The sequence below is a fragment of the Lepisma saccharinum genome, chromosome 11, assembly GCF_977018435.1.
Source record: "Lepisma saccharinum chromosome 11, izLepSacc3.1, whole genome shotgun sequence".
Lineage (NCBI taxonomy): Eukaryota > Metazoa > Arthropoda > Insecta > Zygentoma > Lepismatidae > Lepisma > Lepisma saccharinum.
Genome location: NC_139239.1, coordinates 77,078,324 through 77,150,412, shown reverse-complemented (window position 1 = coordinate 77,150,412; position 72,089 = coordinate 77,078,324). Strand labels below are relative to the sequence as shown.

The 72,089-nt window shown below is 36.7% G+C and overlaps 2 protein-coding genes across 2 annotated transcripts in view; one reads left to right on the top strand and one right to left on the bottom strand.

Annotated features, from left to right (window-relative positions):
• Nucleotides 1–17,501: 17,501 nt before the first annotated feature.
• Rassf (Ras association family member) lies at nucleotides 17,502–61,207 on the top strand. The gene is made up of 8 exons (XM_083131447.1): nucleotides 17,502–17,665; nucleotides 36,050–36,144; nucleotides 39,011–39,150; nucleotides 40,897–40,972; nucleotides 41,262–41,411; nucleotides 44,686–45,406; nucleotides 46,312–46,531; nucleotides 50,241–61,207. Exons 1-8 carry the CDS (start codon nucleotides 17,626–17,628, stop codon nucleotides 50,299–50,301), a joined length of 1,503 nt encoding a protein of 500 aa, XP_082987573.1. The 5' UTR covers nucleotides 17,502–17,625; the 3' UTR covers nucleotides 50,302–61,207.
• A 3,563-nt stretch (nucleotides 61,208–64,770) lies between these two features.
• LOC145994937 (uncharacterized) overlaps nucleotides 64,771–72,089 on the bottom strand; it is a 16,340-nt gene continuing 9,021 nt past the window's right edge. The window contains exons 2-4 of the mRNA XM_083131446.1: nucleotides 71,869–72,065; nucleotides 70,430–70,608; nucleotides 64,771–67,296 (exon numbers count right to left, since the gene is read on the bottom strand). Of these exons, the coding sequence (XP_082987572.1) occupies nucleotides 65,756–67,296; nucleotides 70,430–70,608; nucleotides 71,869–72,065 (1,917 nt within the window). The 3' untranslated portion in view covers nucleotides 64,771–65,755. The remainder of the gene's footprint in view (nucleotides 67,297–70,429; nucleotides 70,609–71,868; nucleotides 72,066–72,089) is intronic.

Below are 72,089 nucleotides of genomic sequence, written 5' to 3'. Positions count from 1 at the left end.
TTCAGACACTGTTACACTGTGCAGAACAACAACACACACATTAAGATACTACTCTGAGACTGACCTAAGACACCTCCCTACCACTCCAAAATCTTCCCACCTCGCACAAGAGGAGAAAGAATAAAGAACGAAAATAGTGGTACTAACACACTTGAGGTGTGAGAATTTACAATAAGGAGTCAAGCCTATATCTTTGAATTTCTTTCCTTAGTTTTACCGTATGTTTTTTCACATGAAGAAATCAAAAGGAAAATGCAACAAAATGTAAATTTCACTGGCTAAAGGGTTGAAATTACATATTTGAAATGTATTTGAGAAAGATTTATTTAGGCATTCAAACACTGAACTGTCAACACTGTGTGCTCCCTAGAAGGAGGGTGAGAGGTGAGTTTGATATTTGCCAGATTGCACGATCCCTATCTGTTATGCACGTTAAACTCTCTTGTTTAATGCATACGAACCTTGACGTAAGGGCGCAGTGGAAGATTTCCACCTTAAAAGTCTACTTATTTGCTATGGGGCAGCTATGATATTCGAATGTACAGATATAAACTGTTCCAGATTATGCGAGTTTATTTACATAATGTGCAAGCACAATTAGACTACATAAACAAAGTTTGTACGACGATAAACTCGCTGAAACAAAAGCATTGTCTTCTCACTTACGCTAGTTTGATGGATATTCGTTTAACTAATTAATAATGAACTAAATCTGTCGTTTGACTGTCAGGGCACTTCTTCACGTAGTATAGAAGAGAAAGATAATGAACAAAATATAATTGAGTGAGTGAGTGAGTGCAAGATCGGAACTTAAAACATTACGGAAAGTACTTATCCTTCTCCTCCATATCGTGGTTCCTCGGACACCTTCAGAAAGTGTCTTGAGGAAAACAACTTCCTCTCCCTGGGTCAGAGTACAAAATGCGCTGCCTGAAGGGATGCGAGGTCGCACCGAGGCTTCCTTATTACGTCATTGCGTAACAGATTCTCTTGACTTCTGGTGATGATTCCATCAATCTGGCACAAATGAAACAGAAACATAAAATGACGGCTCCGCGTGCACTACGGTCCATACCCTACAGTCCACCGAAGGCATGTCAAGGGGCTGGCGTTTCCAGGAAATGACCATGCCGCACATTCCATCTTCCTACTGACTTGGTTTTACGTAGTTGAACTAATCTTCGAAAGCTACACGTGTTATTTCATTTTCTTCATATTGAAATATTGCCATTTTATTCTTGATATTGAAATTCATATCATATTTTGCTTAGGGGGGTGTTCGTCAAAATTTGGGAGGGTTTTGGGGGGGGTGTTAGGGGTTTGTTGGGCTATACACTGCATTGTATAGCCCAAAAGGGAGGACCCCCAAGCATCGACCCCTACATACACACACCAGCCAATATGCCAATGTTCTGATTAGTATGTATGCATCATTACGCGACTACGTAATAAATTCAGTCTCAATTTGTTTATTATATTATTGTGGTCTCTAATGTGATATATATATATATATATATATATATATATATATATAAAGGTAAAGTGTTCCCCTGTGCATAGCACCACGCCATGAAGGCGTATAGGGGGTGTGGGGGTAACGCCCCACACTTTCTTGATCCGGTCGTGAGTGGGGGTGATGTGATCAGCATCACGCCCCTGATCGCCTTTACGCTGCAGGGTTTCCCCCAGGTACCCATGTTATTCGACGCTGGGTAGGCGCCGGGGCCGCTTCCACCGTTAGAAAAGTTCCCGGATTTGAACCGGCCGGGGATCGAATATATATATATTGTATATAGATATTATGTGGAATATATATTTTTTCAGTAAAATATTAGTTCATCTACTTTTGTTACCTCACTATTGTCCTTACTTATTGCAATTATACAATGCAATATTGTATTTTTATAAATATTTCGGCTCCTTATGCTCAAAGGTCAGAATAATATTATCCCCAATAATAATAATAATAATAATAATAAACATTAGTAATTAATTTGAAAATGATCCTATCTCTAAAACTTGATTTTCAATTTACTGGCATATGAAAATAAATAAGAAATGATGTAACTGAATATTCATTAAATAAGGTTCAATATTAATTATGTAACACATTAGTTTATGTCTGAAAATGCTCGATTTCGTGCACGGAGGTTAACGTAATAAACATGAAGGGGGTGTACTGAAAACGTGAAATTTTTATTTCATAAGTTTTTTAATGCGAATTTGATCCATGTGAAATTAATGCTCAAGAAGTGTGTTAATTGTCGTGAGATTTCCTCCTTTTTAGGCGTCTCACTCAAAGTACGAGTAGAGTGGTAAGTAAAATTCCCACATGGACTATTCCCATCACACTTTCATCGTGTCTCAGAACAGTTTTTAAAATCTGAAATAATACTTAGTACCAAATTAATCGTTTTCTTGTCTGTTATGAAAGCTGACACGATTAATCGCTAATTGAAATAATAGGAAATGGAGTAATATGAAGATACTACAACCTCCAACACAAAATACCTCAGGCGTATAGTTGGCTCTGGGTTTTTCAGATGGCTCCTACTGCACAGTACAGTGTCTAGTTCCAGTTCCGATTATCATAAATGTGCTTCAAGTGGACCTAAATTCAAACTTTGACCTTGTATAGCTGGTTCCGTTAAAATATTTCCTAAAGTCCATTTTATGCTCAGATAGGCTAATCGTGGCTGGATCTACAGTTTTACCAGTACACGATCGGATAGGCATATCGGGCTCTGGTTTTTGTCGCCATAAACTCGCTAACCTGTAGTTGCCAAAATATAGTTCGGGGTGTAAAGTTGAACCTTTTAGGAATACACTCCAGTGCCAACTCTTCCACTTAGTGCAACCTTGGAAAATGCAATTTTAACTTGCATACTACTTGGTGCCTTGATCCACAATCATCTGTGGTGTTATGTCCATTAGGTTCTTAATCCTTCGATGTGTTTCATTCCCATTTAAGGCATCCCTCTTAAATACACTGACTTACAGTACTCAAAGGAATAGTTGCATATTTTTTAAAACACTGGCATATCGTACGTGTTCCTGACGACAATTGTGTGCTCCTGTCCTGCGGAATCCATTGCAAGCCATGGCCAGCTTATTCATCCGACCTCAGCTGCATCGAAAATGCAGGGGGACTGCCGAAGACAGCTATCGCCAATCGTCTGACACAACACAGACCCTTCACTGAAGCATCCATACAGAAACGGGAGTGAATTCCTCAGGATACACTTTACAACCTGGTGCAAAGCATGCCACCTCGTGTAGAGAGGTGCATATGTGCTCGGGGAGATTCCATGACTCCTGAAGAGGATCGACTGCATAAGCGATGGTCGTTGGGATTGCTGACACTCATTATGCACCTTCATTGCTTTGGTTCGATTTGTAACAGTGCAATTTTTTACCTCTTGTTTCGTGCAAAACGCTTCACTTTGGTTTCAAATGAAGGTTCTTGCTTCTGCCTCCCCCTCTAAGGTTGCCAGCATGTACCCATTGCCTAGAGGCTAGGTGAGTACCAGAGCCGCTCTATTACTCTATTAGTTGAGCCCAGGAAAACCACAGAAAGTTTAAGAGAACAAATAGTAGCAGTTAATCGTTTACTAGAGTAAACACAGGCTTCACGATATTGGTGATAACAGTGAATTTTTAAAATTTGCTATTTTCTCGTCGACGTGTTGGCCACACCAAAATTCCTGCAATGTTTTCTGGAGTGTTTTAGGGCCTGAACTATATTTGCATTTCACTTCATTCAAATTCCAGTCTTTGTTGATTTTTTGTTTACCTTCTCTTTCTTCCCCTTCCGGTCTCACGTTCCACTGCCCCAATTGGACCCAACGAACTGAAGCCCAAAGAGTTAATCAACCAACGACAGTCGCAGTCGTGACCGAATAAATCGCCATTCGAGCCGCCTGGCGATGGCTACAGAAACACATTCGTCGAGTGAGCACCCATCCTGCCCTCCTTTCACAATTATTCAGCACCAATGCTCTTTTTTCCTTTTTTCTTTTTGTCTCCCGAAGGAATCTGGAATAGAGACTAAGGGAAAAAATTAACAGAGCTGCTACATCGACCGTCCTTTTCTATCACAAATCAACATTTCCCGGAAGGACAGAGATTTCTACACACAACAAAGTTCGTGTCCGGAGTGGGGCCTTTGCATAAAGCACGAAACATTTGGTTCATTTCGATTTATGTTTAACATTTAGGCCACAGGTGTTAATTTCAATGAGAGCCTGGTGTGTTGAAGGTACGCAAAATGTAATTTTTAAGAAGATTGGTCCAGTCGGTAGGGCGTCTGACTGTCACGCGGAAAACCCGTGTTCGATTCAAATTGTCGCTGATCTCAGGTTTGATTGATTGATTCAGCTGCTTTAGAGAAATTATAAAGAAATAAAAAAAATCATAACTCGCAGATCATTCTCGCACTGTATGCGTAACTTTTGCATTGAAACGTAAAGAAAACATGAACATCAACAATTTATCTAAGTGAATATAATATATTTGTACAATTTGTCCATTATTATACAAGTTTTCATCACATACAAATACTAATTTTAGACATATCGCTACAATACAAACAGTAAGACTACCATCTCAAAACGCACACAATACCAATAATGCTAGTAAATGTGGTGTCCAGGTCTCGATTTCTAGAACATATTTGCCAATCAACACAGAAGGCTGAATACATTGTAAAGTGTCTGCCTCAGCGTACCCTACGTTGAGACCATCATTCCACAGAGAAACATCTTGATTTTGGAATCTCAAGAAGTTAAAAATTCGGCAGTTACAATTCAAAGGATTGTTGTTTAACTCTAGAGTCATATTTTGTTAGTTCCTCACTGTCCAAACTGACGGAGCTGATTTCATTTTCAGTATGATCAACTGTCGAATTGAAGGAGGAGATAAGAAAATATTTTCTCCAAATTCCTTTAATTTTGTTCTTTGCAAGATTAAGATACGATAGACTGTGAAACGTTTCTCTCCAGTGTTGGAATATATCTGTAACCGAGTTGTTAGATAAATCTAAATATTGCAAATTACGACAATCGGCTAAGGAAGCTATGGGTATTGACTCAGTATGGTCATCTTCAAAGCACACCACGTTATGTACCGATTTAAAAGGCACAAAGTTATTTGCAAGGTTCAGAGTAATAAGAGTACTGAGTGAACTAAAGTAGTATTTCTCAATTCTCCGAATTCGATTATTATTAAGGTAGAGATGCTGCAACGACGTCAACGGATCTTCCGAGACAACTCGATATATCGTCACCTGATCTGTTAATATACTTCCAACTCTCTAGAGCTTGTTGAAAGACAGATCTAAACTTTCCAAGTGTCGCACCTGTTTCAGTTTACTCCAATATATTGTTTCGTTTTCATTGCAACTTAGATTAAACCTCCGAGCTGCTTCAAGAGAAAGAAGTAAGTTCGAAATATCCACCAAATGATTATGACTTAGATCTAGAGTCACCAAGTTTGTCACTCCATGAAATGTATTGGCGTGCAAGTAACTTATTTGGTTGTGGCTTAAGTCTAAATATCGGAGTTCGCTTAAGTTCTGGAATGTGTAAGGATAAATTTCCTTCAAGTGGTTGTTGTTTAGGAACAAAAACCTATGACTTCTGTGTTTAAATAAATTTTCAGGTAAGCTCTGTAATTTGTTGTTGTTCAAGTAGAGTTGAGCGAGGGACGTCGAATCTTCCAAGAAGTTGATTGGAAATTGTTCAATTTCATTTTGGCCTAAATTTAGGCGTAATAGGTTAGTGGCTCCTTGAAGGAAATTTACTGACACTTGTTTAATTCCACACTTTCTTTTTCTTAATTGCATAAGGCTTGACATATTAGTGAACCAAATGTTACTTACGTTGGTCATGTTATTGAAAGATATGTCAAATTGTTCCACACTGTCTGGAACTAAGTTTCCAGGTAAAAATATCAACAAGTTGTTGTCAATTGAAAGATTTTTCAGTTGTGTCAAGTCATCAAAAATGCCTTCCTCCAGGAACTTTAGATTGGAAAATCCTATTTCCAATGCTGTCAGATTTTTCACCTTTTTGAAAATCTTCTTATTAATGTTAGTGAAGTTGTTATTCTTAAGATTTAACTTCGAGAGATTCGTAAGTGAATTAAAAATATTATGTGGTAGTGTATTCAGCAAATTATTATCTAGTCGGAGAATAGAAAGCTTCCTTAGGCCGAGGAACGTATCACCATGGAGACTAACTAATCTATTTTGATGTAAATAGAGTTCTTTAAGGTTTATCAACAAATGAAATATTTGTTGTGGCAAATGTGAAAGTACATTGTGTTCTAAGTTTAAAAATCTCAGTTCCGATGTTTTGGAAAAATATTCCAATGGAAGTGTTGACAAATTAGAATTTTGGAAAGAGAACCTGGATAATGTAGCTGGCAATAAACCACTTCGCAATTCGTGGACGAATCTGATGTTGACAGTGAACTCTTGAAGATTGGGTAAGTCGATGGATGTTTCCTCTGTAAAGTTGAACACAAAATTTCGTTTGCTTTTCAAATGTACCTCACGTAATTTCGTATCCTTACTTGTCGTTTCTATTAGTTCTTCCAAATAGTGCCTCACATGTTGACATTTTGACCACATTGACAAGTTTGTTTCAAGACGACTTAATTCTCAGTTAGGATAATCGGGAATGAACGTACATACACTCGCAGATTAAAACCACAAGAATTCGAGAGAACACACGAGAATTTGGTGAAATCATGTTGTTGTGTAGTATCCGAATTCCAATTGCAGGCTGCCAGCGTAAGTAAATTAATTGTTTTCTTTATTTTACAGAAGAATGATTATATGTTTGGCAAATGTACAATGGAGTACGTATCGGAACTTTATCCACCGGGTTCCCAGCCCTCGGGAACCTCCACTACTCCAGACGTTTGGATACATGAAGATCCACGAACAGATGGAAAATATGCACAAGAACCTATGTAATGTTGTTGGGGAGCCTGTTTTTAAATTGCGAAAGGATCAAGCAGTCTAGTACTTCTCAGACCTGCCTGCTACTGTGCAATGCCATTTACTCGAATCTCTTGCTCCTTATCTCAACACAAATGAGGACGATGCAAGTTATCCTAAGCTGTGTTTCTTCACAGAAGCTCTATTTAGTTGCGAGGTCAGAATTCTCAAATTTAAATTTCAGAAATCTTTTTCGGGTGCATGTGCTGAAGATGTGTTCAGGATAATTTGTGAAAGAAACCCACGGTTGTTATCCCTAAGTGTATATTCAACTGAACGTCCATTTCAATTGAGTACAACTGGCAAAAGCTCTTTATCTTCACTGTTCAGGTCATCCCACCACATGACTTTGTTTGGCTCTGCAGGCTTTTGCTGATAATAATGTTCTGGGAATTATTGACCAATAATGCACGTTTCTGCAAAGCCTTGTTGTTCGAGGTGCCCGAGTAAGCGGCAAGGGCTTCACATTTCTAAAGCAGAAAATAATTAAGCACGATATGCCAATTTCTAATGCCAGTATAAATTGGAAGAGTTCTATGTGGAATATTGAGCATGTCTTCTACGACTTTAATAGCATAGTGAGCCTGGGAGAAGATCCTCAGTTGTACACTAGAGAAGCGGATTCTCTTTGCAGGAGCCTAAAAACCTTACATGTGATCATGATTTACTAACAACGTCAAAAGTGTCATTTGAAAGGATTCTCATGCTGTGGGAAATGTTAGCTGAAATCCACGAGTTCCCAGAGCTGGAATTAGAATCTGTTTTTGATGAACTATGGAGACATAAGTTGAGCAAAGTTCAGTTGACATTTCCATCACTCAAAATGAAAAGTCTTACGCTAGGAGCAATTTCCATAGGAACATTGGAATGCATAAAAGAAGTTTTTCCAATTCTGACCACCATAGAGTACAATGAATTGACTCCAATACTACACGCCGTACCTCCACATCTTTTAATATTTTTCCCTCACATGCACGTAGTACAGACAGAGAATCTAAAATTCCACGAACGAAACCCTTTCCCTGCAGCCACTTCTTAAATTTATGTATGTTTTCAATACACCCCACCTTTATCAAATAATAAAAGATCAAGACTATTTCTAACTCTAAACTTCCCTCCAACGCCATCACTTGATCTTATGTATTTTTCTCTCATACATTCAAATACAGTCTACTTTCTTTCTCAAGGAACTGTGTGACTGTAGTATGGATATTACTATTTTACGTCGCATTTCTTACCCTTTTGGCTAATCGCAACTACGATAGTGAGATGAAATTGAATAAGTGGGACTCACAAATACATCCATGTTCAGGCCGGAATTCGAACCAGAGCTTGGATGGCGAGATATAAATTCGACCTCTAAACGCACTCGGCCTCCAACTCAGCGGGAGCTTTGTGGCACCAAGACTCACATAAATATTAAACAGTATCGATTACTGAAGTAAAGGCATGTTTAAAATGTAACAGAAACATACATATCTATTGTATATCAGATAAAAAATATATATTTTATGTTTTGCTCTAAAAGATCAATCAGTTTACATCTATTCCACGTAAAATGAAAGGTCAAAAGTTATTATACAAGAAAGCATTACCTTTATTATTAATAATAATAATAATAACCCCTGGTTCTACAGCCCGTAAGGGCCTTGGAATATCTCCCGACTGCCAGTCTCCCTCCCAGAATCCTACCTAGACGTGTGGAGATCTTCAACAAGTAATGGAATGACATTACCTTTATTACGTATTGCAAAATGTATCCCAGTAAGACTGGTGATATCCTAATCGTAGTAAGAAGTCCCGTCTCATGCGACTGCGACACTTCCGCTACTTCTTCCACTAACCGACGAACTGTTGTACTGGAGCGTTCATTTCGAGTTCGAATCCCGGCCTGGGCGTGGATGTTCTCTGTGAGTGTCCCTTCATCAAATCATCACTCATCCCCATCTTCGGGATTAGCCAAGAGTGGCAGAAAAGTTAAGTAAAATAAACCAAATCAATCAATCATTGCGGTGCAATCCACATTTCAAAGTGAAGAGAGATCTTTCAAATAACGGCAAAACTAGTTCAAGGGGTCTAACAACCCTTCGACTGTCTCACTTTCAGTTAAGAAATGTTATGAATTTATTTATTTATAATTCATATATTCATTTATTGTTATTTGTTGCTTATCATCGTCAATATGTTATGAATTAAGATAACAGTGAATTGTCTTGCAATCCCACTTCAATCTGTCCTCATCTTGACATTTGGGGGGGGTTTTGCCCCCTAAAACAGATTTTTAGCCGAAACAGAAAACAAGTATTTCTTCCTTTGTCATTTTTACATCCATTTCTTTGCAGGCTTTGAAGAATATTAATTTAATGGGGTGTCAATACTTTCTTAAGATTCCGAGATATTCAGTCTTTCCTTTTCCAGCTTTTCCTTTGGCACGTTCGGGGTCGACAACGTGTGGATGCCTTATCGCTAAATACAGTCTCCAAAATGTAACGTTCGAACTCTCTCTCCACTACAGAAATCCCTTCACAATCTAAGATTTAACACTTTATCAAGAGCTTTCTACGTATCTCCACCTTTAAATTTCATACTCAATCCTACCACCAAAATTTCCATGTCAATTTTAGACTTACTGTTAATATTGAAGAGTAGATATTGCCTCCTCCAAAAAATTAATTCTCAGTCTCCACATCAGAATTTCCGCAACAGTCTAAGACAATAGTAATACACAAGAATTGGATATCCCCTTCAATTTAATGCTCAATCCCCCTCTAACTAAAGTACCAAAGTTTAATTCAGAATCCCCCTCAGATCCCACGTGTCAATTAAGGCCTAATATACGTATAGGAGTTCGATAACCCCCCCCCCTTTTCGATAGTGCCCAAAATACTTTCATTTCTTCATCTAATGGATTAAATATGGTGCATTTAAGGTGTAAAATTTTTACATATATTTTGGAAAAGATATAAATGTTGAATTTTATATTATTTGAAGGGAAAAAATCCCCCCATAAAACCTCCCTGTGGGCACCCCTGCCAGGATTTATCAACCAAAAAATCACGATAGCAACAGGTTAAACTTGGCAAATTTATCAACAGAAAAAAATACACGAGGACAGGATTTATCTTTGTTGCTTTAATTTTGGACACTAGTGTGTATACATTGTACTAGATAAGTTCGAACATCTAATTTTTTCTTCCAAATGTAGTGATTTACATTTATGTACGCACAATTCTTTGCATTTTGATCTTAGCATTATAGATAGATAAAATTTAGGAGGATATACAGATTTTCAGCCAGCGATTAATTTTAAACAAGTTAAGGCATGTATATTTATTCATTCTTTGTCGTTCACACATTTAACCTGGAAAGGCAGCAAACAGACAGAAAAATCTGTTTTTAAAGAAAAAAAGAAAATCGAGCACAGTGTAATTACTATAGGTTACACTTTTCTTAACCTAGCTGCAATGCATGGCTCTAACTTATTCACTGACCAAGTCATTCATGTAGTGGCCGCGGTGGCTCACGGGCGGCCCCTGTGGCGGAGTGGTTAGCACATCGCGCTACGACGCCAGGGGTCGCGGGTTCGATTCCCGGCTCGGCCATGGATGTTTGTGATTGTCTGTCCTGAAAAGTCTTGAAATTGAAATATGAATGAAATGATATGAGTGAATGAAGTGTGATGGGGAAAGCTTCCGCTTAGGGGCTTTCCTTTTAATAAATAAAAAAAAAAAGTCGGTAACGCGTCTGACTATCATGCTAAAGGTCCCGGGTTCGATCCCCGGCCGGTTCAAATCCGGGAACGTTTCTAACGGTGGAAACGGCCCCGGCGCCCACCCAGCGTCGAATAACATGGGTACCTGGGGGAAACCCTTGGGGGTAAAGGCGGTCAGAGGCGTGATACTGATCACATCATCCCCACTCACGACCGGATCAAGAAAGTGTGGGGCGTTACCCCCACACCCCCTATACGCCTTCATGGCGTGGTGCTATGCACAGGGGAACACTTTACCTTTTTACCTTTTTTTTTAGTCATTCATGTATCACTTGGATTCACTCGCCCTGGCTGACTTTATATTCCATTAGGCCATTTTAGATCTACATCTACCGCCTTAAAATTTTAAAATCACAATAAAAAATAAAATCATTCTGAAATGTCATTACCTCAAAACGTCTGATGGAAATTAAAACACCAAGACCATACGTTTCATGAGCTCATTCTCAAATTTACTGGCAAAAACGCATAATGTAAGTAAGCTACAATTACATCAAAACTAAGCAGATTAAATAAAAAATAAATCACCTCTAAGCAAAATGTTAGAATTTCAGAATAATCTCACGCAATTAAACGCAAAGATTCCTCCCTCCTAAATTAAGCAGCTTCCTCAAAAGAAATAAAGCACAATTACACAATGTAAGTAAGATACAATTATATCAAAAGCATATTAAATTCTCGTTCTTTTCATAGTTTGATAGGAATGTCTTTCTCGGTTTCGTATCGAGCTGAAAATGTTTGTCTCGTTCTCCGTTCCTTCTGCAAAGATGTTTGTCCCGTTTTCGGTTTCGTCACAAGTTTGAAATGAATGTCTCATTCTATCGAGCTGAAACTGTTTGTCTCGTTCTAGGTTTTCCATAGTTTGAAATGAATGTCTTCCTCTGTTTCGTATCGAGATGAAAATGTTTCTTGTTCTCGGTTTTGTCATACATTGAATTGAATGTATTTCTTGGTTTCGTATCAAGTTGAAAATGTTTGTCTCGTTCTCGGTTTTTTCATAGTTTGAAATGAATGTCTTTCTCGGTTTCGTATCAAGTTGAAAATGTTTGTCTCGTTCTCGATATTTTCATAACATGAAACGAATGTCTTTCTCGGTTTCGCATCGATATAGTTTGAAATGAATGTTCCACTCTCGGTTTAGTCTCGAATTGCAATTGTTTGTATCGTTCTCAGTTTCTTTTCGAAGTGCAAAAATGTTGAGCCGTTCTCGGTTTCGCCACGAGTTTGAAATGAATATCTCGTTCACGGTTTCTTCTCGAATTGGAAAAGTTTGACTTGTCCTTGGCTTCATAAGCACTTCTGCTTGTTTGTTGATATATCTCATCAATTCACTGTTTGTACTCATAATCGTGATTAACCTAGAGAGTTTGAAAAGCAACGTAGCCTTTTTATAAAGTACAAAATTATTCTAGATTGTCTTTATTGTTATAAGTAGAGCCCGGAAGTTTTGCAAAATGACTCTTTTTATCTATATTGATAAAAATTTTCGGGATATACGTTTCTTATGTTGTTTCGAATGTTTTGGAAGCCTTTTCATTTTGCCTATTTGGGACCCCACTGCCTATTTTTAATTATAATGCCTTTTTTTGCCTTTTTCAATGAAATTTGACAATTTTTTTTAAAAAAAAATGTGTATATAAATTATTTTTCTTCCAAAAAACGTTGTTGGCATTTATTTTTCTTCCGTTTATTATGTGAATAATTTTCGCCTTTTAAGTAATATTGAACTCACGCATGTTTCAACATTGCTGAAGGAGAAAAGTGTGAGAGAAAGGTATTTCATGCTGAGTCAGGATATTGCCTTTCGGTTAACATTTCTTGTGCATGATTGACTGCTGAAGTGGACAGGTTGATTTCGAACACAAACAAGATATTTCTGAAATCTCCCTCTCGAACCCGAAAATTTCAGGAAGTTGCGATTGAGCTTAGTTTACCTCAGCAACCAGTCTTGACGAGATGGGAAACCTGGATATCAGCAGCTATATATTATGCTAACAACCTTCAAAAAATCAGTGAGGTGATCGATGCTCTTCCAGAAAATGAAGCGGCTTCAATTCGTGAAGTGAAAAAACTCCTGTGCTATTCAAGTTTATTTTTGCACATTATGGTGCATTGCCAGAGACAATTACAATGGACATTTCCACTTTGACATAAAAAACGTTTTAAATCCATTTATTTTACAGATAATGACACAAACATGAGATGTGCAAAATATCTCGGCGATATTTGTTTCGGTTCTCGAGAAACACGCCTTCAAACTCCGCTGAAATTCACCTACTACGTCACGGATTTGAAAACGTCCTCTCCACAGACAGGAGGTCCTCTGACGTCAACACTTAGAAATGCGTGCAGGCGGGGCTTCTGCTCGTCCCGTCAACTTAGCATGAGCCGCGGAAGCGACAGAAAATTCACTTCTTACTGTGTAAAACAAGTATCTTACAACTTCCAGTGCAAAAATCTGTGCTCCATTTCTTGGAGATGAATTATGCCTTAGCAGTATAGTAGTATTTACTATAATTCAGCCACTCGATAGAGGGTTTTCCCATTAGGGTGACAAAGCAAACCTTGTAACATTCAATGGCTGAACACGTGAACAGCCTTGTTCATTGCGAATACATAGGTTAGTTCTGAGTGGCAAGAACTTAATGTTATAGGAATGCCTTTTCTGGAATTACAGTTATTTTCGTCATAATATTTTCTTCACAAATTTTAAGATAATACTTTTAGAACACACTGGTTTACACACCAATTTCTGCAATATAAGAGGTGATACGGTATAAAAAGGTACGGTGAGTTTTTAAATTTCCTGCAGTAAATGACAGTTTTCTTCAGTTAATATATATATTGCAATTTTTTGTATTTAGCCTACTTTTACGTCGCTTTTCTGTTCACTTTGTTTAACCGCAACTATGAGAACGCAGGGTTAATTTATTATGTATCATCTCTAACATCACATTTCTTCCCACTTTTGGCTAATCGCTACAATGAAGATGAATAACTACAAGCTGTATTCGAAGTCGGGGTGCAGGAGTACACCCCCCCCCCCCACACACACACACACACTACCACCAACTGCACAATCTAAGTATCACCCAACCAGCCATGATAAGAGACGAACTTTTTCTTCTGTCCCATCTCATTTCGAAAACATTCACTTGTCCCATCTCCTTTTATGAGACGGGACGGAACATGCCTCGTCTCGTGAGCAACACTAACATTAACAATAGAAGCATCCCCCTAGCTGTCCCCAAAGTCTCGAGCAAACATCCTCCCATGTAACAATTTCCAGTTCAATGAAATGTCACTCACAAGGAAACAGTCATGCCCAGGTCGAGAGTCAAACCTGGAACATGCGACTTCCTCAGATAAATCATGAATTTTGTGTATAATAATTACAACGCCAGTTCATTCCTGGTAATTCTGAATCTGCAGTTTGGTTTGCATATATAAGCAGGATAATATTTAGTTTTCGAGGGCTGTACCGTCGAAACGAGGAGTCAAATAATAATAATAATAATAATAATAATAATAATAATAATAATAATAATAATAATAATAAAAAATATTAAGAAAGGTTTTTTTTGTATTTATAATGATAAGCCTCTGCATACGTTGTTAATTCTATATTTTTCTAGACTTGAGACGAGAACGAGAATTTCCCTCCAAAACCGAGAGGGATGTTTATAAATTGAGTCGAGACTGTCAATGAGACATTTACAAATAAACACGAGACAGACATTTACAACTCTCAACGAGAACGAGACCAAGGCTGCCATGTCTCGTCTCGTCTCGATAGGATCCTTAGTGGTGAAGTTGTGAACCAACCAATTAATGCGTTCGGGGTAACGAGATGAGGCGGCTTTTTTCGCAGTAAAAAATTCAAAATAATTATATCGTACCATTTCAGTATGGGATATTGTTATACACATGGACGTATATATAGTTCACGGGGGGGGGTAGGGATGGATCAACTTTTGGTATGATTAGGGTTGCTTTATTTCGTAAGTGAAAATCCAGGACACTGCTGGCCGGAAGCGTGTTGGGGAGCATGGGGGGAGGGGATGTTGGACCCGACAAAGTTGTGTGTTCGTAGTCACGAAGTATTGATACTTTTCTGTTCATCTTGTGTCACTACGTTTTTAAGAACCAAATTTCTTTAATATGATTCGAGGGGGAAAAATAACTCATTTGATAGTCTCAATGCAGAAATTCCGAAACTATCAGGAAATTGCAGATATTGGTCTGCAGTCCCATCTGGTGTGTGGAATTACGAAATTTCCTTCCCGTCCTATACGTTTCTAAAGAAAGAGAATGAAATAAGTCCGAAGGATTTTTTTATGAACAAGCGGATAGAACAAGGAAACTGGTAATTTTAGTGAACCAAAAAAAAGAGGGGTGTTGGACCCGCTGAATCCCCCTTAAATACGCCCATGGTTTTACACATTATTTCCTTGTAATAATTATAGATAAACTAAGTATAGATATGTACTGTGCAACTAATGTAATCTTCTCAGTGTATTTTCTCTTATCTGCACAAAAATATTTGATCATAATTTGCGCAACAGAAATGGAACACAAACTGAAATTGCTTTATGGAAAAGAAAGTTAAATAGGCTTTATAAATAAATTGAAGAATGTGAAAATTCCTATTTTGCACTACATAGGTTACGGTAAATATCGATAAATATAAGTTTAAAAAATATTTTTGAGTGTCTGATCAGCAATCAATTTTATAAGCAATATTTTTCGCATGGCCTGAACGTGAGCAGCACGGATATTTTATAGAAGAATGATCAGCATAGCTTTCCTTTCTCATATCGCTCCTTCTTCCATTATTTAAATCGGTACAGATTTGTAAAACTGCTGCACGTGTTCGCTCACCGTGGGCTACCCATCCGGAACTGGACGCTCGAAGCAGACGACAAACGAGCTCTCCCTAAGGAGTGACGTAGTAACATGGCGGCGGCGTGTTTTCAGCGCAACGCTAGCCTCGCAACTTTTGAAGTCTCTTTTCTGCCTTAAACTGGACGCAGAGAAACGTGAGAACTTGCAGGGGTCATTTTTCCAGGGTGTAGTTTTTAAAATTGTTGTAAAGAAAATTGAGTGGAAATGTCCATTATAGCATCCATGAAAATCTTCGAGGAATCTATGCAGCAGATGATGGAAGTGCCAGGAGAAAGGGGCCAGCTGTTGCGGAAAAGTGCAAACGGGTAGTGAGTGCAAATGAGGACTTGAAACATTTGAAAACAATTTGTGATATTCTTAAAGGTGAAAATGCTGTTACCGAAATCAGTCCAGCTACATTAGCTTGTTCTATGTATGCTCCAATAACTTTTGTCGAAGTAGAAAGATCATTTTCTATTTTGAAAAACATTCTCTCTGACAGACGACTATCAATGAATGTTGAGAACTTAAAAAGCACCTTGTAGTTATGTGCAATCAAGACGGAGAAAATTGAAATGCTCTTCCCAATTTAGATTTTAACAATTTGCCAGAAATTATAGATAAAAGTAAGCGACTTCCAAATGTGCCTTTTTTCGGTTTATTTTGCCTTTTTTCATTTTTAGTGCCTATTTTCCACATTATAAATGCCTTTTTGCCTGCCTATTTTAACGAAAATAAATGCCTGAACTTCCGGGCTCTAGTTATAAGCTTACCCAACTACATATTAGAGGGAATAGAAAAAAATATCAAGGGTGAGTTTCCGTTTATTTAAGTTAAGTATCATTATACATAAAGTATGTAAAATATGTGCAAGTGAAGGAATATCATAAAGAGAACTACAGTACGTCTAGAGAAAAGTAGTATTGTCTATAAAAATGAATAGAACATAGATTCTTGTCTAGTTAATTACTAATGTAATAATTTTAAACGAAGGAGAGGAATGGCTAGTTGTTTAGGAGTATATGAAGGCAACTTGAAAACGCCATTTCAAACAAAACATGGATCTTATATTAGCTACTTGAAATTACCTTGGAAGCTTTTGTTGGTGAAAAATATTACCTGTAGATAGCTCTAATCCATTTTTCTCGGCTTTCTGGATGGTTTGAAAACGAAAACATTGTCACTGTTGACTCATTGTCGTAATTGCACACAACTACGAAATGGCACATCAAAAGTTACTTCTTGTACAAAAAACAAGAAAAAAACCCACTAAAACACTAAATGTAAGGCGAAAGCACATCCACCTGTAAAAGCACACGTTCACAGTACACAGCTAGAAGCTCAACTAAGTAGCATTTTTGCAGGGTGTGGAGAATTTCCACCCTCTTTTCGTCGACCCCCAAGGGTCTGCCTGTCACTACGTCACGAGGGAGAGGTTGTTGACAGAAATGGCCTTGAGTTCCAGTGGGTGATGGCTAGTGACGACCCAAACGACTTCAGGTTTAGTGTGCTTTATGCATAAACATACTATATATAGAGCTTGTTTTCGCAACCATTTCGTTGCGCTTTAATATATTAATTCTTAGGTTCAGGAGAATGTAATTTTTATTATCGATTTACACGAGAAATTCTTACCTTCATTGAAAATAACGTTTGAGTAGTTATCCCATCGATCTAAAATGTAAAGCTTAGGGCAACCAAATGACGAACGAAATTATTTAGGGATGCAACGGGGATGGCGCCGCCACTGGAAAAGTTTGGCAGTGAACAGACCCATAGACGAAATATTGGTGATGCCATTTTATAACTCTTGCTGTCAGTGGTTGGCAACGATGCTGATGTCTGAAGTGCAGGGAATGGAGTGTATTAGTATACTTTGAGTGAAGTACTTCTGATTTTACACTCCAAAAATGGAGTAGCGAGATAAATTGTACGACAGATATTCATAAATATTTAGTATTCCATAATGTGGAAGTGCCATAAATGTGGAAAACCTGTGTATTTCGGTGAGTTATTATTTAATGTTTACAAAACCTTATTTTTTCTGTCATACATAAGTTAGTAGAAGGAAGAACTAATTAATTAATTCAGTGTTATACATCAGTTGATTAGTAAAAGGAAGAACTAATTAATTAATTTAGTGTTATACATCAGTTGATTAGTAGAGAACTAATTAATTAATTCAGTGTCATACATAAGTTTATAGTAATGGTTTAGTCTGATGCATGTACCTTTGTAAAATAGCAAGTAGGCCTATCTGCAAATGTTATTCGACTAGGGTAAAATGTTCATCTTTATTTATCCTGAAATTGACCATTAGCAACCGATATACACATTAATATACTGTCTTTTTGCAGAGACTATACTTCAGTACAGTACAGTGCAGGGGTATATTGTACCCCCACATTTTTGAAGGGGGGTACAGTACCGCCTAAGCCGTGGATCCGAGTTGTACACCCTAAAATAATTTGCAAGACTCAAGGGGTAACAGTAGTATAAGCCGGAGACGGATTTCTTAAAATTTACAGGAGAAAAGATGAGAAAGTACTTACAGAATTGCGTTCTTGGGGACTTTCTGAAGCCGGGGAGATTGTTTTTTAGAATCGTGCAACGTATTTTGCCTGTAAATAAGGTATTTTTCGTCAATCATGCATCTCCGTTGTACGATAGCTCGTGCCGCCATTACCGTCCACTACGTGAATCAAATGTTCCGTGCGTTCAGTTATGTAACCCCCTCACAGTGTAGCAACCACGCGGAAGTTTGACAAGATGACATGTGAGTGTTTTTTTTTTTTTCCAATGTAAGGTAAGACTCTAGTTTACGTCCTTTTCCTAAGGAATACGTGTCATATATCGTTGGAAAGCTTATTTTATAAGGAATTCAACAACGTAAATCCCAAAGCGAGCAAAAATTTCCTGAACGAGTAAATCGAGAAAATCGATGTTGTCCGGATATGCGCAATTGAACGTACTGAGGAATTTTTTAGATAATGAAGCACATATTTAGGGGTGAAATTAGTGCTAATGGAACCTAACCTAACAGGCCTAACCTAACCTCGTAGGCATACCTCGACCCCGTGAATGGATAGTGGGGCTATCGTGAACAGAAAGTGTAAAAAGAAAAAGGTACTTACTCGAAGAGATGCTGGGTGCTGCACCACGATCGCGCATCGCGAACGCAAAGAAGCAATCACCATGCAGATAAGGACGCAAAGTAGAGTCTAGCCTCAATTTTCGCTTCAAAACCTTTCGTGAATAGTTTGTGCGGCATTTATCGGTTCATAAGTTTGGAAACACTGCACATCAGCTGACGATACTGCATATCAGCTGACGATAGACAACGTGAGTCAAAATTTGCGCGCCGAATTAGCAACGACCAATAAATGATTATAATGTTAAAAATAACGCTTTTTTTATGGAAAAAAAGTGATCCCCAGCTTGAAAAATGTTCCGCTATGCATATGAGGTAAGTAGCAATGATTTTTATTTGAAAACAAACGAGTTTAATGTGTCTCCGGCTTATACTACTGTTACCGACTCAAGGTACCAGTGCTATTGGTTCACAATTTTTTCCGCCTATTTCAAAGGTTGATTGATTCATTTGCATTATTTTACTTCACTTTTTGTGCCACTTTTGGCTAATTTGCGGTGATGGGAATGAGTGATGATATAATGAAATTGATGAATATACACTCTCAATCATCCATGCTCAGGCCGGGATTCAAATCCGGGCCCCCTGGCATCGTAGCGTGATGTCCTAACCACTCCGCCATGCGAGCCAGCGATGATACCAAAGATTTTGAGTGGCTAGAGAGGCCAAGAGAAACAACTCATTTGTCAAGATTTGTCCTGGTAACGGTTCAGATTGTTTTATCATTTCTCCTAGCACAAAGACTAATTATCGTAGAATTTTTTCACAGAAAGTTGAACCTTCCTTAAAGTATTGAGCACTGGGTAAGACTCTACGTCCTTTTCCTAAGGAATACGTGTCATATATCGGTGGAAAGGTTATTGTATAAGGAATTCAACAACGTAAATCCCAAAGCGAGGAAAAATTATCTGGAGGAGGAAATCGATAAAAAGCGATGTTGTCCGGATATTCGTAATTGAACATACTGAGGAAAATTTTCGATGATGAAGCACATATTTAGGGGTGAAATGAGTGCTTATGGAACCTAACCTAACAGGCCTAACCTAACCTCGTAGGCATACCTCGTCCCCGTGCATGGTTTTTGGAGCTAGCGTGAATTGTTTGTGGGGCTACCAGTGCATGGTTTTTGGGGCTAATGTGAATGGTTTGTGGGGCTATCGTGAATGGTTTGTGGGGCTATCGTTAACAGAAAGTGTAAAAAGAAAAAGGTACTTACCCAAAGAGATGCCAGCTGTCTGCAAGCACGGTTTTGAACGATGCTAAACGTATTTTACACTATCTACAAAGTTTTTGGAACCTGTTCTTCTTCATGCACCATACACACGCACAACACACCGCGGACACAAAGACGAGCCTACAGTGTTGTTAACTTCCACCGGTTACCACCAAAAGGCAATAAGGACGTAAAGTAGAGTTTAGCCGATCACTGTTTGGACTCGAAAGAAAGTTATTTGTATTGAAAAAAACAACTTGAAATTTACTTTATGCACTTCTCATGGACAAGATATTCTCCATCAACAAGCGACAGTAAATATCATAGAAGCGTGGGAATGAATGTAGAAGTAAATCGGAACGTTAGTAGAATGCATTTAGGGACTTTATTTTAACCTTCTAGCGGGCACGTTCATAATCGTGTCACCAGCGGGCACGTGACGCATTTTTTACGTCATTTAGTATCATTCATTATGAGCAAGGATTTTTATAATATAAACGTAAATTTTTTTGGGTCTACATTTATTTATATCATATCTGAGGTTAATATAAATGAAACATATTGAATTACAAGTTAGAATGCTGAAAAAAATATAAAAAATACAGTACGTAACTTATTACATATTTATAGCGCACCACGCTTTTCATCAGCAGGCGCGTGTCGTACTTTTTACGACAGATATTCCTGCTGAAAACCTAGATGTTACAAGTATTTTTTTTTCAGCATTCTAACTTGTATTTCAATATGTTTCATTTATATTAACCTCAGATATGATATAAATAAATGTAGACCCCAAAAAATTTACGTTTATATTATAAATATCCTTGCTCATAATGAATGATACTAAATTATTCACTGTCATATTGATTGACTTCTATATATTCGTCACTTAAGTCACTATCACTGTCCAATTCATGTGATCCCTCTTCATCAGAAGAAAGTTGAAGGATACGCTGAATTTTGCTTACGTCTACGTTTTGTCGACTCATTTTCAACAATGACCTGACGAAAACATTACAGAACAGGAGCAGGCGCGCAGCGCAAACTTTACGACACTGTGTTCTGATCTGAAATAAACAACAATTGACAGAGTATAACATATGGATTAGTAACAATGACTGCTAATATACAACACAAAATACCTCTTTGAGGAATACATAAAAAGCATAGGTCGACGAATTCAAAGGAAACACAAGAAAATTAAAGAAAATCACTTTTGGCATAAATTTTGCGCAGGCGCGACCGCTCGAAGGTTAATGCTAAGGGAACCAAACCTAACCTGCCTAAACTAACCACAAAAGCATATTTTGAACAAAACCTTAAGTAATCGCTAAAACTCTGCAGTATGTGTTAACAAACGTACATTGAAATCGAACTATGTAAAAATTCCATTCGTAACATGATGAAATTGCAATAAAACAAAAGGAACGTAGGCCTTTGTCCTTTTCAAAGGTTTGTTCACCTTTCCTTGTGACAGGTTGGGGTCCCGCACAAGAATTCCATGTACTTTTCCGAAAATGATGCACCCTCCTGGGAAGTAGCTGACAAGATCAAAGGCAGAGCTAAGGTGAAAGTGCTGCGCTCAAACATGATATTGAAGGCATAGTATAATTGCCTGGTGGTCAATGCTATGTGGAAATAATGGAAATCATTCATTGCCAATTCTTGATCCCAAACTCGTGGGTTAAGAACGTGACACTTTCAAAATAAGCATTTTTATAATGCTGGGCTCATTCCTGAGTTTCTGGGAAAGGGATGATTGTCACTGTGGGAGAGAAGATTGTGGATTTTCTTCTTGTGCACTTACACTTCTGTGTGACTGCTGCCCGATGTCGACACTGCAGTGACTTGCTTTTGTTGCAAATGACAGATAATAATGGAGAGCAGGACAAGTGGACATTAAATATATATCTGTATTTGTGTATATTTTTAGGTAATTTTCCTCCCTCCCCTTAGGGGGTTGGGGGGTAAATGTGGAATTATAGTGGAACACCCCCATTCGTTTTACATATTTGGATTCCGTGTTGAAAAAGAAGTATTTTTTGTTCAAAAAATTTTGTAAACAATTGCAACCTTGCACCTTCGAACATTTATAAACATTTGGTAGTTTCAGTTTCATGTTGTTCCCTTTATGTAATAACAGTTTTGGTTTCCGTTGAGAACATTGCAAAAACGAATTTTATTCAAAAAATGTGTGCAAAGAACTCAGCAAAAGAAAATTGTTTGCAATTTATGTTTTTGTGTAACAATAAATAATATTAATTTGTTCCAACTCTTTGGTTTCAAGGAACAATTTCATATGAACAACAAAATTAAGTATGTTACTACAAATTAGTTATCATTTGAGGTACACAAATAAATGTTTAAAGGAGCAAATGTTCAAAATGATGACCGTTCTCTTCAATGCATTTCGAAACACTGTGTCTGAAGCTCCACACCAAATGTCAGGAGTGATAGCAGGGACGTAGCTAGGTTGATCAGTTCGGGGGGGGGGCCAAATCTAAAATTTGTTCCTATGCAAATATTACCAGACAGTAAAGTTAAACAACTCTGTGTGATGCGCGTGCGTGCGCGCACGCACACACACACACACACATATGTTTTATATGTACATTATATTACATTATAATATTGCTTCATATATAGTGCATTGGTATATAAAACTACTACGAAGTGTATATAATATATATGTGAATACTGGAGGTCAAATAAACATTAGAGTTCAAGAATTTTCAGGAAGCAAATCAATTTATGAAAGTAGTACTATTAAACTATTACTTTACAGTTTTCTTAATGTATTTTACTTTCTGCCTGTCTCAATGACAACTTCTTCTTTTTTATCGAAACTACTGTGGAAGTGCTAAGCTGATTTCTTGACATCTGATAAATTATTCTGTGCAGGATTTTTCCTATTTAGCTATTCTGGAGAATCCTCCTGTGGATTGCATTATTATCTGTCAAGATATTTGATATTAAGTTTCCGGAAAGACAAAACTACTACATTTATTTTCAACACAGCTACAAATGCAACCATCATGAGGATTCTTCCAAACCTACAGGTGAAAGGGCCTCGCCGATGGTGTAGTGGTAAGGTCGTCGCCTTGTAATCAAGGGGTCCCGGGTTCGATATCCGGTGGAGATAATGGCACAGTGGTTCGGATCCCACTTTAAACTGTAGGTCCAGTCCTGATTAGCCTTTCTGTGCATAAAGTGAAGACAACAAATCAAACAAACGAACCTACAGATGAAATCTTACACATATTCATTTTTCAGAATTTAAGAAATCTGCTTAGCACTTTCAGAGGATAGATGTTTTTGAAAATTCCTCTCTGCTGAGACATGCAAAAATCAGTACAACGAAGCTTGTAAACACAGTTTTAAACTATATACAGGAGTCGCAGCTGTGGACTGTTGACACATTTGTGTTCGTGCTTACTTACGTAGCAATTGCTAATCTTGGAAGTTACATTCTTCAAAGAATGCTGTCGTTTCGTTTGTAATGCAAACGAGTCTATGACACGATCAACATTTTATGACGTTGAAATTTCTTGTTCTATGTTTATGGTTGCCAAAGCAGATGTTCTCTCTTGGTTTGATTTGTTTCTGAGGTAAGATTTTAATCTCTTGTGCACGCTAAAAGATCGTTCACACGCACAAGATGATACTGGTAACGTTAATGCTACTTGTAACAGCTCTGCTGTAATTGGAAAAATTGTTTCCGGCAAAGCTGAATGCAGGTCAGAAATGCTGTTTAGTGTGGTTGTTTGTTTTATATTATGAACATAGTTTTGTAGTACCTCAATCTCATGTTGGTTATATTTGATATCAAACTTCTGTGCGAAGGCTTGCGGTTTTCAGTGAATTCACACAAAGCTGCGCTGAATAGCATACTGTTTTTACTATAAAATCACTGAAAAAACTGTTATACCTGTTCTTTAATTGTAATACAATTCCACAACGAAATATTTTCATAATTACCATTATTAATTACAACTGAGAATAATTTCTATGTATCAATAAGCACAACACATTTTCAGATTTTAACTATTTAGTATTTTCAGAGCACTCCCGCATATAGTTTTAGTCATTATTTGGTGCCCTAGAACTCAATCGTTAGGGCGTCTGACTACCATGAGAAAGACCCAGGTTCGATCCCTGGCGGAGGTGAACCGGGATTTTTTCCCATCTGTTAAAGCGGCACGGGCGCCCACCCAGCATCATATAAAGTGGGTACATGGAGGGAACTCTGGCGGGTAAAGGCGGCCACCTTCGGCCGTGATCAAGAAAGTATGGAGCCCAAACTCCACACACTCTATACGCCTACATGGCGTGGTGAAAAGCACAGGGGAGCACTTTACTTTTTACATTATTTGGTATCCAGTATGTCATCATTAACAAAACATATTACATACACGCACACACACACACACAGTTTTTTGGGATAACAATTATAATTTGTTACTTATTAGAAACGCTTATATTGAGAGCGAAGCAAACTAGAAAAATATTACTAATTTCATATCTTTCATTCTTTCAAGCAAGCAATAACAATTTTACTTTCACGAGTCATCATGTAAGTAAACTGCTACATTTTCTTCGTCCTCTTGCATCTGCCCCGCCTCCCTCCCCCAAAGCCCTCCTGCCTCCTCACTCAAGTTATTCCTTGCTTGAGGGCACCGAGGTCATTGGACCGTTCTGGTACTTGGCTTCCTGGATAGAAGCAAAATCTAGCAGAATGAATAAAATGAATTGGAAACAAAGATTTACTGGGGAAGGGAAAATTTAACCATATTTGCGTATTGCCTTTCAGAAACTGTGCTCTCAAACAGCAGGGGTACAACCCAGGGATAAGTCTTCTCTACCATTTTATTGTCATTTCCTTCCCTTTATCTTCTCCATCTTTCCCTTGTTCCCTTAAAGGAAGAAAGACCGTTCGACAGGTGACGACTGTCCTCTCGCAGGAATATTTTATGACAGGCAGTTCAGAAAGTATTTGGGACGCAGTGCCACCTTTGGTTGTCCGCAACCTTCGCGCCAACATTTGTTGAACAAGCTTGTTGTATTGTCTCCATTCAAGCTTTGTGCTGGTCTTAGGACCGCCTTGTGCCTTGTCAAGACGTTGCTTTCCTGAAGATAGAAGATCGCCTTTTATTCGTATTTCTGGGCCTCCTCGATGGTGCAGTGGTAGCGTCATTGCCTTGTAATTAAGGGGTCCCGGGTTCGATACCCGGTGGAGGCACATAGTGGTTCGGACCCCACTTTAAACTGTAGGTCCAGTCCCCATTAGCCTTACTATGCATAAAGTGAACTTAAAACAATAACTCAATCAATCAATCGTATTTCTGGCTGCGAATTTAGGCAGGGACGTTATGATAACAATAATAGGACGTTACAAAATCATATTAATAATAGTAATAATGATGACGCCTTTAACATTGAAATTATTTTCAAATTTAAATTCTAGCAGTATTCCATCGCAAGCAGCACTTTACATTACGTGAGTGATTTGTAACTCTCCTCCAGACACAAAGGTACGCAGGATTTTCTTTCGGAGGGGAGGTGGAGAGAGACAATATAAAATATTTGGTAATTACCACTTTTGGGATTCCTTTTTAAAGTTGTTCAAAGAGAGGAATGGTATCTAGGGTCATTTTAGGGGGTGTGGGGGTTGCACTTACCAATTTGTTTTTTTCCCCGAGTTCTTTACAGATTTCATTTCAAAATTTTGTTTTTCTCAAAGTTTCGGGAGAGTTGTAGCCTCATCAGCTCCCCCATGTGTACACCAATGCCTCGAGATGTAATAGGAAAAATAGGACGCGTGCCACTTTTCTTTCGAAAATTGTGCACCTCTAAACTTGCACCCTGCATTATCGCAAAACGACGTTGGTGGTTTGTACAAGTGTCATGAAGACACTGACTTAGGTATTTTCACACTTTGTTTATTTCTGTCACAGTTCGTGTTATCAGTAGGGAGCGCGTTTATAATAGCCACAAACCATGCTAAATAGACAGGTAAATTGGCACCAAAAATGACAACTTCAAAAAGCCCAAAAGTAGGTAGTGAATATCAACTTGTTATTACCTTTTTTTTTCAGTTCATTTGTAAGTTTTCCTTCATTAATTGCCATTTACTTTTATTCTATGTATATTTTATTTTTCAAATTTTGTACCGCTTTTTTGTTACTTTTAGTTAATCGCAATGTTGACGATTATGAATGGCAATTAATGAAAGAAAACTCGCAAAGGGCCATCACAATTATATGTAATATGCAGAATATTATTAGCGACTCAAATATTCTGGTTTTTCTTGTTGTTTTTTAACATTCTCAAGAATAAATTCACATTTTTGCTTTATATTGCATATTTCTTATAACGACACGTTTACTACGGCGGGCCTCCCAGGTGTGGTTTACCACGTTACCTTATAACCAAAGAGTGCCAGGTTCAAGTCCCGGTGGAGGCACATTACACAATGGGTCGGAGTCCTATTGACATTATAAATCCAGTTCCAATTAATATATTTGAGCATAAAATTGACTTTAAACTATTTTTGATTACGATGACAAGTTATTGTAATAATGAAAGAAAATAATATCTCCTTCAGGATTCAAACCTAGGACTCAGTTTTACAGAAATTGTAATCTCTAGACCAGTGGTTCCCAAAGTGTGCGCCGCGGCACCCTGGTAGGCTTACGTGGCCGCCGCGTGATGTTCTAATATTTTCAATGAAATTCAGTCATCGATATGATTGTTCCAAATACATGTTCTTATTTTGTACTTGTTACATAAAAAATGTTTCTGAATTTTAAATATGTTTATTTTTTAACTTAAGGCAAGCAACGTAAGCACACTAACAGAGCGTTACAAGTGTTAGATAGGGCCTCCCCGGTGGCGTAGTGTTAGAGTTCGCCACCTTGTAATTAAGGGGTCCCGGGTTCGTTACCCGGTGGAGTCACATAGTGGTTCGGATCCCACTTTAAACTGTAGGTCCAGTCCCAATTAGCCTTACTATGCATGGACTTAAAACATCAATTCAGTCAATCAAAGCAAGTACTAGATAGGCCTACATTCATGACGTAGGCACTGTGGAAAAATCTTGAAACACGAAGGGCGCCGTGAAACGAAAATGTTTGGTAACCCCTGCTCTAGACAGTGGAGATTAGCTTTGTTCCTTCGTTCGTCAGTGCTGTATATATTTTTTGAAAACAATGCAAATATAGGTAAAAATTATTTCTCCATTCTGCGAGGTATCTGTAGACCGTTAACATCTGCTAGCAATGCCAACAATGCATTAGTGTACATGTTATTTTCTCGGCTTCCACTCTCTCCGACATTCATTCTAAACCATGGCATTACTTATTTAATTTATTCCAGTGTTCGTGGCGGAGTGGTAAGCGTAAAGGGCTACGAAATCAGAGATCCCATGTTCAAACCTCCACCAGCCATTGGTGACTCATTCTGTTTGTCTATGCTCCCATCACTTTTCCATCCGTCCATCATTCATCAATCCACATCGACTTGTCGTAAAAATTAACCTACGAGGTAGGAAAAAAGGTAAAATAGCCAAAATGGAAACCTATTGAATTTTAGCCACCTCAGTGGCTGAGCACGTTAGCTCCCGAATTACGATTTTGTCCCCAAATGTTTTATGTCCTCTTCATGCACAAATAGGAGGCCAATCAGGACTGGACGTACAGTTTAAAGTTTGATCAGAACCACTATGTGCGTCCACTAGATATTGAACCAAGATATATATATGGAATTATATGGTGACGACATTACCACTACGCGATGTCCTCCCCTGGACAGGCAGGCGTGTCTTTTGTTACTGTCCATTCATTAATTTCTTGTATCACCGTTGCATATCTTTGACGAAAATCAAAGTACATCCAGTGTTTGAATTAAAATGGGGGGGGGGAGTTTTTAATTTAATTCCTGACCATTTAAAGAATTTACCCTCATAAGTATATTCTAGATCATATTTTGCCATTGCTCAGAATTTGACGCAATCATTTCTTTCAATTTCAAGTAAATGTTACATTAATATCAACATATATATTGTCAGTTTCTGAACTAAATTTTACATTAAAATTAATACTGTTGTTGGTTTGCAAATTACAATATATATTTAATGAGAAAGTTTTTCCTGATTAATTTGCCTTCCTCTAAGAAATATAATTTTGATATTAAATAAAAGTCCACTGAGACGAGATCAGTGATTACTGAAACCTTGTACACTAATTGGAAAATTTGTGTTATTTACTTGGAACCCAAGAAATTTATATAAATCAGTCCGTATGTTTTAGATACGGGATTCTTGAAACCCCTCCCCTAGAGAAATTTCTGCCCAACGCAGTTGGCTTTCTGTCAGGTACAATTCTCAAAATTAGAATAGGAAAGCTGTGAAATTTTTCCCTCAGCATTTTTTCAATTTGAACACTGGATACAGACATACACATATTTCATTTTTTAAATTTAATCTACGAACATACACAAACACACACACACACACACACATATATAATTGTTTTACAAAAGTAATTGGTACTCACTTTGTAATTCGCCCACAGTTCCATGCATTTTAGATGGTATGACATTCCTTTGTGTTTCTTGATTTTTTCACATGCTTTCTTCCAGTTGCGCATCCCTATTTTCCTGAAATTTGGTTCTGCATATCCTGAATCTGTGCCAAATTTACGGCATGGAAAACAAAAGCATGAGTCAAGTTCCAGACTATATTCTAGCCACGGCGCAGATGCAAACCAGTGTTTTTGAAATGACCGCTTTCCGAACGTAGTATTTGGATAGTTTTGCAAAAGTGGTTGCCTAGGATTATCTACCCCAAGATCAGTAATTGTTTTCACATTAGTACATTCACTTGTTTGGTCTAACTTTGGAACGTCAGAACTTGGACCAACACCCTCTTCATTGCCGTCATCTTCCACATGTTTTGAGATAGTTTTAAAATATCCGGTTTTGATAAATTTATCCATTCAAGATGGAAATGCACAACAACGCTAGAACTCTTCCCACACATGAACAAATACACAGTGACCATAGGAACCCGATAGCAGACCTTCCTCGCAAGCAAAAACACAAAGCTAATCTGTGGCTCTGAAGCTGAAGCATAGAGCAATTTTAAATCTCAGAACAATGTCAGTACTGGAGAACTCTCTCCATAGCCTATGTCGCTCGACCACCTACTGTTGACCGCTCGGCCACGGCGGAGTCTTTGATTCCATCTGTATTGGAAGGGTCATTTGCAACAAAAGGGTCGGATCTCTGGTTTCCAGGAACTTAGGGCAAGGGTAATAACCTCAAAGCAGGCAGATTTTATGACCTTGGTTATAATCTGGTAAGCAAGGAAAGGGTGGAATTTTGCTGTCCTACATTTGCTTCCGAAGATTTTCTTCGGAACAGTGTTTCCAACTCTGCTACAAATTTACCAGAAAATAATATGTAGTATTAATTTAGGATAATTTTTAATCGATCAAAATTTTGTTTGCGGGGGCCAGAGTTACAACTGCCGGGGCCAAAGCCCCCCCAGGCCCCCCCCTAACGACGTCCCTGAGTGATAGAGCCACAAGCATCAATAATTTGTTGCCTCATGTTGTCTGGCGTTGTTGGAACTTCGTGGTAGCACTTTTCTTTAAGTAGTCCCCAAAGGCAGAAATCAGGTGACGTGAGATTGGGTGAATGATCTGGCCAAGAAACTGATCCTCCACGTCCCATCCATCGACCAGGAAACTTTGTGTCCAACATGGCTCGAGCCTGAATGGAGTAGTAAGCTGGACAACCATCATGTTGATACAACATGTTGCAGCGCTGGTGCAGTGGCAATTCTTCTAACAGCCCTGGCAGAATATTTACCAAAAACTCTGTGTACTTTTGTCCATTTAATGTGCCTTCAATGAAATATGGTCAAATCGATCGGCTTCCAATTATTCCGCACTAAACATTTACACTCCAAAGTCTTTGGTGTTCAACTTCTCGAATCCAATGCAGATTTTCAACAGACCAATAATGCATATTGTGTCTGTTGATATGACCATGGTTGGTGAATGACAATTCGTCAGAGAATAACACCGATGAAAAGAATTGTTCATTCATTTGCATCTGTTGCAGCGCCCAATTGCACAAATTTAAACTATTTTGAAAGTCTTCGCCATGAAGATCCTGGTGCAAAGACATACGGTACGGATGGAACTTGCAACTTCTCAGAATTTGCAGAGTACTGGTTTTAGAAATTCCAGAACCTAGGGATATTTGCCTTGTGCTGATGTGGGGATTGTAAGCAACAGCACTTAAAACATTAATTGCAGCCTCTTCATTTGTAACAGTTTTCCTCCTGGTCTTAGATTTTGGATGAATAGTGCCAGTTTCCGTGAATTGTTTCACTATGCGGTACAAAGTTGCAATGCCTGGAGTATCACGGTCCTCAAATCGATTGCTGTACCAAGTTCTTGTAGCTTCAACATTTTGATGTGCTTCACCGTAAAGCAGAATGATATCAACTTTTCATTGTATTGACAGACGCACCATTTTACAAACCTACTTCTCAATTCAACAAACGTGATACTGCTAAATCATTGGTACCCTGCCAAGATACAGGAGAGACATTTACATTATTTCAATCCAACACAAATAGTACGGGTAATCACATCTCAGATCCTTCGTAGATTTAATAAAACACAAAGTCACATTTTCACTAACATAACGGAAGCGTGGTGTTGAACGTCTTTGAAATATTCAAAGACTTATCCCTTCAAATCCATAGGTAATTGAAAATAAATAACAGCACATGACAATTCACAATCCACACTATTTCAATCTTCACGCCTGAACCTCCTCAAAAAAAAAAAAATACCATCGTAATTTCCCTGATAACCGAACATGCAATAAATGTACAAAAAGGTTAGACTTTATCTTGACATTATTGGTGATTGGACTGAACATTAAAAAAATCTACTTACATCACAGAGACTAAGATTAATAACAATAAGAATTAGAACAAACGGAAAGGTCATTAAGAAAAGAAAAAAACAAGTCAAATTTGTACAAAGGGGAACGACGTGTCATACACATCATCACTTACTTCACAATTGGCAGGTATCTCGATTTTCTGGTTTACCTTGACTGCCCACAGAAACATCCACACAGCCACAACCTCAATGCAACTTACACGAAAGCTTACGCACAAATGATATATACCAAGCGAACTGGAATGCTGCCTACATATCTTTCTCCAGCAGAACAGGATGACATTGGGTGTGTCTTCAAACAATTGTTCCAACAATGCCAGAAAACATGCGGCAACGAATTATTGATGCTTGTGCCTCTTATCACTCCTGACATTTTGGGACGAACAGTGTGGAGCTTCAGACACCGTGTTTTGAAGAGAACGGTCATCATTTTGAACATTTGCTCCTTTAAACATTTATTTGTGTACCTCAAATGATAACTAATTTGTAGTAACATGCTTAATTTTGTTGTTCATATGAAATTGTTCCTTGAAACCAAAGAGTTGGAACAAATTAATATTATTTATTGTTACACAAAAACATAAATTGCAAACAATTTTTTTTTTTTTGCCGAATTCTTTGCACACATTTTTTGAATAAAATTCGTTTTTGCAATGTTCTCAACGGAAACCAAAACTGTTATTGCATGAAGGGAACAAAATGAAACTGAAACTACCAAATGTTTATAAATGTTCGAAGGTTGCAATTTTTGTACAAAACTTTTCGAACAAAAAATAATTATTTTTCAACACGGAATCCAAATATGTAAAACGAATGGGGGTGATCCATTTGAAGTTTCAAATTTACCCCCACCCCCCATAAGGGGTGGGTGACAGAGATGAAATTTTTTGCGCCATTGACTTACCCCCTCAATAGTATCAAACTTTTTTTCTGTGCAATTTTTCGATTGGATGCATTCTGCATAAGATATTCCATACTATCATTATAAATGGACCACCCTGTATATATATATATGGAGAACGCTTTCCACATAGACGTTTGCCGTCTCACGCCTTCTTTCAGGTAGTGGACAGTCGACTGAGTGAAACAGGATCAGTGTTACCACCGTGGCAAGAAGTTGGAAGACCCCGAAGTGTACGCACACATCAGTTTGCAGAAGATGTGTTAACAGCGGTCGCAGAACATCCTGGAACCAGTACGCACGTTCTCGCTCGGGCAGAAAACACGTCTCATGTGAATGTTTGGCGAGTGTTGTCAGAGGAAGGAATGCACCCTCTTAAACTGCAGAAAGTACAAGAACTGTTACCTCGTGACTTTCGCCCTCGTATGGAGTTTTGCCAATGGTTGTTGCATCAGCTGGACACAAACCCTCACTTCGGGGCAAAGGTATTGTGGACAGATGAAGCCATTTTCACCAGGATGGATGTCTTCAATAGTAGAAACAGTCATGTCTGGGACTTTGACAACCCACATGCACTTTTTGTGGCCCATCACCAGCACAGGTTTTCAGTGAATGTGTGGTGCGGGATAGTACATGATCATTTAATTGGACCACACATTCTCCCTGTCGCCTGAATGGTCGCACGTATCATGCATTTCTTAGTGAGGTTCTGTCTGAACTGTTGGAGACCGTACCTTTGGCACTGCGGCAAGAAATGTGGTACCAACACGATGGTGCACCAGCTCATTTCGATCGTAATGTACGACATTTCCTGCATGACGTGTTTCGCAATGGGTTCATTGGTAAGGTTGAGCCTGTGCCTTGGCCACCGAGGTTGCCAGATCTCAACCCTCTCGATTTTTTCTTCTGGAGGAAATGAAAACCCTCGTATACGACACACCTGTCACATCAGCTGAGGACCTCGTTGCTCGCATCAACGTCGCCGCCGCGACGGTAGCTGATACACCTGGCTTGTTTGCTCGTACTCGACAATCCTTGATTTGTCGCTGTCATCTCTGCGTAGAAGTAAACGGCAGACATTTTGAAAACTGTCTGTGATTATTGCCCTCGGCAAATCTCAGTGAGAACACTCTTGGTATTGCTCCCCACCCCTTTTGTGTGGTGAAAGTGACATCTTCAGTTGGTGTACAGTGACACGGACTGTCTGTGCGTAAGATATTGTAGCATTTGTTGTTTGTTGTGTGTGTGTGTGGGGGGGGGGATATTACGTAGTTGTCGCGTGTAAAAATACACGTTGTCGCAATCATATGATATTGTGTTTTTTTTTCTTCCTCCTGGTGGAGTAATGTGTCTCTCGTATGCCACGTGACATGATTCGTTCATTCCTCGCGTGTAACTGGGGTATGCAACCGTGCTCAACTTTTCGGATTTTGTGTTCGGTGCTCATGTTTTGATGTTTGAGGTCGGGATGTGTTGTCTTTAACGCATTTCTCATTGTCACGGTCCTTCTTGCTGCGTTACATACCCTTTCCATGCATTGTTCTTGCTGGAAATCCCCAATTCCTTTGAGGACTCCATTGCGCATGCGTGCAGTGAACTTTTCATAGTGACTTCCGGACTGAGCACATACGATTCCTTTATGATTCCCTTGGAACCGCCTCTCTATCTGTGATAGTATTCGTCCCAGTTAGGTATGACGTTCACTTTGTCACTTTTTGCGAGGCTCCTATCTCGGAAACGAAGCCTCAGTCGTAAAAATGGAACTTAGACTTTTTGCTTGTTTTCGTGTGAGGAATCACCTCCCAAGCGTTGTAAACGACCTTTAGAAACACCCTGTATATATACACCATAACATACCACTGATACCACCATTTGCCAATACCTTAATCAATTCCAACCGATACTGATACTTGGCTAATTCCAGTAAAATAACAAAGGCTATATATATTTGTTTTAAAAAATTCTATAATCAGGTAAGTGAAAGCTTTTTTTTTACTGGCACTTTCTAGTTTGTATTAATGTTCACAGTTTACAAGGTATAGAAGTAAATTTTACATGTGTGTTCCAGTTAAATCTTCACTATAATCTTCACACAGCAAACCATATGAGTATTACGTGGTCAATTAGCATTTCTGACATCACAACTTTGCTAGCACGAACTTGCACTTCAAAGTTATATGTTGACTATTTAGATTTACTGAGACTTGCGAGCAACCAAAAAGTACTTTACAGATCTTTTAACATTTACAAATCCCTACTTTTAATTCCTTTACTAAAGATTTTCTGCTGTACTCATTAAGTAAATGTGTGGTCGCACTTGGTGAACACAGTCATTAATAATTGTAATAATGACTGGTACTGCTTCAGATAAATGCATAGCCAAATTATAAGACATCAGTGACAAAGATCAAGTTGTATAGCTTTCCACTAATCTATATTGGCTAACGGTTCCGATTGTTTTATGATTTTTTTTCAAATTCTTCTAGCAGAAAGACTAATTATCATAGAATTTTGGAAATCATTGTCTCACGAAATTTGAACCTTCCTTAAAGTAATGAGCACTGTTTGGGTTTGAAAAAAATGGGCATAAGTTCCTCTTCCTTTATTGTGATTTCATCATGCTACGAAGACAATTTTAACATGGTTCGATTTTGATTTACTTCTGTTAACACATACTGGGAGTTTTAGCGAATACTTAAGATTTTGTTCAATATATGCTTTTGTGGTTAGGTTAGACAGGCCAGGTTTGGTTCTCTTAGCATTAAAATAGTCCCTAAATGCATTCTACTAAGGTTCTGATTTACATCTACATTAATTTCCACTAGTGTACAATACTTAGTCGCTTGTCTATGGGAAGCGCACATGCTTGCGTAAGGTCATTTTTAAGTTGTTTTTTCAACATAAGTAACTTTTTTCGACTCCAAACAGTGCTCATTACTTTAAGGAAGCTTCACATTTTGTGTGACAATAATTGCCAAAATTCTGCGATAATTAGTGTTCCTGCTAGGAGAATTTTTAAAAAATCATAAAAGAACTGGAACTGTTAACAAAAAAAAGTTATTTATGTTGAAAAAAAAAAACTTAAATATTACATTACGCAAGCATGCTCGCTTCCCATGGACAATGTATTCTTCGTTGACAACGACAGTAAGTATCGTAGACTAGTGGGAATTAATGTAAAAGTAAATCGGAATCTTAGTAGAATGCATTTAAGGACTTTTTTTTAATCCTAAGAGAACCAAACCTGACCTGCCTAACCTAACCACGAAAGCATGTATTGAATAAAATCTTCAGTAATCGTTAAAACTCCACAGAATGTGTTAACAGACGTAAATTGAAATCAAACTATGTAAAAATTGCATTTGTAGCATGATGAAATCACAATAAAACAAAAGGAACTTGAACCCTATATTGTTTAGACTTTTTTTTAGCAATCTAATTCATTGCACTTGTTGACCCTCTTTGCACGTATGTGTGTAGTAGGTTACAAAGCAGAACACCAAGTCGCCTACTCCACTGATTTGGTGTCGCATAGTGTATTTGTTGTCTGCACCATTTGCACTATGTTCTGGAGTGGAGTATGGTCATGTGGTGTGTGCTAACCAACCGAGTGAGTGTTGAAAGCAGCAGGCAGGTATTGTTGAATCTTCCAAATTTGAACACCACTATTCTTGCGTACAGCATCTACTTGGTTGAGATAAAATTTCTTTGCAGCAACCTGATGCTGGGATGAACCTGCACTACACCTAGTGTCAAAATGTGCAGCGAACTAGGCTGGATTAGTTCTGTGGACAATATAATCTATTACTCAGTTTAATCTGCATGAGCATTACATGCAGACATGCAGGTTGGGGGAGTGGTTTTGCAAATTAGCCACAAGTGGCACAAAAGTGAAGTGAAGTAAAGCAAATCTATAAACATGCAGACATAGGCTTGTATACACTACTGACACTTAGTTCCTTTTTTTCTGCCCGTAACATGCACTGTGAATCCAGAAGTCCCAGGTTTGAATCCTAGTCATGGTATGGATGTTTCAATGTGGTTGTTTGGTATTTTATGACTTATGTAAAAAAGATGGTGATCTGTGATTGAAATATGATAAGAATGTTTAATTATTCATATTATATGTTTTATTTATTTTAGCTGAGCGAAAACAGTCTTTAGGTTATGACTGGCACCCAGAATGCCTGCGATGTGAGGAGTGCGGAAAGAGATTGAATCCTGGACAACATGCAGAGGTATGAATTGGAATAGAATAGCTGTCAATGTTCGAAGGTAGCAGAATTTTTGGAAGCTGGTGACTGACTATACTGCCTCGAAAATTTAGACATTTTTAAAATTTAATTGACAAATCAAACTTCAAGCTGCATAGTTCACAAATAAGCAAGATATTTAGGCTGAAGTGTGACCAGAGAAACATTGTATGAAACCCCCTCCCCTAAATAAAGACATGTGGAAGTTCTTACAATATGAAACCTAACATTCCTAACCAAATAAAACTGATCACATCTAATAAAAAAAGCCACCATGAAGAAATATATGCATTTCCCACTTTGTAGTAACAGGAGCAAAAATATGTGTAAATGTGATCAGCATTCACCCAATTTGTGTGTAGGGGTCAAAACAATTGAAAATCAACAATTTGCTATCTCCGAAACTATGTTAACTATAAATATAAAATTTTGTGGGTTGAAAGATCTGTGAATTCCCTTTGTACATCTGATATCCCCACCTTCTCAATCTGTCCATGCATGTTTGTCATAGTCAACAACAATACTGGCCCAACGTGAGTGGATTCACTGTCTTGACAGTTTAAACAATGGAATGTCCGTAAATGTAGTTATCTTAATTAGGAATACATTAGAAGTCGATAACCAATAAATCAAGGGATGTGCCAGTGTGCTGATTAGTGCTTATGAAACAAATTACATTTAAAGTAACAAATGCGGCTCTAACTTTTTTACTTATGGATTAAGCCAGATAATTGTCATTATAGACAGATTTTTTAGATAAGCAATAATAAAACTTGACATATTGTTCATTATTAAATTATAATATTCAAATGAAAATTGGGCCTCCCCGATGGCGCAGTGGTAGCGTCGTTGCCTTGTAATCAAGGGGTCCCGGGTTCGATACCCGGTGGAGGCACAAGTGGTTCGGATCCCACTTTAAACTGTAGGTCCAGTCCTAATTAGCCTTACTGTGCATAAAGTGGACTTAAAACACCAAATCAACCAATCAAATGAAAATTGTATCCTAATAAAGGGTGGTGCAAAAGTCATCATCCTGTTTGGACTGACCTTTATTTGACATCTTGTTGTTTATATCAATAGTGTTTTGTCACTTAAATAGAAGAGACTCACGAAATTTATTGTGTGTGAAAATGAATAAGTTTGCCCCACAAGAACGTGAAAAATTGTGATAATTTTGCGTGACACTTTTTCAGGCAGAGTAATATCCCATTTTGGTGATTTGCCATGGTCGGCTAGGTCCCCCGATTTGACCGCTCCAGATTTTTTCCTTTGAGGATTTTTTAAGGCGAGGAGGGACAATTACGCACTAGTTGTGCATTTATTTCAATATCGTCGGATTGGGCACTGCTATTTAGAAAAGGGTTTACTGTGCAAGAGAGTATGAATTTCTCTCCATGTTGCAAGTGGAAACTATTTTTCAAGTTGATTAGTAAGCTAGACACACTGTTTGAAAAAATATGATTAATAAGTATTTACAGAATCCCATGTATTTCTTATGGGAAATCAATTTCAACTTCAAATTACAGCTAATCAAATGGGAGTTTCGACTTTTCCTTCTACTATGACATAGTTCAACGTGTCCTTTTCCGTCCATGTACTTTTCTACATCATTGGATGTTTGATATTCCCGAGAGAGCGAATAAAAGAATGGTCCCATAAACCTAATGCATTTTTCTTGCCTCATACGGCCATCCTCGCAGTGTCGCCAAACCTGATGTGCATAAAAGAACTGCATTTCACCATTAATAGAGCTAAAGATGACTTTCAAGGAGCTAGATTAATGAAGGCTGCATAAAGTGCCTCCTAGGGTCATTTTAGGTGTCAGAGGGGTGGGGTCGCTGCTATTACCGTTAGCTTTAAAGTGATGGCAATTTATTCTTAGTTTTCACTGCCTAGATTTGGTGGCATCACCCATCTAAATAATCCAATGATGTTCATATGAAATCGAAAATAAAAGATTCCCGGATAATAATATTGTCATCTTCACCTTAGCCACAGCGCTATATATAAAAATACCTGGGGAGGAAAGAGGGGGTGGGTGACGCAGCCTATATATGAATATCACGTCACGTGCAAAATGTACACTCATGGCAAAGGTTGGTCTTTATGGGCCGGAGCCAGTGGTGGCATCATGGTGGGGCAGAGGGCAGGTGCCACAGTTCACAGTCAAACGAGTGCACGAAAGAGCCAGATCTGGCTCCAAAAGAGTGGCAACAGTGATCGGCAGCTCCCCAGCGAGAAAGACCTAGGGGAAAATGTCCCTCCTCGCCTTAAGTCATTGGTTTACGTGAATAATCCAGAGCCGTTACATCAACTAAAGGACAATATTCAGCATGAAATTGAAAACATTTCCCCGCAGATTTCCAACACCATGGAAAATGCAATAAAAAGAGCACAAATTTGCATCAATGGATGTTATCTTTAAAAATTGAGGACATAAAACTTACAAGTATCGATAAAAGTTTAACACAAAAAAAAACTACTTTGTTTAATTTAAAACCCAAGCTATAGGCTAAGAAAATCAGGTGATGACTTTTACGCCACCTTGTATTAGTGATAGAGTTAAGATAAAAATTTTGTAATATAACGACAGTATTTATGAACATCGTTGTCAAAAACAAATTTTTCTGTTGAGTATTATGTGGTTATATTATTCAAATTATTTTTCCCCTCCAATGAATAAGGTTGAGTTATTTGAATTTCAAACATCTGGTCTTTTTACTGAGTTGACGGTGGTAAGATTGTTAAAAGTTATATGTGGAAAAAATTAATGAATGTGAGACATTTGTTGTAATACTCGACATGCAGTGAACATGCACATCTCTGATTCTTGTTTTTTTTTTCCCTCTAGCACAAAGGTGTGCCTTACTGTCACGTGCCCTGTTATGGAGCATTATTTGGACCCCAATTGTTTGGACATGGAACACGCGTGGAATCTCATACAAGTTTTGGAAAGGTGGAAAATAGAACAGGCTGCCAGAATATGCCAAGGTATGTGTACATCTTATCCACTATTCATTGTAGATGATTTTCCTCTCGTAAGATACATAATCCAAATATACAAGTGTGTTTCTTTAAATATCATCAAGGTCACAATGAAACTGGTGCCTTTGAAAGACTAATGATCTTGCTAGGTAAAATTGAAGAAATATGGACAAATTATTCTGTCAACGCCAGATGGAGTTTTCATTGCCAGGTTACATCACTAATAATTAATTATAGTTCGGAACTTGATGACAAATCATCTTTTTTTCTGAGTCTTCAAAGCAATGCTAAACCTGATATCAGTCAGTTTCCCTTCAGTTAAAACCAGAAAACAATGATTTTATTAGGAATTTTTAGGTCTTTTTTTTACTATTTTCAGTATTTTTTGCAGTTTTTATTCCATTTTCTTCAGTTTTGATATTTTTTTCCCTCCTCCCTTGTTAAATACATTTGTTATCATAACTTACGCATTTAAATTTCCTGATATGGTCATCCTTTTAGCAAGTTCGCCAGTAATCGAAAATATGGTCAATGGAAAGTACAATATTATTTTAACTGAAATGTTTCACAATGCATTAAATAATTTATTGTAGTAAATTTATTATTCCTCCAGCAAACTTAAAATACTTTGTGTGAAGTTTACTGTGAGGTTCCCTTGGTGGCTGGGTGGATAAAATTCATGATTTTTTTTTATTTCATTCTATTTTTAATTATTTTTAAGACACTTTTAAAATTGCTTGTACGTTTTTGTCACCATACATATTGATTTTTTTTATAGAAAGGCTTTTTCTAGTAAACTGCACTCTACAATATTTGAATAGTTTGATTATAACAAATGAAATTAAATATACATTTTTCTCTTTCTAATGCACCTACTATGGAATTGTTAATAAAACTACTGAGGTATAATAATAGTTTCAGTAATTTTTCTTCCAGTGAAAATAAAACATTCTGGATGTATTCTATAATTGTAAGAAGTTTGGCAGTTTTTTTAATGATAGTTTGCCAAATGTCAGCTGCCATGCTTGTTTGCAGTTTAATGATAATAACACTATTTATGGTTTAACATGGTTAGCATCTTGTATATTTTTCTACACAAAATGTTTGTTATTTTTGCCTATAAAAATTATTGAATTTTAAATCGAGAAATTTAAGTGTGTTTAAAGTTTACATATTACATCTCCTTTCGTATGAGATTCTCCCTATCAGTACATTTTGTTTCTTTTTTTTCTTCTTAAAGCCAAATAAATACTATTAAATTATTATGAGATTAATGTCCTTTTACCAAAAGTGATTATGATATCTACAAAATCCTTATGTACATTATTCTATAAATTATTTATTTTAAGTGATTGAAATCAACTCACCTTTCTTGGTGGCCTCTATTATTGCTGTAATCTGTGGTTTTAAAGTAAAAATTAGTCACAAAATTTAAAAAAATATTATCTGGTGCATGTGATACACAAGTGTTAACTACTTTCTTGTAATTTATGAAAAATCAAGCTTTCATTTTAAGAGGGAAAATTATTTTCAGTTAATTTTAAAGAATTCTATACGTACTTTTTTGACATTTTTTAGGTCATCAACTTCTGAGCCCTACTAATAATGCATTGCTTCTTAGAGTGTGCAGAGTAAAGAAATTAACACTACTAATGTGCATATTCTACTCTCCGTGGATTAAGAATTAATCTTGTATAATTAATCTTTATGCATGTACTGGTAGGCTAAAATGTTTGTTGTTTGCATTTAAAGGTCTCACCTGGAAACAAAGCTGAAGGTTTTTAATCAATACTATGATGGCGGAAGTGGAGAAATTAGAAGCAGAGAGGTGAGTGTGAAAAACTTGAATGTTAACAAGATATTATCACTATTGCTGAAAGATTAACTGTTTTCAGGATTTTTTTGTATTTCATATTACGGCTATTTGGATTTTATCTACCAAGGATATGTTGTTTGAAGCATATACTGGTTGGGTGCAGGCAACATAGTTCATCTTTCTCCCACTGGTAGTTCCTTATGTACATTATGTACGTTATTCTATGAATTATGTATTGAAAGTGATTTAAATCAATTCACCTTGCTGAAATCCAATTGATAATTTCTCTCTCCGTATAAAGGTAAATGGTAGACTTGTTCTGGAAGGAGCCTTGAGGATTTACTGGGGAGTCCAAAGCATGATTCACCTGAAAGAAGACGACGACCAAAGAACAGTTGTGACAATTAGAAAACGCAATTCATACCGAAGTGCCATTTCAAATGGATTGGATGTAAGTATATTATGGCATTTTGAAATTGAGTACAAATAAATTCAGGTAATTATGCTTGTGATGTTCCAAAAAGTTTGCATTCAAGTCTCATAAAATCTTTGAACACTTTGAAGTTTAAGATGTAACTGCATTTGAATTAATATTTCACACATTAGGATAGTGTATATTGTTCAGTTAATAATGCGTGTTGTCATTAGAGGATAATTTATTATATTTCCATGTGTACGTGCCTGTTAAGATAAAGTAGCACATACTTGAACTGTTCAACTCTAGTCTCGCTTTATTTGAAGGACTGTACATAACTAAGTGTGTCTCAATATCAATCTAACTTTATTTTAGGCAAGGAATCGGATCAATTAGTCAACAAATAGGTAAATGGTATATTGGCTCTTTGTTAAATATGTTAGTAATTTTGCCAAACCAATATATCTGTAAATATTCTGACTTCTACAATTGTCAGTTTTTATTGTTGTTATGAATATATATATATATATATATATATATATATATATATATATATATATATATATATATATATTGATTAAACACATTTCTAAGTGTATTTACCTGAGAGAAAATTGCTGCTGTTAAAGAGACACTAAAATTTCTGTTAGTTTGATTCATTTTTTCAGACCAGCCTCATAATGGAAAATCAAGAGGCAATGCACAATGCAAGTTGATTTTCAAGATAGGTCAAGTTGTAGGAATTTCAGTGTTTTCAATAAAAAAAAAAAAACAACTAACAACAGTAAGATACTAATAACTAGGGCCCGGAACTTTATGTCCTATAAAACTGTAAGATATGTTTGCAATTATGTCATAAAAATATGCTAGAAAAATTCAGAAATATTCCCAGTAAAGGAAAAAAAATTGCACAATAGTACTTTGGAATTTTCCATTATACGGGAAGTCAGTATCTTCCAGGGAAGATCGATTAGGGTGGGGGTGGGGTATTAAATGAAGTCTGAATCCCTTTTACTGAAGAATTTGGTGGGAAATTACTGAAAACATTGTGAGGTTGACTGCAATTGTCCTAAGTTACATTTACTATTATGTCTATTTCACCTTTGTGGAAACTAAAGCATAATTGCTAGCTTGCTAAATGTAGGCAATCAATACAAGAACACAACTTTTTTAGGCGGATTTTAACTACAAAGAATCTGAAAAACAGCCTACAAAATTTTTGTCAGACAAAGTTACACTAAATACATTTCCGTTCCACAATTCACTTAACAATCTTGCCGCAGAAGTTCCTGTTCGTGGCATTCTATTCATTAGCACTACTACACACTGATATGTGCTTGACTAACTAACTAACTAACTCTCTAGCCTTCTTAAACCCGAAGGTTAATGGCTGCAGAAACATAGGCCTTCCATCTGTCCCTATCTTGAGCAAGATCTATATACTCTTTTCCATCCCTACCAATTTCCTTTAGGTCAATCTCAACATTGTCCCTCCATCTTCGTCTTGGCCTTCCTACTGGTCTCTTACCATCAGGTTTCCCAACAAGAATCCTGTAAACTCCTCATTCCTCTCCCATTCGTGCCACATGGCCTGCCCACCTAAGTCTTCTTGATTTAATCATTCTAATAATATCTGGACTTGAATACAAATTATGTAGTTCTAAATTATGTAATCTTCTCCACTCACCTGTCTCCTCATCCCTTTTAGGTCCAAATATTCTCCTAAGGATCTTATTTTCAAATACTCTCAATTTATGTTCCTCTTTCAATGTAAGGGACCAAGTTTCACACCCATATAATACTACAGGCAAAATTACTGTTTTGTATATTTTAACTTTTAGTTTCTTAGATATTAAACGAGAAGACAAAAGTTTATGAAGAGAGAAGTAACATGCATTTCCTGAATTAAGCCTACTTTTTATTTCCTCTTTAATATAATTTTCACTTGTTAATATTACTCCTAAGTATTTGAATTTGGAAACTGGTTCAAATGAGTTGTTATCAATAATTAGATTTTGATTATTACCTAACACTTTGTTTCGGCCTGTAAGCATATATGTTCCTGACTCAAACAACAAGTGATTTTGAAACTCGAGTGCCGGGGTGTAAGGGGTACCTTTCACGTAGGCACCCAAAAGTCAACCTCACTTCCATGCAGACACCCTGGACTGCATTTTGCAGACGAACAAGGCTTTGGCGACTGGAACTTTGGCCAGCATAATTTTGTGTGTGCTGTCCTGTTTTTTGTCCTTGTGTGTGCTGAGTGCCCGTTTACAGCCTCAGCTTTTAACAGAACTCAGAATATTTCAAGATTTTTAGTTATGCAACGTAGAGTTGTTATTTGTAATGGTAAGGGGTTGGCCCCCGTATAATGTGACGGGTGTAAAGTAGCCTAAGTGCTGACGTACCCAAAATTTTAAATTCAAATTCAAAAATCCATACTCAAGTGTCGATAAGTAGGGCTGTAATGTACTAAATGTTATTTTTGCTTTTGACTGATTGTTGTGAGAAGCAAAAAAAGAGTAAAGAATTTAGAACAATTGAAACTTGTTTGCAGAGATTCTAGTGCTCGCACAATGACTGACAACATTTTCCATCAATGATGTTCAAGTATCTATCAGTTGTTGGTGTGATAAAAAAAGAGGGGGCATTATTGTTCTGTACTAGTTGTAGGAAATGATGGCATTTGCTTTTAATTTCTTTGCCCGTAATTTCCTTATTCTGCCATCGATAATATAAAGTATTTGTTGCGCTAAACGAATGAAGAATAAATTATAAAATAAATACAAGACAATTACGAAATTACACAGAAAAATGTCTTATTACAAGAAAATTGAAGAAATATGTTGTAAAAACGAGAAATTGGTAAAATATGCCTCATCAAGTTAGTCTATTTCAGCTGATTTTCATCAGATATGTAAAAATCTCACCCCAGTATTTATTCCAATGTCAAATAAAAAATATGTTATTACAATAAGTCCCTGGCCCTATTAATAACTGTATCTTTATAAGGAGTTGAATTTGTCATTAAGACTCAAAATGTTTGTAATTTTGTTCCCAATTGGAACAAAGATGGAATGTAGCATCGCAATTGTGGAGGACATTTTTTTTTAACTTTCATGCCTGATGATGCAGGCGAATTTTTAGCACACATTAATTGTGCTATATTGTAGAAAGTGTAATTTTTTTAGGTATGGATAAAAAATTATGATGATACTTAGAATGTAACAAAAGAGGAATAGTGTCTTATTCATATTTTAAGTTAAAGGTTAGGAGTGTACACATAATTCAGTTTTTTTCTTCATTGTAGGATGAACTTTCTCAAAATAATGGCCGCGGTGAAGACAATGCTGATGATAAATCTGATGATGAGGAATATGATTCTGATGATGGTGAAGAGAGCTCGGAAACCTCACCCACTGGGAGGACTCTCACCGATATTTCACAGAAATGTTTGACGTTGCCACCGAAGTTAGACCTAAAGCAAGTTGAATGGGATGAAATAGATGAACTTTTGCAAGTGGAACGAACTGTGAATGAAAACGAGAAGATATATCAGACACTCCCTACAGCCTTGCCAAGTGCTTCCTCTTCTCTCTCGAGTACTGACGCTACCTCATGCACCACTGAGATGGATAAGGAGAGTAAAGCTGAGAAGAGCCATGATGCTGAAAGTATTTCCAAGGCAAGTGAAGACAGTGGCGTTGACGTTAAAGATGGAAAGGGAAGCAGTTGCGACGACGTAGGCATAGTGGAAGTTGTGAGGAGGCCTCCGAAAACTGGAAGTACGGCTATAAGGCGAAGGCCTGGGAGGAGGAGATGTCGGGCAAAGTTGAAACGTAGGTGTTCCATAAATGGACATTTTTACAATCGCGAGACAAGCTTTTTTACCCCACCCTTTGGAAGTCAGATGAGTGTGTGGGTGACTTCGCTAGTCAACACTCAAGAGGTCATCAATCTGATGTTGGAAAAGTACAAGGTGGAGAGCAGGCCATCGAATTTTGCATTGTTTGTGGTACGAGATAACGGAGGTGAGTGTGTGACATTTTTTCTCTTCTGTACACAGTGGAACCTTGATTGTTTTTTGGGGGACTGTAGCCAAGGCACTTATATTGTGGGAAAATACATGAAGATTTTGCTTTATTGAGGCCAGAAAAATGAAATGATAAAGCAAGGAAATGTAGAACAGAAACTTAAAATCAAGGTTCCACTATATTGAACTGTTTATTTTTATTATTTCTTGGGGAAGAGACAATTTTTTCTAGCTTTTTTTAGTGTTTTTTTTTTTTTTTTTTGTTAATTGTACTGTATTGTAGAAAGAGAGATTTTTTCAGCTCTAGATAAAGTATGAAGAAGATACTTAGAATATAAGAAAATGCTTGTAAAAATTACTTACTACAGATTCCCACTTTATTTACAGCCATAAATAGGCTCCTACATAGCGAAATTGTTAACGTTCTGACCTTTGGAACTAGACATGTCTGATGACTGATCTTGTATTACATTTTATTGATATCAGTTGAAGCATTTCAAGTTGTATGTATGCCTTGAACATAAAACCCTACTTCAAGCTCTGCTTTTAATTGCATTTATTATGCTTTCATGAAATATATCATTGTAAAAAGAAAGTGCAACATATAATTTGTCACGTGAGAACTACACTGACGTAAGTCCAATTTCTCAAATTTACAGAAGTCTGACTCTAAAAATCAATAAACTGGAGATATGTGACTACTTTACTCTGTAAGGAGAGGGGATACGTTGATCTGACTGTAAAGAGAGTTCTTCGAGGATATACAAAACCAAAAACCATATTTTTGGAGTTACGTTCCGTTTGTTCTCACATGACGAGTTAACCTTTGCAATGTGATGAATTCCATGTCATCAGTGTTAGTTGTGAAGGGTCTTTATTTACCTTCTTGTTCTTTTATTTTAGAACAAAGAAGACTTCGTGATGACGAGTACCCTCTCTTGGTTCGTGTGATGCTTGGCCCACACGAAGACGTTGCAAGGCTATATGTCATGGATCGACAAAACACAGATGAGATAAGCAACGAGGTTGCACAGTTCCTTAATCTAAGTCAGGTTGAGTGCCGTGCTATTCTGGAGCAGTATCACCAGGAAGAAGAGCGTGAAGTTAAAAGAGTCAGATGCAAGTAAGTTGTTAGCATTATTTTATACTGTCCAAAATATTAAAATTTACATTTTTTGCTGAGACTGGTATTTGGCTCTTATTTCAACTTGCTGCTGTATATGACACCTCTCCACATAAAATAATTGAGTGAGTAAACACATGTGTTGAATCCTTAGCGGACGGAAGCCTCTCCACTGTGTTAGGCTCTTCCGGACGGAACTTTTCAGGTGCACACTTTTCAAACTTGCTGTGCAGTACAATAAAATCTTAGCTCGCAAACTAATTGTTGTAGAGATATGATTTTTTTTTTTTTTTTTTTTTTTTTGTTCACCTGAATTTGGATGACGGGGCTTTCAGCAGATGTGAAAGTTATGCATTTTACCTCACAATTATGGAAGAATGAGAAGAAAAGCAAAATTTTACACGAAAATTAGTGTTTGGCATACCACTGTACTGTGGCCACCACAATAGATGTGAGCGAATGAAAAATGTAGTATGTAGCAGTGGTACATTGCTACAACAGTGAGCAGACAGATCATTTACTTGAAAGTGAGTTGTGTGCTCATTAATCAAAACATTGGTGCCAACATCAGTGATTGTGCATTGCAAATCTAATATTATAATGATTGCTTCTCAAATCAATGATGGTTGCTAATGAGTGAGAACAAAACCAAAAAAGTTTCACCAAACGTTATTTGAAATGTTAGCTTTCAGACACTTGTACAAAATTACAAAAATTATGGTGTATGTTTGGAATATTAAAAAAAAAAAAAATCATTTCAATGCAGTTATAAAAAGTAGAAAATGATATTACCTTCTGTGTCTGTTACTTGAACTTCTCTGTAATTAAGCCGTATTGCAAGCTGTTAATCACAAATACTTCACCAGCTGCCATCTCACGAGATTGAAACACCTGTGGTGAACAAGGTTCAAGTTTGCTTAGCGAGCAAGTGAGTGTCACTCGCCGAACAACTTTTATTTGGCCGTCAAGTAGCTGAGCGATCACGTTGCTTGCCGAGGGCTCAGATACTTGACGTACCCCATGCCAAGTTGCATTTAAACCTTGGATTGACCCAAGTTTGTTGAGAAGCACGAGGAAAGACCTCTCTTTGAGGACAGGTCATGCCTGACCCCCCGTCCCAAAAAAAGATGAAAAATTTAGAAAACCATACTCTTCAGGAAGTTTTGAAAATTGGAGGTTTCCCGCTGAACCCCAAATTGTTGCATGCTGTGATCATGTTCTTTTGTTTTAACTATTACATGTAAAAGTAAAATATACTGCTGGACAAAAAAAACCGGACACTTGCATTTTTTGTGATAACGCAATGGGTCGATAAAAGCTCTGGTACAAGGGCTAACTAAATGTTGCAGAAACTGAATTAAGTACGAATGCATGAACAAAGTCCGAGCCTATGAATGGTGCATATGGTACTACATGATCTGCCGAACATTCTGTAATATACCTGCGAGCTGTTATTGCAATTCAGATGTCAAATATTAAAGTGTCCGGTTTTCATTGTCCAGCAGTATATATCAGCAAAATGTGGTGGTTGAAGGCCCATTTATAAAATCTATCCCACAATATGTTGGGGAAAATTGACACTTTCAAACTCTGTTTTTAATAATAGTAACAAGAGATATGTTGTTTTGTGATTTGAGTATATTATACCTTCATATGTACGTATATAAATGAAGAAAAAAGACAGAACTGAATTATCTGTTGTTTTCAAGAAATGAAGTATTAAATGCTGACACGTGGAGATGGTAAACGTAGGTATCTGTTGTCCATTGGTGAATACACGTGCTGCTAAGAATTGCTACCACTCGGATTAAAAGGTTGGAGGCTTTCAGAATAAAGCGACAAGCAACATGGGGGTTTCACACCAAAGTGACAAGCATCTCGTTGGGAAGGTTGAATTTATTTTTTAAATATTTTATTTCCAAGCTCCTGAGCAGGTATGATTATTAACATCTATAATAAAAATTAATATTTCATATATTTTTCTTACTGGATTGTGCCAGTAGGGATTCTACTGTTCATTTTTTATACCTTGTGGACAGGGTATGAAGTATGCTTCCCATGGGGATAGAGTGAACACCGACACCAAGTGAAATATCACCATTGTTTTGTTATTTAATTATAAAAGTGAATAGTTGTACATGTAAACTGTAACAGCTTCTTCCTTTTACTATTGGCCATTCATTTTTCTGTTTTACATGAAATATATTATTTTCCCAAATTAGAGGACTATAGTTGCAGGTTGGCTAGTCACCGGGAATTCTGCATGATTTGTTCTCTGTAGAAAATGGCCCCTTTTATTAATCCAAATCCCATTCAATTTATACATATTTATAAATGCCCTGAGGCAAGTTTTTCAGTTTAGCTTTTATTTTTATCGAGGAAGGAAAAGAATGCTGCGTGGAAAATAAAATAGAACCCTCTCAATCCCTTTACTTTGTTATTCTTTGCAGAAATCTATCTGATAGATGGAAAATTATTGCAAGGTATCTTTAAGTTAATTAAGTAAATTTGAGTTTAAAATTCTGATACAATTAATTAATTAATTAGTACATCCCGTATCATTTGTAACTTGTTTGATTTTCAGTCTGAATATGTGAAACAGCAAATGTAAACTCCAAACCTTAAATTAAATATTTTAAATACCATATTTACTCATGTATAATGCGCACTTTTTTCCAAAATTTTTGCCCCCAAAAACTGTGGTGCATATTATGCACAGAATAATTCAGACAGACAACATGAAATCATACAGGGTCGTTCCATGATTTTGGGGCACTTGCATTGATTTTTCATGTTTATGGAACCCTATCATGTTATGTATCCTTGAAACGCTTGAAACCTGCAGTTTCTGAATATGGAAACAGTATTCCATACAAGATAACGACACTAATGTGAAATGCGGTTGAAATAAGTTCATCAAAAAATGAAGAAACGTTCTGATTTTTATGGTACTTTGGATGAAAGAAAACATAAGGAGAAAGATAATAAAAATTAAAATGTATTACTGGCCAAATAATGACATACATGGAGTGTGTAAATTCCTTAATGGAAGAAATCTTGTGCTGCTAACTGCTATTTGGAAGGTCCAGAATGTGCCTCGTATAAATGTTACATTTGTCAGGGAAAGAAAAAGTATATATTTTGAAAGAGAAGGAATGAGCAGTTGAATAGGTATGATGTCATTCACTCTTGATCAGCATAGCAACAGCTTTACAACCTACAAGTAAGAAAGCCATTTCTTCGAAACTGGATTGTACTGCGCATTATATACAAGATATAATTTTTTGTCACTTTTGCCCATTAAAAACAGGGTGTGCATTATACACGCACACACACTATACGCTCGTAAATACGGTAATGTATCATTTTAATTGAATTAGAATTTTTTGATACATTGGAATCACACACACCCTTTATATTAATATATTTGTATGTGTATGTGTGTCGGTGGTGAGAGGCAATAATGCGTATAGTTGAAATAGAGAAAACATATGCTTGTAGCCTTGAATTTTTGGAAAGTTTGCTTTGAAACTGGGAATTATACTTGAATTTTATCATGGTCTTAGAGTGGCCACCCTGAGTTGGAATCTAGAATGTCAAATGATGATACAAATTCATTCATATTTACTTTATACATTGTAATACTTGCCTCTCTCCAGCATGGAAACAGTCAGAGCTTAATATTAAAATAAACCTCTTTTTGACGTAGGTACAGGGAAATGAAAAGAAGAATCAAGCAGAGAATGGAAGATCTGAAAGTAAGGTTGTGATAGCATACAGCTGCAAGATCTGTCGTAATAAATCTGTTGTCAAGCGTATTCTTCAAGGTCAATATGCAATTCCATTTCCTTACCAGTTTTTACTTTCATAATGTCTATTTTTGTTGTTTATTGCTCGCTGTATATCATAGGTGCAGCTTTCCCTGCAGTTTCTTTTGTCACTTTGTACAAGCAACATGTTAATGTGCAGGATATGTAGGCATTTAAATATTATACTGCCTTAAGCTTATGTATAAAGTATGATATTCTAAAGAGCATATTCCGTATTGTGTTTGTGTCACATGTTGAGATTTATGTGGGATCTGACTTTTTATGATGCAGTCCGTCTACGTTAGTAGCGACTATCGATGCAGTGGACAAATTCAGTGGTAAAATAAGGTAACAGCTGCACGTTCATCTGGAATTCACAACATAGTTACGCATGTGCTCTCCACCTACTTTTCATTTTGCATTTAGATTGGCCGTCAAGTAGCTGAGCGATCACGTTGCTCGCTGAGGGCTCAGATACTTGATGTACCCCATGCCAAGTTGCATTTAAACCTTGGATAGACCAAGTTTGCTGAGAATCACGAGAAATGATTTCTGCTTCAATCTCAACGTGACCAGATGGGGACAAGCAGGAGGTGAAGTTCAGAGTTTTGACATGAATTAAGATGATGTATAGTTTCTGGCTTTTGAGGACACTACATTAGGTCCAGAAAATAGTCCTCAGCATGCTTATCATCGCTCACCCTCACCTTTGTGATTACCCAAAAGTGGCCTAATAAACCAAATCAGTCAATTTGCTGTGAACGTTCAACTGTTATCTTAAAATTTCACTGGACAACTTCACAAAGGTATCTGTTTGTCAGTCATTGAACAGGAACGTGTGTATGTATTATGTATCCATACACGAGAAACAGGCACAATAGCTTATTTCATATCATGGAGAAGAAATATAACTAGTTTCACAAAATACATTAGTGTTGAAGTAGGTATGGTAATTACTAACAATATTATTATAGTGGAGAAGTAGAACATTTAGAAAATCTTTATATATTGTATTTGTCGTATAGAGAATATAGAAAAATGTAAAACTTTTTGCATGTAGCAAAAACTTTCATACTCAGTACAGTATTTATTTGTATCTACATGACCATTTTTATGTATATTATGTGTCTTTGAGTGAAAGAGCATATTAGATTTTTAAGGTATAGTCAAGGAGTTCTAGAAGCTGTGGAAATGATACAAATTTTGAATGAAACTTTCCATTACTCACATACAGAAATATCACCATGCAATAAACTTCCATTTTTGTCTGATTTTTTCCTTCAAGCTACAAAAATATTTCTCTGTTAGAAATATTAAATATTAAGGCAGCTTTAAAACTGTTATTAAACTACGTATCAAGCTATCATATTCCATGGCTATGATAAGTACATGACATAGTAATATTGACAACAAGCAAGGCCATGAACATTCACCATTGTTAGAAGCACAAATAATTCATTAAATAAGTTAATCCCATATTCTGCTTATTCTTTTGTGAGAGGAAATCTGTTCTCTTCCCTTCTAGGCAAGCATTTGGTTTGTGTAGCTTGCAGTTTAACTGGAAAGGGGCTAAGCAAATTTATGAATTCAAACTTCATTTGTACAAACTTGAATGACCTAAGGGAATTTACCGGGTATTTAAAGTTTCATTTTTTTTTTACATCTGAAAGGGCAGAAACTCAATGATTTTTTTCCTAATTTTTTTCTTATATTGTTGTGATTTATACTTCATCTGCTTTGGTAAACTCACTTATATGAAAGTCAATATAAAGTGTAATACTTACGTATTCAAGGTGCTAAGTTTTATTAATAGAAGTACTAAAATTTTCACATAATACGAGGGTCATTGGAAAGTAACCGCCCTTTGGCTGTAAATAAAAACCCGCATAGATACAACAAATTTTTACTTTACATCTGAAAGGTACAGCTGTCCTCTATTTTTCAACATAGTTGCCATGTAAATTCAAGCACTTGTCATAGCGTTTCAACAACTTACCAATCCCTTCTGCATAAAACTCGGCCACCTGGGAATTCAACCAACCTGTCACAGCATTTTGAAGATCCTCATCGTCAGGGAAGTGCTGTGCCCCAAGCCACTTCTTCATGTGAGTGAAGAGATGATTTCAGGAGGAGCCAAGTTTGGGCTGTACTGGAGATAATCAAAAACGTCCCATTTGAAGTGGCGCAAAAGGTCTTGTGTTCGCTGAGCAGTGTGAGGGTGAGCATTGTCATGCATGAACACAACCCCAGATGTCAGCAGACCGTGACGTTTGTTCTGGGTGCTCTTCTCAGTTTCTGCAAAGTGTTGCAGTAAACTTCAGAAGTGATTGCCGTACCACGTTCCATGAATTTTTACCCAAAGAAAACTTATCACTCCACGTACCTTTCATTTGGCGGGATTTTCGATAGCATGACACATTTTGTGACGTTATAACTAGCATACGGGCGGCACTACGATGCTCTCACTAGCACAGCTGGAAGCTTACTGAATCACAAATTGTGTGATGTAACAACAGTTGCACTCTGCCCACTAGTACTAGCGCCATGCCACAATGGCAGTTACTTTCCGAATTACCCTTGTATTGTTTAAGATTCGAATTTTTAAATATTTTATTCTTTAGAAGTGTATATTTTGTGATGTAATTTCACGCACATTCTCTTTTTTATTATTAAAGTGGTGCTATCATATCACAGTACATGTGGTACTGTGTTGTGCTTGTGAAATGTCAAGTTCCTTCATGAATGGCCTCAAAACTTGTACTTTATCATGTTAGTCTTAAAATATTGAGGTTTGAAAACGAGAATGAAATTGTAATTAAAGGGAACCGTTACTACAAGATGAATTGAAATCAGTGTGTAGACTGCACATTTATAAATTTTGAGTTCTTCATTACTTCTAGAAAGCAGAAATTAAAATTTGTCATGTGTAAATTTTTCTGAAAATTTATTATGTTACAATGCTGAATGCATACCGATTATGGAAATTAAATACAACAAAGTAGTTACCACACAGGCATCGCTGATTATTAATACAATATCCATGTGTCTCACTCCTGTGTGTAATCATGTTACAGAAATATATGCAAAATATTAAAAAGAAATTTCTTTCTGTGCACTGACAGTAGTTCAATATTATATTTAATATGCATGTAATGTGTTCAGCTTAAGATAGCGGTCGTAAATATTACATTTCACTCCTCATTAACATTTTTTATTTATATTTGTGTGAAGATCTGAAAACAGTGGACAGAATTTCCAGCAGGGAATGCAGGTGGATGTTGCAGAAATTAATTATTCCAACATATCAAATCCTAGTTTTTCTTGTATGTACGCATTGCTTGCATGATAGAATTATTTTCCTGTAGTTTACAAAGAAAAAACTGTTTTCTTATGCTTGTAATAACCGTAAACTACAGGAAAATAAAAATATATGAAATCCTGTGAATCCTTGAAAATGTTATAGAAAGTTATGATAAAACATGACTAATTCTTAACTAGAGTCGTTTTCACGTTCAGAAGACACAACGGCGCTTATGGAGAAACCGCACAGTGTTGCCAATACAGCGCTAGCTCATGTCGCCGGGAAATGATGACCTTCCTTCACAATGAAGATGTTACATATTTTGTATATATAATTATATGTAATTATTAATATTAATATTATACTGTGAACGTTACAGTTACCCTTTTTACTATGATCCATTGCGATCACTACACACGCGAGTGTAATGCACGAATATGACACTTCAGAAATCACTTAAAAAAGTAAAAATCACTGAGCTCACACAACTGAAAACACTTTTTCGGGAGAGGGAAAAAGTCTAAACAGACCAAAGTAGATCTCTCACTGAAGTAAGGGGAACCTGGCACATGGGTTACATTCAAGTTGCAACCGAAACAAACAAATGAGTTATGGCTCACGTGAACTGATAAGACGTGAATGACTCAAGCAAGGCATGTCATATTTCTATCTTGAAGGCCCATATTTTGTCACGTGTTGGAAAGCCTTTCAAAGGTTAATATGGTGTCTATGAATTTATGTGTACGTTGGAAACTGAAAGGTGATCTTCATTTTAGTATTAATGTTGACAGTAATGTAAACGAAAACAACGTGTATTTGCGACAGCACTAATGTTGCTCACAACAGCAGATTTGGAAATAATTGTCAATTATTAAATTTAAGTAATTTCAATTCTATTATAACAAACTGCATGAAGTTCATATTTTTACTGAATGGAAATAAAATAACATCTCGAAAACTTGGTGGTGATTTGCCGGAATGCTGCGGTGAGTCAGCTCAAGATGGCCAGACAACGTCTCCTTACTTTGCGTGCGTTTCGGGTTAAAAATAAACTCCAAATGCATGGAAGTAATATTTCTGGGAACCTTTGAGTGGTTATAAAAAATAATTTCATTATTTTCTCCACAACTTTGTCGCTGGAAGTTTTTACTTCGAATTACAGAACAAAAAATGGCCAGCGACGACATTTTCTACTGCACGAATATAAAAAATCTCCACATACTTTATTTGAATATTTTTAATGCAAATATGCTTTAAAGTATTGATAAATTCTGAGTACCACCATCACCTATGACAATTAAAAAACAGTGTCAATTTTTTTTAATAATGAATGCTTCAATTTTACGGCATGTTTCAACGTTAGGAATGAAAACAATGTAAAAATTGTGTTTTCACGGAAAATTTGTGTTTTTAATTTATCTAAAATTATGTAAGCAAGTTACCAGTTTTTTGTGTTCACCATCGTATTCTCTACAAAATTTCCTGCAAAACTGCAGGTACCGATTTTACTTAAGCTAAGTTTGTAAATCCAGAAATTTCACAACAGCGTGCTCGTATTTCCCATAAGAAAAGCATTGCCCATAAGAGCCCATTGTGTCTTCTGAACGTGAAAACGACTCTAGCATGTTAATTTATATTTGTTAACTGAAGTTTAACATTATGTAGCTTTGACTTTGATCAACCATGTATAATTGCATCCAACAAAAGTCAATGTACAGTACCTCCCAAGTTAGTGCCATATGTAAGGTTGGGTGCTTCATTATGGACATTTATGTAGCATATTTGTATCATGTAAGGAACGAGAAACCTGTATTCCATATGTAATTAATTGTTTATATTTATGCATGGAGAAAAAACTAGTTTAATATGTCCTTGAGTAAGTGAAAATGCTAATAAATGAAGTCCCCAATAAACAGAGATTGCACTGTTTGGTTTGCTAATCCCAAACAAGGAAATAGTTCATGCACTGGCATTGTTGTAACTTGAAATGTAAAAGCATTGTATTGGTTTAGGCAGCAATTTCTGTGGTAGCATGGAAATGTAACAAGTGTGATAATAATGTGTGTGAATGCTGAATGACTTGCATGGAGGCATTTTCTATAAACTAGGGCTGACCCGATACCCATACCAATACTCTCACTCCCACTGATCCGATACTGATCCTTGAAAATTGTAATAATTAAAATTTGTTCAAAATATTGATTAGCATTAGTGTGTAAGTATTCCACACTATTTATATGCATCAATTTACAAAGAGTTTTGCTTTGAAATATTCAAGAATTACATCAGCATATTAAATTACATGTTATAACAAAATTTAAGTTTTCACACAAAATTGGTGCAAAATAAGATGAAACTTCGAATATTGCATAATTTTCAGAATGATTAGACTCCGCAAGAGTACCACATGGCATTTTTGAGGAGCCCGTGATATACTAAAATGCCAGAGAAGTATTAGGTGCTATCAGTATCGGCTCACCCCTACTATGTACAGTGTGACCCTGATTTTAAGTTCTCGGATGCTACATTTTCCCACAATACAGATTCAGTCTTATGGTTCCAACATAGCACAATCTGACTAAATTTTCTCCAAGTTGAGATTTTTTATGCATTGTAAGTTTTTTCAACTTGGTCCCCTGAAAAACTTAAAATCGAGGTTTCACTCGTATGATCCATATATCAATTGCCAAAGGTAACTCAAACAATGCTCATAATAACGCTTATATTTTATGTGATTAATACAAAGTAGCATAATCTCAACATTTAGAATGCACCGTAGTTGATAGTCTGCTCAATATATATTTTTTAATTTTTAATGCAAAAATAGAATAAATTGTAACATTTGGTAGATTGTATAAGATAGTAGTAGTGCTTGAGTAGTTGATTTTGTATATTTATAGGTTAAACTTGTATTTTTGTGATGTTATGAATATATTATTAGAATAAAGGGAGATGAAAGTTTTCAACATATAACATAGTGTAATGTTGATTGTATTGTGTGTAGAGAATGACTGTATGTGACTGAGTGGGTTACAAAACAATGTGTAAACTATTAAAATGTTAAAAAGGTAAATACTCAGGCATATAAACCATATTTTGAACTTTTTATCAGAAAAGCTGAAGACTATTAATTTTGAATGCAAAACATTTGGTAGCAAGAAACAGATAAACACACCAGTTGTTGCATGAGTCATATTTGAATCACTTCTGTCAAAGATGATGTTATTAAATTTATTTTGTGATGAATTTGCAACATTTTGCTTTTGAAACTGCTTAATTCGTATTTTAAGCAGTTGAAATACATTGATGCGTGAAAAACAGGGTCCCTGTGTATGAAATGTAAAGACAATAAAAACAGTATCTTTGTAGAACTTTTACTGAATTAATATAAGTTCCATTTCAGGTAGAAAATTAAAATACCTGTTGCACATGTAAAAATTGATGAAAGTGGTTGTTTTGTATGCAACTATGTATGTTTCTATCAAATAGTGCTTTGCATGAAACACATACTGGGTACAGTATTTGCTCCTTCCCTGCCCAGAAGAAAATTTCTTCAAACCAATCGTGGCAGATATTTTGTACTTTTGTACATTTACAGTTTTCATATCTTTTGCCACCCTTGTTTGTGTGTGTGTTACAACCAACTTTTTATCGGACACTTACACCATTGATTGTTTCTGCAAATTCTTTCCATGTAAACAGGATGTATTACTTTCTTGTTGGTTTAAGATTACTCAAACAATGAAAAGCATTATACATAAATATGATTTTGCCCTGTTCACATTTTTTTCATGGAGAAAATATGATCACAGTAATCAGTGAAATAGCTATATGTTGACAATTAATGTCATATTGAGGAATTATGGAGATGCAAAGATATCTCTTGCAAACAGTTACATATATGTTGGCTGTAACAACACAGGTCCCCTGTCTGTTGCTAATTTTTCTATATCTTTTTTGGGTCATAGCCTTTGTCGGTATAATGTTTCTATAAAGCTTCAGAGGGAGGGGGGGTGAAATGTGCCAAAAGCTGGTGTAGATTCCATTCAGATAATCTTAACTTTGGCCCATTTTACAAAATGCTCTTCCAATGACCATGTCAATTTAAATGGCTGCCAGCGTCATACTTTTCAAATCTTGTATAACTTCTAGATGAAAGGAAAGCACGAGGTACATGCTTTTTTATCTGCAATTAGTATTGGTTGTGTGTTTAATTATTATAATAGCAACCAAATTCAGATGTTGAGATTTGTAGCCTAACTTAGTGGCAAATAGGTGACATAAACATATATTCCAATGTATTATGTCATTTATTTCAGTGTCTTATATCAATGTCCTAAAAATGAACATATAAAACCAGAAGACTCCTGGTGGTAACAATTAACATGTAGAAAATATATTTTCTGTATTATGAATACAATACATACATTCCTTTGTTTAAATCTAGACACAAGACTCTTTACATGAGGTGTTGGTCACTTCTTCAGAATTGGGTTAAAACATGATAAAAGGTAGTTGGAAGTTAAAATCAAGGTAGAAGTTGTCCGTGCTGACTAGCAACTTACCTTGAACCCCTCTGCCCGAAATTTAATTCTCCCACCTGCTGAACCTCAAGCAGTATATAAATCACACAGCTTAAGTGTTTTCTGGTTATCTGGTTACATCAAATTCATTTCTGTATTTTTAAATCGGGAGAATATATTTAAATCACATTTTCAAGAGTTATTCACCGATTGTGTCCTCACACATCTTAATCTTTTTTTTATTCATGCATTCTAGATGCATAATACTTTAAAAATATTATCTTCAGTCTTAATACAGTTTTATTAACACTAACACTTGTAATTTCAAATAACTTGAAAAATTACTATACATTTGCAGGGGAGTGTCATTATCGAAAATTTGCAATCTGGTCTTTCTCTGGCATTCTTTCGCAACACTTACCAGTTGGGACAACCCAGGCATTGTCGATGTTTGACTTGACAGAAACAACATTGTGCAAGTAGTTTTTATTTCCCTGTCGATGACATTTTTCTGGTCAACTGGTAAAAACTGTTTCATGTCTACCGCCAATAGACATCTAGCAGTAGTTTGAAGTCAACCATGCTGCAAACATACAGGTGTACGTCGAACTGCCAATAACACTTGAGTTCCGCGAGTGTACACATGCATGTCATTCCGCCTTGAATGGTTAACTAATATCAGAGAGTATTTACTTAATTTGTCTGTGTTAATATGCTAACTTGATTTTAACTTCTGTTATTTTTTATGTTTTGACTCAACTTTCTGAAGAAGCCACATGAGGGTGTAAAGGTACATGTAATGAAAAAAAAAGAGTGAATAGTACCTCTGTGAAACTTTGGCATGTACATATATCAAATACAGCCATACTAAAGAAGGTTTTTAGAATGAAACTTGATATATTTATAAAGAGGGTTCCAATAGGATTATTTTACAGTCTCGGGAACACTGATGCATCATTCTGCTCATGTGATTTTTAATTTTAATTTAAAATTTGCTTTTTTTTTCATAGTGTTAATCCTTGTTGCATTGTAAAGAGAGAAATTTTTTTCCAATAGTTAATACCATGAAATTTAGCATAGCATGTAACACTAGCACTATTACCAGTAATTTTTCCTGACATGTACACCTTCAAAACTTATACATAGAGCACTGTATAATTGTTGTATTATCTAAAAGCTGTAGAGAAAACATTTATATTTGGAGGTGTAGTTTTAAGTAGAACATGCTTTTGAATTGTGTTTTGTTGAGTACCTGATCCAAGAGAAAGGTAATGCAGTCATTTGTTGGGAACATCTTGTTATAAGGACCTTTATATGTTGAAATTATTGTAATTTGAATACAAGCTGAACTACATCTAGTCAGTTTTGCATAGGTTAGATGTGGTAGTTCGTAATGTAAGAACATTAGTTAGTTTTACACAGGTAATTTTTGTTATTTTCTTTGTGTTACCATGTTCAGCATACATAAATGTAATTTGATTGTCTTAGTTATTATGATTTGTACCAAAAATTTGATTCTACATAACACATGGTAAATATAAGTCACTTAACCCTCAGTTAGGTGCATGGAGTACAGGTGTCTCCCATTGATATTCATTGCAAGATTGCAACACTGAACTATACTGCACATGGGTGCTTTTGTGTAGCTGAACGTTCTTTCTTCTAAGATCAGTGTAATTTTCTGCTGCACAAAAGAATGTTCATCATTCATACACAGTATAATTCACGATTTTTTTCCTACTTTAAAAATTGTTAAAGAGTTGTGGGAGAGAGTAACACCATGAAGACTTGTTTCCATGATAACCAAAAACTCAATATGCTGACGTTTAGTTTGTGTTTTATAATAAAATAAAATAAATTCTGTCTTGTTCAGCATATTGAGTTTTTGGTTGTGGGAGAGGTATTCCCATGTACCCATGCATGTTACATAAAATGTCATGCCTAATGCATGATTAAATTACTAGAACTCACGAATAAAAGCTGCATACGTTCAAGCGATAGTTAATTGTTTCTTATGGCTGTGCCAGCATACCATACGTGGTGGTTACAATATTATTTTCTTCGCAAGATGGTAAAATTATAAGATTCTCTACATTGACCAAATTCTTGAAAACATAAAAAAAAATTTAAGGGTTAGAATGTCTGAATTGCCCTGCTAATTACTTGCTAATTACTTTCTAGCCCTTGAACATAGGAAAATGATTATTTGCATGTCAGATAATATTGAATGTTCAATTTCAACAATTATTCAGGGTAAAACTAGGCTCAGAATGACCAAAGCATGGTAACACACTGTAAGTAACACTCGCAAGTACCCAATATGTATGCATGTGATCATTATGTTTATATATGTATTGCTCCATTAATAAACAAGGAAAAACATTCACATTATTCTAAAAATATGATTTTTTTAAAAAAAAATATTTTAGTAATAACAGGAATTACATACATTATTCCTATAACTGCATGTGCTTTATGATGTATTACTACCTGGTTGCAGTTAACTATTATAGAAATATTTTTCACAAGTTATGATTGTAATTTTGAATCATGAAAAGTCTGGTTTCACTAAACTTACCAAAAGTTAGGATTATCTTCAATTTTTGTGATATCGTAAAAATCATCACATTCCTATAAAACCATTCTGTTATCTTCCTGTGCACAATATAATTCACCATGTGATGAAATGAATATATTTTGCATTTCTTATTATATGTACTAAAATGTAACATTGTTTATATACTAAGTAATAATTGAGACATTTTATACATTTTGTGTAGTTATCTTTATTGAAAGAATTATTTATATTTGTATGTAAACATAGTTTATTATTTTCTTTTAGAGTGGTTTAGTTTTTCTAAGTATCCATTTATGAATACATATATGTCTATAGAGAGGATTATTTATCTCATAACGAACAAATAGATTTAATGCATAACATTTCTTAATGCTTTTAAGATGTCTATTGGTCTATTAACATTTGTAAAATTATATAAAATACTTGTGTTTGCAATCAGTGTAAAATTTAAAGATAATAAAGCTCTTGTAAATTACTATGGGTTTGCTATTGAAAAAATGTTTGAGTTTGAAGTTTGTTTTAGGCGTAGTTCATGTACAGATAGGCCAATCGGGACTAGACCTATATTTTAAAGTGGAATCTGAACCACTGTGTGCCTACACCATCAGGGAGGCCTTGGTCGAGTTCAAGTGATAAAGACAATCACTGTGTAATTCCTTGGGGAGCAGTCTGCACAGGTTTTTAAACAACCCTGTTTGGACACTTACTTGTGTGTAATTCAGTATGTTGTAAATTTCAATGTGATACATTAATAAAACCATATCTTTTTCTGGTGATGATCACAGTTCAAAACAAGACAATGATATTAGACGTTTGCAGACTAAAGCCAGTCTCACACGGTAGTTAAGTAGGTCCTCACTTCCTGACCCACCTCCGACTCGAAACTACCATAAGATTTTTTACGACCTTCAGTTCGCAAATGCAGCAAAAGGGGTCTCACACGATCCTTAAAATCACATCTTTAAAACTAGCATTACCTGTATATTACGAAAAAGTTGCATATTTTAATGAAACCATTCTCGTACGGTTTTGAAATACATTCCCCAATACAAACTAGTCAAATAAATTACATAAACTTCACAACATTGAAAGTGCGAAAATTGTGGTGTTCACATTAAGGTACCATATTATATTTATATTTCATTGACACTTCTTTGCTTCTAAAATACTTATTGTGAAATTTACTTTGAAGTCCATGAAGAACTAATTACAATTCATAATTTATATATCATTACAACACTAGCAGATTTATTTACTGCGGTGCTACACACAGCACAGTCTATTTGTTACAGTCAACAGACCAGAGAGTACATACATACATACATACATACATACATACATACATACATATGTGGCTGTTCAGTGTTTACTTCAAAATAGTATTCACGTTGGTTGTGAAAGTGAAATAACAGTATCACAGTAGGAAATTTAGACATACAAACTATTTATTTAAAACAATAATAATTAGTAGACTCTTCACTCAACAAATAAAATATTTGCCCCAATAATTTATATAGCTGTATTGGTCGAATATTTTTCTTCTTTAAGCTGTCTTGAATAAACAGTGAAACATCTATTGTCTTTCTTCTTCTTCTACTTCCTACTTCACCTGGCCAGTATACTGATTGGTAGTTCTATGCTATTAACAATGGATTTAGAGACTGTTTCTAATTCTGTCGGGAACTGAATAAGAGAAATCTAAAAGTCGATGGCGAAGTGAGGATGTACCTAACTGTCGTGTGAGACTGGCTTAATGCAAGACATTTGGGTGCCAAAACTGACAATCATTGCTAAAATGAGATTAAATGAATCTGGGAGCACACATTTCTTTGATTTTCAACACTTCACAATAAGGAATGAACTTCATAGAATCTGCATTTATTGAAATATATCATTATTTTCACATTGAACATATTCCATCATAACAACAGTTCGACAACCCATTACGTCACAGTTGAACAGCATACAGAACACAGCTTCTCAGTGCTTTGAATTTTGAGGTCCTTGATTCAAATCCAGTTTAAGCTGGTCTTTGTGGCTGTCTCTCATCAAATTTCATTGAGTATTTACTAACATGTCTCTCACCATGGCCATGTGGTCCAAGATATCATGCTTTGGGTTCCGGCTACAGGATGTGCGCAGGTTTGAGTCTTCTGGAGGGGGGGGGGGAGCCTAGCAACTTTTTTCATGAGACTTTGGTCTATGTATGGGACCGGTGGCCACCTACCACCGTGAGGAATTTTAGTTACTATCATGGATGGTAAAGAAAGCATGAAAATTTGTCATGATTATGAAATTAACATTGGATTAGTCTCCAAAGTTGTTACAATGTGCCAAACCAACGAGCACCAATCTCAATTTGCAAATTACCACCACTAATTTCAAATGCTGATATTGACTACTCGGTTTCAAGTTGGAGACGGCTGCTTCAGGACTCCCTGGTTACTGACAAATGCTTCAACCAAGTCCCATTTGGAAACTTCTGAAGATTAACGAAGGCCAGCAGAGGAAAATTTTTAAGAAAAATGTCAAAATGATCTTAAGAGGAGGTGGTACAGTTTTGTTGTAGTTCTAAGCAGACGATCATCAAGTGAATTATTAATTGAAATAGAGTTTATTAAATATGTTGTTAATTAATGTAGACTCCCACGTACTTCTCATGGAGAAGGAATTTTTCACTAGTGAGCAATGTTATTCATGTGCTTTGTGCAGGTATATTAAGTAAAATGTTTCTGGTGTATTTAAAAAAGGATATTTTCATATCCACCCATGTAAAATTGTAGCTGTTATACAGCATAAATCTCCACTCTTGTTCAGCTTTGTGAAGAAAACTGAAGGTCTCGCCCTTGAAAGTAAGTAAAGATTGTTCGGTTGTTTTTTCTTCTATCTTTCTTTCTTTCTTTTAGTCTAGGAGGAAATGTAATAATTTGGACTGGAAAATTAAACATTTACAAGGTAGCCCCAACTGTGTGTGTTTTACCTGTACAAGCCACCTTGGTAGTCAATAGCATTGAGTGATTATTCGCCAGCTTATCTGTGAAGTTAAGAATTAGTCCCAACTGTGCCAGAAATTGTTTGCTCTCCCTCCCTCAATCTTTCAAGAAATTGGGTTAATGCATAAGTTTCTAGTGTTTGGGGTGGCAAAACTGCAGTGTTAGGAGTTTGTTTATTATTTTTAACATTCATCATTTGGAGTGGCATTGTTGTGCTTGTGAAAACGCATTGAATTTTGCAGATTTGAAGGAAGATTGTACTATTTGTGGACTAATGAACAATAAGTGTCAAGTGGGAAAAAACGGAACATTTCCGACATATTCTTCTGTCAGAGTTTAACAGAGGAGCAAAGGCAGCAGAAGTAGCTCGAAACAGAAGAATGCCAACGGGGAAAGTGATGCAAGAAAATGGTTTTGTAATTTCAAACAGGGTAATTTTGACTTGAGTGATTCCCCACGTTCAGGACTTTAATGAAGACTGTTTAAACACTTTAATCCACAATGACCCATGTCATTCGAGCAGAGAATTACAAAATGTGACCATTCAACTGTCATCTGACATTTGCATCCCATGGGTAAGGTTCAGGGTACCCCACGCTTTAAGTGAAAACAACATAAATCAGCGAGTACACCAGGAAGACTGCATCAAATGCTGCTGCAAAAAAAATGAGTATGAAATAAAAGAAAAAAATCTTTTGCCATGGTGAAAAGTCACTACGAACTTATGCATCAACTGATATTAATTGAAAATGATTTCATCATATTTGGAACTCATAATATTGATGAAACTTTGCAAGACTTAACTTCCACCCCTTCCACTTCGGGTGTTATCCAGTGAATGTTGATTTTTGTGTGTCCACATTGTACAAAATGAAAATGGCGACTTGAAAAGCACCTCAAAAAAAAAAAAAAAAAAATTACCATCACAAAAGTTGGATCCATGTTACCTGGTTTACCACCTGTAAACAAACTTTTTTCATATATATATATATAGAAATTGCGGGAAAATTTGAAGTTGTCTTTGTCAGACTTCTGTTTTTGTTTTACTTGCATGCCTGCATTGGTGTTTTGTTTCTATCATATCTAATTAATATATAACAAATATATACAATAAGTAAGAATTGTTGCAGATAAACCATGTCAAAATTTCAAAATACGCCACTGATCCCTAGACATATAGCCACCATATTTATTTATAAATCCAGATCTGCCACCTTGGTGTTGAGTGATATACTCTCATCTCACCCAGGTTTGAATCATGCTGTGAGCATTAGTGTTCTTTTGTGGGTATTTTCTGCATAAATTTAATCTAATCTGATTATCATCGAAATTAGCCTAAAGAGAGAAAAGAGCAGTTTAAAAAGAAAAGAAAAAATATGCACATAAATTCAGATGTGACAGGCATCATGGATAGAATGTGATATATGATATGATAGAATGTCTCTTGTACAAAAAGTAAACATCATTCTTTAAAAAATACAATTTGAGATTTGAAATCGTATAATTCTCTCAGTGAAAGTTAAAGGATATCAGGATAGTTCCTAAGTAATCTAAGTAATAATTTTCTTTAATTCCTTTCTCATTTTTAATATGCCATTTCACTTTACCATGTCTGCCATGTAAATAGTTAAGTAGTTGCTACTATGTTCTAGTAATTATTATGATTTTCAGGCTTCCCTGATGACATAATCAAGGAGTCCTGTGAATTTCCAGTGGAGTCGCATTTCACAGTGGTTCAGTAAGTTCAGTCCCAATTAGCCTATCTGAGCATAAAGTGAATTTTACATAATTTATTATTATTTCTTTGAAATATTACTTTACTCAACACAAAGATCTGGCACAAATATTTTCCTTTCCTTTTTACAAATTGTGTACCATAAACCACTGAAATACAGTCATTCACATAATTATTTACAACTGATCAAAAATAGTTGTCTGGTGCAGAATTTCTTAACCTAGTAAGGAACGTAGGGGGACACACACACAGACAGACAGAATGAGAGAGAGAGTAATTTTCTCTTCATTCATCACTTCCTCCCACCTCAGATTCAACTTTGGAAAGCAAATCAGCATCTTTATTTTTTGTGTTTTGATTTCCACTGAAATATTCTTGCTTTATGTGATAACGTTCCTCTTCCTTTGATGGTGTAGGTTCTGACATGTCAGATTCATTTTGGTGATGCTGTTGTCTGTTTCTGTTGTTGGAATTTCCCCCATTGTTGTTAGTTGATTCTGGCTGTTGGTATTGGTATCCGGAATTTGAGTCTGAGGTTTTTCTGTGATTATTGTCACGTGGATATTGCTGCCCTTGATTTGAATTTTGAGGAGAGTTATTCCGACGAGAATTGGGATACTGTTGGTCATGTCCTCGACTTGGATACCTACCACTGCTGGATGATCCATGGTTCCTTCTTCTTCCCGAATTGTTGCTCTGACTTGATTCCCTGCAATTATTATTCTGTTCTTGTTGGTGTTCCTCATTGTTGTAGTCTTCATTGGTGTACCCTCTGTCATTGTTTTGGTTCTCTGACGACGAGCATCCACCTCGATTGTTCCTTAGCTGATTTTGTGGCCTGCGCGAGCTGTGTCCTCCACCGTAGTTGCCTCTTTCATTGTTATTGCGTTGTGGCATATGACGTGCATAATTTGTACTGCGTTTCACTTGGAAGTTAACTGGCTGGTTGTTGTAACGGTTTGTAGCTTGATTTCCATAACCATAACCTCTCTGGTTGCTTTGCTGTTGCTGATAACCATAATTGGAATATGGTTGTTGGTTACTGAATTGTTCTGCATTTCTCTGTTGGTTTGGGTTCATGTTATGTCGTCGACTGTTGCTGCTGTATTGTTGAGGATTCTGCTGACTTCCATAATAGTTATTTCCTTGGTTTCTTTCGTTATTCGAGTACTGAGAAGAAGAATCAAACTGAATGTCATCATTTGAGGAGGATTGTGGTCTGTGGAAAGAATCGTGTCTCTGAATCCTAGAGGGGTAGCTTTGGACTTGACTATTGAATGCATATCCTGCATTCTGGGCTTGATTATGGTTGTTGTGAGTTTGATTTGGTTTGTTGTGAGCTTGATTCTGGTTGTTGACTTGGTGTTGTTTGTTCTGGGATTGATTTTGGTTGTCCTGACCTGGATTCTGGTTAATGGTGGACTGAACCTGTTGATTGGGTGTAGGGGAGTGTCCGTGTGTAGAAGGAGATGTGGTATACTGCTGAGTTGACTGACTTTGGGTACTTGCATTCTGTCCCATGTTTTCAGATGGATTTTGTGCCGCTGGCTTGTCCGTAAAGGGCATGGCAGGCCGAGCACCTGGAACGTCCTCTCCCTTATAGTAACCATCACAATTGTACAAACGGTTCAGTTTGGCCAAGTCAATTTTACTGTATCGCAAACGTTGGCCGATAGCCACTTGTGGTTTCAAAGGTACGATGGTAGAACTTCGGCCATCTTTTGAGAATGCTGTGGACCTGTAGTGCATCACACTGTTGTAGTCGTATGGCATTCCAAGTAGATGGACTTCAGACTGAGCCCTGGCAACGAAATTGTGCTCCGCACCTGTAATGCCAAAAAAATGTAATTTGAGCAAACACTGTTTAGTCACTTTGCATACATCAAGTGCATATACTACTGTTTAAATAATTAATGGCTATTTTTGTTTGCAAATTTAAGTGCATAGGATATTTAAGTACCTTTCAATAGATTTTAGTCACAGACATTCAAATCTTAGTTGTGGCCAAGTCAGGGTGACCAAATTTTCAGAAATGGAAACTGAGACATCCATGAGGGCTACAGGGAAAGTCTTACTATCTTCATATTTATTTAAATATTACATATAGGTTCCATCTTATCATACATAAGACTAACCTACCTATATTTTTGTACGACAAATCGATTGAATAACATAGCTTGCATACTTGGTAGTGCCCTCTGACATGACCAATTTTGCCAGTACACTTTGTAATTTCGAAAAAATACATTTTTATGAATATGTCATAATTATTAACCCCTTAAATCATCCTGTAATTCAAGAAATGCGTAAAAATGTATCGTTCTTTCATCAATTCGATAAATAACTACGGAGACCATCGATACGCATCGAAAATTATTGGAAGCTACTCCATATCTGTATTTTATTCATGTTTATTTTTACTTCGTGCAAAACTTTTTTAGACCTTGTTTAATGTTTACAAATACATCCACATAGCAGGTGTGATTCCTCCATGTAGGAAGTGAGGAATTTCCTACTGTTCATTTAAACTTATTTCCAGTTCTCTACTTTTTAGGAGTTTAATAATAATGAGTGTTATAAAATCATGAACACAAGGTACGTACAATTGACTAGGTTAGCAACTGTCACTTGCTCCAGCCAAAGCCCATAAACGATGGACACAGTCTTTGCTGCCCCGCCCGAGGAACCTTACTGGTATCACTACAAACAGATGGGTGAGGAGTGGAAGGGGCAGGGGGCAGATTGCGTTTTTCAAAGACCCAGCGAGGGAGCACCAAGAGTTTCCTCAATCAGTGATGCTAACTGCAGCAAAGTGATACTAAACTTAGCACAGTTTGTTCTTTGTTGGCATAATGGCAAAATCTAGCATAATCTGCAAAGTAAGGATCTGGGAGAGGGAGCTCTAATTCAAAGGAATATATTTTCAGGAAATAAAAATAAAATTATGTCCAAAGACAAGCTCTTTACAACCATGTCACGATCATCCTCTATCTTTTCTTTATCCTGCCCGATTTTGTTCGTGAGGAAATTGTATGACTGGAAATTGATAGAAGGTTGGGATTAAACAAACAATTTCCTCAAACCGTTTCAAGTTCTAGGCTGAACCCATTTCGCTGGTTGAGCCATTGTACACAATTTTGTGGGAAAATTAATAATATTACATAACTATAGTGAATAATAAGCAACACAAGTTCAAATTCCCAAAGTAAATGCATAATTGAACTTAAAACTATACTAATTAATAATAAATCCTAACACAATTTAGAAGCATAATTTCAGAGTTCAAGGAGCACTTTTTATTATCCTCAATTCACACAACAACAGGGGGGGGGGGGGCAAAGTCGAAATTCTTACAAAGTCTAAAATATTGTCAATTCTATTTTCGTAGGTTTATGTAGGTTCACATTAAAATAATTCATAGTTCAAGGAGGGCAAGGAGGACCCTTGTCCTACCTGGTGCATGGGTCTGCAGCTAACATTCTAAATGCATTGGATAGTACAAGCGATACGCGTGACATTAATTGAACGCATTTTTCAAACCTTCCTGTTTACCACAACTTCTTCCTATGCCCCAAAAAAAAGGCACGAGTCGCCATTGCTACATAGACAAAGTTAATACCCAGTCCAAGGTTCGTGTCTTTATCCCTTTTTGTACAAAAGTTACGTACGTTCAAAATCATGATTACGTGACTTTTTAACACCCTGTAGTTTAAGACGTTTTCTTCTTTTCTTTTGTATATTTTCCTTTCATTAATTTCTCCATTTTGTTTTTTCTGTCTTGTTCTCTTTCTGCTTTTCATTTTTCATAGTAGATATTAACTTTCTTTTCTCTCTTATTTTCTGCTAGTGTCTTTTCTGAGTATAATCAGTGTGGACAGATACTGGGAAACATTGGCGGATTTAGGGACACATTCTGAAGCGGGGCGTATGACAGGGTTGCCACTAGCGTCCATTTTAAGAGTTCGAAAATTTTGAACTGATATCCAGGACCGTTCGAATTACAAACATTTTGTTTCTACTGTCACATTTAATGACATTCTTGTGTGCATTCATCACAAAGGCACACGTGACCTATCGCTGCTTTTCGATCGCCTGTTTGTAAAGTCTGGAAGTAATGAGAGATTGATTGCTTTGTTTATTTTGCTGCCACTCTTGGCTAATCGCGAAGATGATGATGAGTGACGATATGATGAAATAGATGAAGGGACACTTACAAAGAATACCTATTCCAGGCTTGGATTCGAACCTGGAACTCCTGACGTCGTAGCGCTCTGTGCTAACCACTCCACCATGGAGATCGTCGTAATTGGACATATACCAGGTGGTTATAATTAAAGTGATGGTGTTCAGAGTGGTACAGCACGGGCTGTAATGAGGGTAGCAGTCGGAAACTTCGTAGATATGCTAATGAAGCAATGCGCTCGCGAATTATGAAAAAAAGTTCCAATTCTCGCCACCAGGGTAAAAAACGGCGCTGTAAGCAGTCAAAACGTGGAATTTTCCGTAACTCTGACGTCAAAGTAGGTGAAATTGCCTAACTTTTGTGTGAGCTCCCTGGTTGTTGTTGGTGACGCTTGTTGCTTTTTCCTTTAGTAATGTTCATGTAATTCGAATAGTGAAATTGTAGCGATATTTTATTACAAAGAGTATTGTTTTCTGCGATTTATAGTGTTTTTCCTGTAACTATACCAAGTTTTGACTGCTTACAGCGCCATTTTTTACCCTGGTGGCGAGAATTGGAACTATTTTTTTCATAATTCGCGAGCGCATTGCTTCACTAGCATATCTACGAAGTTTCAGACTGCTACTCTCATTACAGCCCGTGCTGTACCACTCTGAACACCGTCACTTCAATTACAACTACCTGGTACAAATATGCTTCCTTGCCTATGATATACTAGGTCTATCGATAAAATTCATTTCTCAGGCTTTCAGACCTGGTAATTCTCTCAGCCTCACCTTTCCTGATGTTTTCCCACATGATCCTTATGTAGTCGTCCCTATCGCCTCGGGAGTGCTCGTGCCAGAAGCCCAGAGCGTGAAAGAACTCGTGCTGGATGGTTCCGCGGGTGAAGCAGCCGGGGAAGTGGAGCCTCAGCTCCCTCCTGCCCCTGTGGAACCCCACAGGAGACGCGCAACTGAAAGAGAAGGATTTACTCATATGTAGAAAAGGTACATCTTAACCAAAACAAGAATGTCCCTGGCAAACTCGTGAACTAAAGTGCACAGTCATTTTGTTTTCTCCTCTCGTTTTCCCTTCTTTCTGAACCATTCTACCATAACCAAGGGCGCACGCAGGGGGGGCTCTTGCCCCCTCTCCTTTGAGATATCTGGAAAGACTTCATCAATTCAAATTCTGAAATTGTAGCATGATTGATTGAATTGTTGTCTTAAGTTCACTTTGTGCACAGATAGGCTAATCGGGCCTAGACCTACAGTTTAAAGTGGGATCGGAGCCACTGTGCAATGTGGCCATTGGGGAGGCCCAAATTGTAGCATGAAAACATATACAAGAGGTGCCATAAAAGACAGCAGACCCCAACTTTAAGCACTGCTCCCCCCCCCCCCCCGAAAAAGAACCCTGCAGGCAGCCTTGACTACAACCCCACAGAGGCATTGTCTTGGTCAAACTGTAATCCATTTTTTGGAACTAACTTTTACTACTACTGTGTAACTTAACACAGTTACAAGTAAGACTTACTTTTTTTTTTGGATAAACGATAACTAACTGGTTACTACATGTATTTGTAAATGAGTAACTTATTTTTCCTTTCTCCATCTGCCTCTTTCTTCCTTCGGTTCTCTATTTATCGTTTCTCTCCCTCCCATTTTCTTTCCTTCTTTCTCTCTCTTCTTTTCCATTTCCCGATCTTTTTATTTCTTATATTCACTCTTTATCCTTTTGTGCGCGTCTGATTCTAGTCCCGCTAGAAATGATTCTGAAAATTTCTCATGCAGGCTATATACTCTGTCAAGGCGGGCCGAAGACCACCCTCACCCACCCGTTAACGACGCCTGAAGGCACATTTAAGGGATATGGGGGTAGGGCCTCACATTCTCGATCTCGGCAATTTTGGAGGTGATGTGATCAGCACCACGTTTCGGCCACCTCCCCCGCTACCTATTGTTTCGAGCCTGGGTGAAAAATTCCCACCTTTGATCACCCAGCCCGGGAATCGAACCCGGGTCTCGCGCATATGTTTTTTAGATATCAAAATCAAGTATGACGTCTGGATATTTGAAAACAGTAGAGGGACAGATATTGCATGCAATTTCAAATAATATACTAATATTCATTATTCGAATGTTCTTTTGGGAGATTGACATGATCAGGAATCATTGGGGTGAAAAAATACGGGGAAACTGGATGGCAGAAATTACTTAGGTAATGCTCTTACCCGTAGACGTTCCTGATGACCAGATATGCCTGTTGGTCTTCAGTCCTTGGAACAAGTCTCACGCAGGTCACCTTCTGGAGATCCGAAATGGCCCTAATGATGGCGCTCCTCTGCTCCTCGTTATATTCGTCACTGATCTCATAATACAGGGTTCTGTTTGGCCATCGAATCTCTGGGTTTAGAAGTAGATTTTTCGACTGCAGTATAAGTAAAATTGTTAG

Coding starts and splice junctions, on each gene's coding strand:
- Rassf (XM_083131447.1), top strand. CDS start 17,626: ATGTGGAAGTGCCATAAATGTGGAAAACCTGTGTATTTCG. Junction 17,666..36,049: donor TGGAAAACCTGTGTATTTCG/GTGAGTTATTAT, acceptor TATTTATTTTAG/CTGAGCGAAAACAGTCTTTA. Junction 45,407..46,311: donor TGTGGTACGAGATAACGGAG/GTGAGTGTGTGA, acceptor CTTTTATTTTAG/AACAAAGAAGACTTCGTGAT.